The 72,089-nt window shown below is 42.8% G+C and overlaps 1 long non-coding RNA gene across 1 annotated transcript; it reads right to left on the reverse strand.

Annotated features, from left to right (window-relative positions):
* Window positions 1-11,019: 11,019 nt before the first annotated feature.
* On the reverse strand, window positions 11,020-32,237 carry LOC120996960. The gene is made up of 3 exons (XR_005778000.1): window positions 32,068-32,237; window positions 22,505-22,511; window positions 11,020-11,029 (listed from the first exon to the last, which is right to left on the reverse strand). It is a non-coding gene; the product is annotated as an uncharacterized LOC120996960 (long non-coding RNA).
* Between the last annotated feature and the right edge of the window lie 39,852 nt (window positions 32,238-72,089).

The raw sequence follows: 72,089 nt of genomic DNA on the forward strand, positions 1-72,089 counted from the left end.
AGTTGTTTTGAGACTCCATGTTGCTACTCTTCAGAGCAAATTAAAAGAGGAGGGAAACTTACAATTGACCCCCTTAAATACTCTTTCTCATAATTGGATTCCCCTGTGTATGTAGGTCAGGGGTCACTGAGCTTACCAAGCCAATTTTAGTTCCAATAATTAGTTCTAAAGGTTTTGGAATCAATAAAATGACAACAGTGCCCAAATTTATGCACCTGCCTAATTTTGTTTAAACAATTATAGCACACTTTCTGTAAATCCAATAAACTTCATTTCACTTCTCAAATTTCACTGTGTGTGTCTCCTATATGATATATTTAACTGACATTTTTTATCGTAACAACCAACGATTTATACAGGAAAATCATGACGATTAACAAGGTTGCCCAAACTTTCGCATCCCACTGTATCTTGTTATAGCTGTTTTTATATTAGGACAACATTGTATACCACTTTTCACATTCCCAATCTCTAAAGGGTTTGTTTAGGTCTAGAAAAAATCTGGCCCAAAATAGGTGTTAATATAAAATAGAAAATGCTCACCTGTTAAACCCTTCATAACCCTGGGATTTCTATGTTTGTGTTTTTGTTTTTTTAACCCTTCCTTCCTGGAGCCATAGCTTTTTATTTTTATTTTCATATAGCTGTATGAGGGCTTTTCTTTTATTGCGGAACAAGTTGTATTTTTTGAAATGTAAATAGCGGCTGCTCCTATAGAACAGATGGATGCAGGGTGCTCACCTCTTGGTCCACCCAAACCGACAGAGTAAAAATTGAAGAAGAGGGATGAGGGGCACTCCTAATCTAGGAAATTGTAGACAGCACTAGGCGGGGGAGCCAAATATTGTAACACTGAAATGTAGATAAAACCAATACAATAAAAACAACTGTATGTAGATAAAATCAAATATGCAAAAAAAACATATCCCAGATGGACATCTGGACACCGAGTGATGAGAGTCCCGGTACAGCCTCTATACCATATAACTACCACAAGTCTTTGCAAGGGATAATGGTACTGCGTGTGTCACAATCCCATATATCTAACCGAGCAATCGGCTCCGGTGTGTCTGGATGAAAAGACTGACACTTCCTGCCTCTTTCCGGCAGCGCTATCCAATGGCCCAACACAGCTGTGCCAAACGTTGGTGTGTCTATCTGTCCCAGCAGGACACCCAAATGCAATGACAGTGGCAAGTGATACTTTACCACTCTTCGTCACACGCCGGACAGTCCGCTCACCTCTCGTGCCGCTCTGCCCAGCGCGGCGTCCCACGTGGTATGGAGTCTCCACGTGACGTCTCACGTGACTCCTCGGCTTTTCAGAGGTACGGTGTCGAACACACTCTGCAGTGCTGGATATCGTACTCCAGCGCATCCGGTTTGAAGGCCGTCAATGATAAATCCTGTATGTGAATCTTTTAGTCCATAAAGGTGCAATTGATTACAAAGTGGGTAAATCCTGTATGCGAATCCTTAAATGTAAATAGAGCTCACTGTCCCAAAGAATCAAACGCGTTTCAGGGTATACACCCCTTCCTCAGTGGTGGTAACAGTGAGCACTTAGTACCTTTTTATACCTTTTGTGAGGCAAAGTTTGGGTGGGACTGAGCTAATTGGAGAGATAGAAGGCTTGGTCCGGAAACCGGATCTCATTACTATATGAACTCCAATGGAGCGAAAACCGGCTTAGAAGAAACGCAATTGCGTTTTTATGAAACCCTGTATACATTTCAGTACTCAAATTAGACATATCAAAGTGCCATCACAATTCAGTAATAGATTGTCACCATTGCTCTGCCCAGATTCATATGCAGCTACAAGCTATCAAACAATACTCCTACATCTAGGTATCGACACATAATCTGGGATAACATATGTAAATAGGCAACCAAATATGGCAAAGTACACAAAAAACATAAAAAACGCAGCTGCGTTGTTGATGCGTTTTCACTGCGTTTTTGATGCGTTTTCTATCAAAAACACCCAAATGGCCCCTAGGGGGTTCAGATATCTTGCCTCAAAGGCAGAAAAGCGTTGGTAGTGGTCCACCGTCATAAAATTAGACGGATGCGCTGGAGTACGATATGCAGCACTGCAGAGTGTGCTCGATACCGTACCTCTGAAAAGCCGAGGAGTCACGTGAGACGTCACGTGGAGACTCCATACCACGTGGGACGCAGCATTAGGCAGAGCGGGACGAGAGGCGAGCGGACTGTCCGGCGTGTGACGAAGAGTGGTAAAGTATCACCTGCCACTGTCATTGCACACCAACGTTTGGCACAGCTGTGTCGGGCCATTGGATAGCGCTGCCAGAAAGAGGCAGGAAGTGTCAGTCTTTTCATCCAGACACACCGGAGCCGATTGCTCGGTTAGATATATGGGATTGTGACACAAGCAGTACCATTATCCCTTGCAAAGACTTGCGGCCGTTATATGGTACCGAGGCTGTACCGGGACTCTCATCACTCGGTGTCCAGATGTCCATCTGGGATATGGTTTTATTGCATATTTGATTTTATCTACATACAGTTGTTTTTATTGTATTTATTTTATTTTATTAAATATTTGGCTCACCCGCCTAGTGCAGTCAAGTTGTACTTTTTAATGGAACCATTTACTGTTGCATACAACGTAGTGGGAAGCTGGAAAAATATTCCAAATGGGATGGAATTGGAAAAATGCAATTCCACCAGTTTTATGAGTTTTGTTTTAGTTATGCAGTCAAACTGAACCATGCCCTACATTCTCTGAATCAGTATGATTACAACAATACCACATTTATACTATTCTTCTTGTGTTTCAATACTGAAAAAAATAAAACCTTTGGGGAAAAAAATATTATTTTCATCAGCATATTCTAATCCCCATAAAAAAATTTTTTATAGCTAGGTGTATGTTGCTGTATAAGGGCTTGTTTTTTTGCAAGACAATCATTTTTTATTTTTTATTATGGAGTGGAATTTTGGGACACTTCAATGCCTAAGATGTTTATTTTTTATTTTTTATTTTAGTTCTGGGGAAAGGCATGTGATTTTAATTTTTATATTTTTTTATATTTTGTAAAACTTTTTTTCTTTCACTTTTCAATTATTATTTTTTTTAACCACAGCATCTGAGGGCTGAAAACCCAGAAGAGCTGTGTTTCTGGGCATAGAATGCTCTCCTATGCAGTGATCTGGGTAGCTGTTCATTCAGTCTGATGCAGAAACCCGGACTTCTGCCATATATGTACAATAACGGTAATGAAAAGGTTAAAGGGGTTGTTTTCAGTTTTCAAGTTGTCCTCTATCCACAGGATAACTAATTGATAAGTGGGAGTCTGACTGTCTGATCCCAAGGGTCTCATTCCCCCTTCCTGATTGAGCAGCAGATCAAGCATACACCCTGTCTCTCCATCCATTGTCTGTGGGAGCACTGGAGATTGCTGAGTACAGTGCTCAGCTATTGTCAGTAGTCCAATAGAGAATGAATGGGGCAGCAGGGTGCATGTGTCGCCTGTCACACCATCAGGATGGAATAACAGGACAACCCTTTTCTAGGGGCTCGGTAGAGGTCCCAGCATTAATTACTGTATGCCCTGCCTTTGGATAGGGGATTAATTGAAAACTTGACACAACCCCTTTAAATCCTCCACCAATCTAGTGACAGTTTCTGTTAGCAGCAGTGATGCCTATAAATATGGCATTTAACCACTAATGGCACTTGCCAACCGCACTTGCTAAAACTGGATTTTTAAATGTTTTGCCTAAAAGCATTCATCGTTTTTTTTTTGTTTTTTTTTATGTAGCAGCATGAGACTTTTTTGTAGGACTAGTTCTCTGCTTACTGAGCACTTGAAAATGAAGATGTGTACTGTTCAGGGGCGTTGCTAGGGTCTCAAAAGATTCGGGGCCCAAGCCCCAATGAATATGGCCCAGTTCTCTAAGTTGCCCCTCCCACCGCACACCGCATTTTCCTGTAATTGCTATACAGCAGCACATACCTCTAACATCCAGGGTCTCTCAGGTGATATCTCCTCTGATGTAGATCTTCTCTGTCATCATCTTCTCCATTTGGTCTGTACAACTTCTCTAAGCCACCTCGTCTCTGCAGAGTGTAACACACAGACATCTTAGCTTCCTCACATTTCTATCATCTCCCAACCTAAGGGTCCCAAAACTGTTATCCTGCTGCTCGCTGTGCCCCCCAATACCCCAAAATATAATCCTGAAGAAAAATTAGTGCCCCCCATAGTAATAGTGCTCCTTATACTCCCACCAATAGTAATTCCCTTCTAGAATACTCTCATTTTTAATACTGCCCTCTACAGTGCCCACAACAGTGATAATGCTCCCCAAGAATGCCCCCATTAGTAATACTGCCCCCTATAGTGCCCCAAACAGTGCCCCCATTAGTAGAGGTGCTCTCCAGTATTAATAATACGCTCACAGAGCCCTGAGTAGAAATAATGCCCCCTATTGTTCCCCCAGTGGTAATAAAGCTCCCTATAGACCCCTCAGCAGTAATAAGGCCCCCATAGTGCTCTTAGTAGAAATAAGGCAGATCTATAAGTCCCTCCTATAGAGCCCCCAGTAGTAAGAACGCCTATGATGTCCTCTAGATTTAAAATACCCCTACATTTCCCCCGTTATTTATACTGCCCCTTACTGTTATAATGCTCACCCTGAAGTGCCCCCAGTATTTATAGTGCCCCCTCCAGTGCCCCCTGTAGTTATATTCCTCCCTCCACCATACAGTCCCATGTAAATAACCTCAGACCATCTCTCCTGCCCCCTCCAAAATACAGTCCCATGTAAATAACATCACTCCCCTCCCTTCAGCCCCACCAATATGCAGTCCCATATAAATAACACTATTTCCCTCCCTCCGCCATAGAGTCCCATGCAAATAACATCACACCTTCTCTCCAGCCCCCTCCAATATACAGTCCCATATAAATAATATCCCTCTCTATCTACAGCCCCCTCCAAAATACACTTAAATAATAACACCCCCTCCCCAGCCGCCTCCAACATGCAGTCCCATGTAAACATCACCCCTCAACAGTCAATCCCATGTAAATAACATCACTCCCTCGCCCAGCCGCCTTCCACATACAGTCCCATGTAAATAACATTGCCCCCTCAACATTCAGTCTCATGTAAATAACATCACTGCCTCCCCCAACCCATCTGACATACAGTCCCATGTAAATAACATCACTCCCTCCCACAGCCGCCTCCAACATACAGTCCCATGTAAATAACATCAGTGCCTCCCCCAGCCCCCTTCCAACATACAGTACCATGTAAATAACATAATCCCTTCCTGAGGACAGCAGTACAGTTGTATCTAGCTGGCAGGCAGTACATTCGGGGCCTGGGACAAAATATCAGGGGCCCAGGCCCCGAATGTTTTAACCTAGCAATGCCCCTGGTACTGTTCATACTGTTCATAATGAATAAACAATTGCAAATAAGTCCTTGTGAAACGGACCAGATACTGAACACAATTAAAACAATAAAACCTTGATCTGGAGCAGTGTTTTTTAATTAAATAGCACCATAGTTTTGTTAGCAGTTAAAAAGGGCAATCCTGGAAAAGTCCAGATCTCACCAGATCAGTCAGGGTGGTGCTGTTAGATGTTCCCAGTACGTCAAATTGAAGCCAAGGCAGTCAGGAGCATCCCTCTTTTTTTCTCCATGCTAGTTCAATCACAAATGCTGTAATTATACATTGCTGTGGCTGTTCCTTTGCTTCATGGGGTCTTGGAGTTTACTGCACAGAATTGGAAACAAAAACCGCACCCTGGGTAGGATTCGATATAGTTTATTTGACACGCTTAAAATGAACCTTACAGAATTAAAATCTTGTGGTTATGCATATAAAACATCTTAAAACCCACTATGGACATGGAGTTTCACAAACTAGTAATGACACAGAAAATATTAATAAGATATATGTTCTGAATGTGGCTTGGGATAATTATGCAGGGGAGCCACACTAATGTCAATATACCCTAAGGCTGGTATGTATGAACATATTTTATCATATAGTAAACTGAAAAATGTATATAAATAAAAATATGTCTACCATTTTATTATCTTTTTATAGTAACAGTGAAGAAGTATAATTTATTGACCATTTGGGAGATCATTAATTATGAATCAGAGTCCTAAAATTGTATCTACAAATTCTTGGATCAAAAGCACATCAAAACAGCAGTTTTATTCAGAATCAGAGGGAAAAAATAATACAAAAATAAAATAACCAAAAGGAAACAACAACATGCATCGATCAACTTATTTTTTCGTTTCTGATACAGTCAAGCCTTAGGCTTCCATAACAGTCCAAGAGCAATTCCACAGAGAGTTTTAAGTTAAACAATCTGAGAGGCCATTGTAAATCCAGTGAAAAAATAAAGTTTATGTCTTGCTATTCTGCTCCAGCTGTTATTTTGATATCTCGAGGCTTCAGTACTGCTTTAAGATATGGTATCCAGTAGAGAAAACACGATAGCACAGTATAACTTGCTCCCAGTTGAATTTTCACATGCTATGTTCAACTGTATGTCTCAGTAATTATTCTAGGTTCAAAGAAAGAAGGAAACAAATCAATAATTATGAAAGTGATTTTGTCTGGCTTCATGTTTTTCCAAACAACATGTGGTGACTTTTTTTTCTTTAACTTTGGTTCAGAGAGATTTTATCATTGTTGAATGTGTAAATGTGTAGATTAATGCTTTATTTAAATACGCATATTATTTTAGTAAATTTAGTCAAAGTAACAGAAAGTTTTATTTGCCTTGTTTTTAACATTATGGGTTGTGTTGATGTCACGGCCATGGCTATGACCGTGACTCCTGAACCGCATGCGGTTGTCAGCGGTTTTCATTGGTGTTCAATCACAGGTGAGGGCTGTGGTATTTGCCTCACCTGTGGTTGCTGCTGGCAACGGTATGTATGTGGCAGCGTAGCAGGCTGAGCTGTGCCATGCAGCTCGCTACGCTGCGCATGCGGTTTTGTGTGAGGTGTGTATGTGTGCACTTGTGTTTTATGTGTGCACGCCCCCTTTAAGTGGTGTTTTCCCTTCCCTGGTGTTGGAAGGGTTAATCCCCTTCCTAGTGTGTGTGATCACTGGGTGTGTCCTACTGTGGGGTGTGGCTTCTTGGCCTATAAAGCCTCATTGCTTTTGCAGTCCTGGAGGTTGCTTCAGCCATGCTTAGCTGAGAGCAGCCTCATGTCTTTATTACCTGCCAGTAAGAGCCACCCCTGTGGTCATAACCATAATGTCGCTTTAAGTTATTTCTAGTTATGTGTGATGTCCGTGTGATGTTTTATATGTGATTTTGTGCAGCTATGGATCTGGGTCCCTGTGTGGGGATGCGTTTGTGATCTGCACCCTGCTAACACAGGGATCCAGTCAGCAAGGCTGTGGCAGGTAGGTGGAACTCTTTGTTCACCTGCCATATCCATAGAGCTGTTTATGTTCCCCCTTTTACAGCAGCTTGGCCGTTGAGACTCCTGCTCCTCCGTGTCTAGGAGGAGTGGGCTGTCTTACTCAGCTCCTAGCTTAGGGCCATCTTGAGGGCTAGCAGGGACTTCTAGGTTCCGGAGCATGAGCCCTCCTACCATCAAGGTTGGCTCATGTAGCTAGGAGTCAGGGTCAGGTTAGGGATGCCTTTAGGAGGTGACCTGCTCCCTAATCCTGTCTTCATGGCCAAGCAGCCGTAACATCACCGGGCTCCACACGGCTGAGGATTTCCCCCATCCTCAGCCGTGACAGTATGACCACAGTCGCTCTTACGTGGCGTTCCCTCGAAAGAGGGTAAAGCATGCACCGCTATCTGCGGATGGGGTGCATGCGCGTTCTCCGGAGGGAGAGCGTTATGGGGCTCACCATCTACGGCGCGGTGAGTGGCATTCCCCGCCATTCCTCGCTCACCGTTGTCCGTGTTGGTGTCCCCTTTTGTTTGTCTTTCCCCTCCCCCCCTCCCACTGTTTTTTATGCCTCACCAACTTTCCCCTTTTGTTGTTGGGAGGGGCTTTGAGGGGTGGGAGTATGCATTCCCTCGAAAGAGGGTGTAGCATGTACCGCCGTCTGTGAAGGGGTACATGCGCGCTCTTCGGAGGGAGAGCGTTCTGGGGGTTTTGCCTCTGATGGCGCGGTGAGTGGCGTTTCCCCGCCATCATCGTTGCCTCGTTTGGCGTTCCCCCTGATTTTAGTTACACGTGGTGTATGTCTGGTATGCGGTATGCATACCTTCGAAAGAGGGTGCAGCATGCAGTGCCATATCCTTGTGGCCTGCATGCGCGTTCTCCGGAGGGAGAGCGTTCCTGGGGGTTCTCCGTTAACGGCACGGTTGGTGGCTTATTCCCCGCCACCTTACCTTCCGTGCCGTGTTGGGGATCCCTCGTCCCTCTCCATGTTCCCATCTCTGGTCGTCTGCTGGCAGCACTCCGTAAGTGGTCCGGCTGCGTGCTGGTTAGGAGTGTCTGCTGGCAGCGACTGGAGTGGGGACGTGAGTGGAGAGTCCCCTCGTCCATCTCTCAGTGGTTCTTTTCTGTTGTTGCTGGTGCGGGCTGCAGTCCTCGTCGGACTGGCTAGTGTGAGCCGGGAGAGGATGCAGCTGACAGCGACCCTTTTTTAGAACCGGCACTGAGAGTGGACGTCCCCTTCTCCTATCCCCTTGTCTGAGTCCCTCACGTGTCTTTTTTGGTGGGGGGGCTTTGAGGGGTGGGAGTGTCACGGCCATGGCTATGACCGTGACTCCTGAACCGCATGCGGTTGTCAGCGGTTTTCATTGGTGTTCAATCACAGGTGAGGGCTGTGGTATTTGCCTCACCTGTGGTTGCTGCTGGCAACGGTATGTATGTGGCAGCGTAGCAGGCTGAGCTGTGCCATGCAGCTCGCTACGCTGCGCATGCGGTTTTGTGTGAGGTGTGTATGTGTGCACTTGTGTTTTATGTGTGCACGCCCCCTTTAAGTGGTGTTTTCCCTTCCCTGGTGTTGGAAGGGTTAATCCCCTTCCTAGTGTGTGTGATCACTGGGTGTGTCCTACTGTGGGGTGTGGCTTCTTGGCCTATAAAGCCTCATTGCTTTTGCAGTCCTGGAGGTTGCTTCAGCCATGCTTAGCTGAGAGCAGCCTCATGTCTTTATTACCTGCCAGTAAGAGCCACCCCTGTGGTCATAACCATAATGTCGCTTTAAGTTATTTCTAGTTATGTGTGATGTCCGTGTGATGTTTTATATGTGATTTTGTGCAGCTATGGATCTGGGTCCCTGTGTGGGGATGCGTTTGTGATCTGCACCCTGCTAACACAGGGATCCAGTCAGCAAGGCTGTGGCAGGTAGGTGGAACTCTTTGTTCACCTGCCATATCCATAGAGCTGTTTATGTTCCCCCTTTTACAGCAGCTTGGCCGTTGAGACTCCTGCTCCTCCGTGTCTAGGAGGAGTGGGCTGTCTTACTCAGCTCCTAGCTTAGGGCCATCTTGAGGGCTAGCAGGGACTTCTAGGTTCCGGAGCATGAGCCCTCCTACCATCAAGGTTGGCTCATGTAGCTAGGAGTCAGGGTCAGGTTAGGGATGCCTTTAGGAGGTGACCTGCTCCCTAATCCTGTCTTCATGGCCAAGCAGCCGTAACATCACCGGGCTCCACACGGCTGAGGATTTCCCCCATCCTCAGCCGTGACAGTTGAGCGAATCAAAGTGGACTTTGATACGAATTTCAGGAACATTTTCATAAAATGGTGGCTGAAAGTAAAAAAAATTATAGTCACCTCAGCCACTTGATCTCGGAAAGGTCATCCGCTCCCATCTTGATTGAAGAAAACCCGCTAAAGGATCTACAGACGTCACCATGTGATCACTCTCGCAAGGTAAGTATAATTTTTTTGTTTAACACCGGATTAACGCCTGAGGAGATAAATGTGAGTCTCAAATGCCGTGATCAGCGTATCTTAGGGATTAAATGACGGGGGGGAGGGGGTGGCATAATCACAGTTTCCCGTCATTACGCCCATTCCATAGAATGGAAAGTGATTTGTGACAAACAAATTTGTAACTAATCGAATTACTTGACAAAGCTGCCGAATCAAAATTTTCAATACTTAGCTCATCTCTAATTATGGGTGCCAAATGTCTGGGATAAAAAAGTTCAAACACCATTTTATGTGTGACAATGCAGTTCACTGTGATACTGTGTTGTTGTGTAGATTGGTTGCATGCGCTCTTGCATACAGGCTGCGGTTGACATTCCCCTGTATGCTGGTTGCTTGTGTGATGCATTCTGGCTGCGGTCTTGTATAGGGTGAGAACTGTGCTCAATGAATTGTGTGCTTCTGGTGTCTATTTAGGGTTATTGCTTCCTTGAGCTTGTTTAAATATCCAGTGATCAGGTGCCTTAATCACCCTGCTAATTAGACCTGTGTGCGATATGACTGAGTTCAGGGTGTAGGGTGTTTGATCTCCTGACCTGTGTCTTTCTTTGTTACTTACCCTGACTTGTGTGGTCACCCTGGCTATTCATTAATGTGTTTTTGTATTGATCTGTCTGTGCATGCCATGCTTCTGGTTTCACGGGAGTTCCAGGCATGTTTGCATGTGTGTCTGTAAACGTTGTGTTTCCGGTACCCTAAATCCACATGGGGTCCAGGCTATGTAACCATGTTTCTATGTTGTAATGTCTTCATATTTGTCTATGAACAACATGCTTTCAGTTCCAGATATGTTTGCATGTATGTCTGAGATTGCAATGCTGCAAGGGTTCTAATCTATCTATAATCGCTGGAGATGAGCTAAATTTTCAAAAATTTGATTTAGGTACTTCTCCAAATTTTTCCCAAAAATTTTGATTTGATCCAAATTTATTTGTCACGAAGCGCATTTTAAATCAGCTATTTCCTGGCCTGCAGGAAGAGTGTATCTTGGTGTACATCACTGTGCAATGCAAAAACATGCATACCTAGTCCACTATGGTAGCGAAACAGTTACCGTGCGTCAGAATGACAGGAAGGTGACAGGCATCACTCTTAGACTCATTTCACACTTCACTTATTTGGTCACTTACAGGTCAAAAACTGACCAAATAACTGAAGTGTGAACTCAGCCTTACAGGTCAATGTTAGCTTCAGGTATAATATACTTAACCATGCAGTGGCCCAAGATCCTGCTATACAGTGAAAGAGAGCTCTCTTTTTACACCATCTGCTGATTCCACATAGATGCTAGAGAACCTGTTCTGTTACACACTGATATAAGTTGTGGGCCCATGACATAAGTTGTGGGTCCATTCTTCTGATCCACCAGAAGAACTATCCCAAAAAAACGGATCCTGTCTTTTGAGCATTCACCCGCAAACGCTCATTAATTGGTCAGTCCAAATTGTTGAGTCCAAAACAGAGATGACACGTGATGGGAATATTTGCATGTCTTCTATGTTTTGTACCCGCTCCTTCTTTGGGCTTCCAAATCATGATCAAATCCTGATGCAAAAAACTAACCGTGTGATAGAGTACTTATGGATACTCCAAAGACAGGATCTGCTGTGTTTTTCATTTTTTGATTCATCTGACTTTTTGATTCATCTGCCTCCTCAGTCATGCACTCCTAACCACCCTGTCTGCCCTATAGGCTGATTTTAATTAGTGTTAGTACATAGTCAGGCCTGCTCCCCTTCACTCACTGAATCCATGGCACCAGGAGTGGGATAGTTTGTGGACTCTCACTGCAATCCTTGGTAGCCATTTGGCGCCGGTGATGTCGTGGAGTGGGCCTGCTGTGTAACCTACACTCCCTGAAGTGTATGGTAGCCGTCATGGCACCTAACAGGTAAAATTATCGTAGGTATGTGGAACCTCACTCCCTGAAGTGTATGGTAGCCGTTATGGCGCCTAACAGGTAGAATTTAGCGTAGGAACCCGTCTAACAGAGATCGCCTTGACGCTCGGCAGACGGGCTCAAATAATTTTGTACAAAACGATTTGCCAAGTATCTCGCACTTATAGTGTAGCACTTGTTATTATTATGCAATTTTGTACTCTATATTGCAGTTAATTGTCGCATTGCATGTTTCTGTCTTTCAATGTTGTTCCCTGCCTTAGCAATGTGCTTCTGCGGTTTGGTATGTGCTGACTGACCCCCTTTTTTGGTTTTTCTTTGCAGTTTGTACTGGAGGTGTGGCTGCCTCCTCAGTCATGCACTCCTAACCACCCTGTCTGCCCTATAGGCTGATTTTAATTAGTGTTAGTACATAGTCAGGCCTGCTCCCCTTCACTCACTGAAGCCATGGCACCAGGAGTGGGATAGTTTGTGGACTCTCACTGCAATCCTTGGTAGCCATTTGGCGCCGGTGATGTCGTGGAGTGGGCCTGCTGTGTAACCTACACTCCCTGAAGTGTATGGTAGCCGTCATGGCACCTAACAGGTAAAATTATCGTAGGTATGTGGAACCTCACTCCCTGAAGTGTATGGTAGCCGTTATGGCGCCTAACAGGTAGAATTTAGCGTAGGAACCCGTCTAACAGAGATCGCCTTGACGCTCGGCAGACGGGCTCAAATAATTTAGTACAAAACGATTTGCCAAGTATCTCGCACTTATAGTGTAGCACTTGTTATTATTATGCAATTTTGTACTCTATATTGCAGTTAATTGTCGCATTGCATGTTTCTGTCTTTCAATGTTGTTCCCTGCCTTAGCAATGTGCTTCTGCGGTTTGGTATGTGCTGACTGACCCCCTTTTTTGGTTTTTCAGATCAGAATAACGGTAAAATAAACAGTGATGTCAGCAAGACTAAACAGGGACATTAGTGGCCCCATCACAGAGTGGTGAGGGTGGCAACAGCTTGTGTCACGGTCCCTTCTGTAACAGATGTCAAGAGATCAAGGAGACTGGCGGAGCATGGAGGAATCTAACAGCCTCTTTGATTACTCTTTATTCAGTGTTTGTTTGTGATCTCATCCCCTGTTTCAGGTGTAGCTTAGCACTTATTACTCTACCCTATTTAGTGTTGCCCTATCCTTCTGACTGTGCGGTTGATAGCTTCATTTGAGTTTGGCTAAGCTGGTGTGAGGTCGTCTCTGGTGTTCCTGCTCGTCCATCACTACAGAAGTTAAGTGTTGCGTTTGTTTGTGTTTTGTTTTCTCTTCCTTGCTTGTTGTTACTAGGCCTCAGGGAGATGCCTGTTCCTTCATCGAGGAAGGAACGGGTTGCCTCAGCCCTGACAATATTCTTAGTGCTCGCTATGGTCTCCAGGTTCCAGGGTATGGGCATTTCTACCTTCAAGGGGTGTCCATAGGTTAGGAGTCAGGGTCAGGAGTAGAATTACTAGGTGGTGACCTTTTCCTGTCCCTAGCGCTCAGGCGTAGTGGTTTTTCCTTTCCCTCCTGGTTGTCAGTTTGGTGTTTCCTCCTATACCTCATTCGGGACAGCTTGAGCAGTCAACATAATTGCCTAGTCACAGAATGGTGAGGGTAGCAACAGCATAATGAGTCACAATAGTGGTCCTGTCCCAGAGTGGGGAGGTGGGGGTCAACAGCAGTAACAGTAATAGCACAAGATAGTGGCAGTAGTAGAAGATGGCAGAAGAGGCAGCAGGTGTGTGGCATCAAGCAGGTGGCAGAATCAGAATAGCAGCTGAAACAAATGGCCAGAAGTAATGGGCTGCCAGAATTATCTAGTCTGATGTATCAGGCACTGGCATGTGGAAATCCTGGCTGATCCATGCCTGATTTATCTTTACAAAGTTTAGTCTCAACATTTTTTGTTGAAAAGCAAGTTCTCTTTGGGGTAACTATGCCCCCTGCTGCTCTAACCACATGCTCTGACGCCACACTACTGGCTGGGCATGAAAGCTTCTCCAGGGCAAACTCGGCCAGTTGCCACCACAAATCATGTTTGGCTGCCAAGTAGTCTAAGGGATCTTGGATCTGGGGTGGCAGGGTGCAATCTAGATATGCTACTACCTGCTGGTTTAGGTTATGCTCTATGTCCTGCTGCTGGTGGGTGGTTTCTTCAGTAGACAGGTGAAGAAAAGTGCTCATTAGAGACTTAAGACTTAAGTTGCTGCTTATGGAGCTGGTGCTGCTCCTTTCATCCCCCCTCCAGCAGTCATGAAAGTGAAGCATGGGTGCAGAGGGGACCCCCCAGTCAGACCTGTGTGAGGATGGGTGATGGAACACATAGGCAACGGCCATCTGACTACATAGGATGTCTAGATAGTAGTTCAGTTTATCCTCCCTCTCAGCGGGTGGATAAAAGGTCCCCATTTTAGAGCAGTAGTGAGGATATAACATGGTGGAGAGCCAGTAGTTATTCCTCTGCTGAATGGTAATAAAACAGCTGTCACTATGCAAGCAACTCAGCATGCATCTGGCCATTTGCGCAAGGGACTTCCTGCCTCCATCTCCACTGCATCCTGCTATAGTCTGTCGGGGTAATCTGCTTGATTTTCCTCATCTAGCTCCTCATCCTCCTCCTGCTCCTCTCCTGTCACTTGTGCAGAAAAACCACCCATTTCTGTATACATTGCTTGTGAGTGAATGTCCTCCTCATCATCATCATTAGCTCCATGGTTTTCCAGGCCACTTTGTGGTGACGCTCCATGTGTTGACACAGGGCTGTGGTGCCAACATTGACATCTTGGCCATGCTTTACTTTTTGCCCACAGATTCTACACACGGCCATGCTGACGTTCTCCGGGGAAAAATTCCCAAAGTGGCGAAAATTGCATTTTACCCCCTCCGTGCTGACTGCCTGCCACTGCCTCTATGAAGCTGTGCCCCCTAATTGTTTTCAGACAGGTAGGCTCCTGAGTAGCAGATGGTCTATTCAGGGCTCCAGACCTCACAATTATTCCACCCTGCTGGCTCACGGCCACACTTACACCCTGCTGGCTCAGCCGCATGCTGCCACCCTGCAGCTGTCTTATGGGCAAGCTGCCACCCTCATCCCCTGATGATTAATATGAAGCCATCTCTTCACCTGGCTTCCCCGTGCGATCGGCTACAACATCATCCATTACTGTCGGCACATAACTGATGTCACCCTCACCAGTCTCATGGCCATATCCCTGACCACTCGCAATACCTTCTCCCAAACGACCCTTAATTGTCGTAATTTGCCAGTGTACAGGAGGAAGCAACAGATCTCTCCTCCAGATCTGGGCTGGGTAATAGCTGCTGATTGTCCTCAATAAGCCCGTCATTGCTTAAAAGTGGAGCAGAGCCATCAGCATACAATACTTCCCGAGTAGAAGGAGAAGAAAAAGAAAGTCAGTTCAGGAAAGGTGGGGGCACCAAGATTGTTCCTGGGCTATGCAAACTAACCTTTGTGTCAGAGAAACCCACTGACTCATTGCTGTGGGTGTCTGATGTCAGTTGAGTTCATGTTGAAGGTCAAGTCAACCATTCAAGGACAACTGGGTTGCTGGTAAAAACATGGCTGCTGGATGAAACTGGCAGCTCTTGTCTTTAGCTGCGACTGCTGCTACCACCCCCTTTTTCTGCTGCTACTTCTGCCAGCTTCAGAAACATTTTTGCCATTGCCTATTCCCTTGGAGGACCCTGGCACCTGTCTTTCAGACATACTGTAACAGTAACAGTAAGTGTAAAATAGCAGTAGTATTAGACCACTTTTTTACCCCAATTACAGAATCAAGGCATTATAGAATGACTTATTTATACCTAGGATTTTAAAGTTTTCCTTTGTTCTCCCGCTTTATATTATATTACTTTTAATAGAAAATAAATAAACGTTATGTTTTAAGTTGACCAGAAACGGGAGTTTATTAGTCTAGGCAACTAGACTATTTGAATTATATGACTTATTTATAACACAATGTGGACACCCGAATAGCAGTAGTATTAGAGCACTTTTTCAAGGCCTAACTGAATTACTTATCTATAAAACAAGGTGGAAAACCAAATAACTGAAAAAATTTTGCTTTTTTTCCCCCAATTACAGAATCAAGGCACAATGGAATTACTTATGTATAAAACAATGTGGACACCCCTATAGCAGTAGTATTAGCCTGCTTTTTCACCCCAATTACAGAATGAAGGCCTAATGGAATCCCTTATGTATAAAAACAAGGTGGAAAACAAAATAACTGAAAAAAATGGAGCACTGTTTCACCCTGATTACAGAATAAAGGTGTAATAGAATTCTATATGTATAAAACAATATGGACACCACAATAGTAGTAGTATTAGTCAGCTTTTTCATCTTGAATCAAGTTGTTATAGACTTGCTTATCTATTAACCAAGGGGGAAACTGTTTAATTAGTCTCTGCACTCTCTCTATGTTCTTTCTATACTGTGTAAATATTCTCCCTATGATCTCCCTGAGCTGTCCCTGAACTCTCCCTATCCAATATTTCACAATTCAAGGCTTTCTTAATCCCTGTCCCTAGCAACTGTCATATCTCTCCCTACACTCAGTTCACAGTAAAATGGCAGAGGCCGGGCAGGATGAGGGCTTTTTAAAACTGTGACATCACAGTGGCTGGCTAGCTGCTGATTGGCTGTCTGCATGGCATTATGGGTGATCTCTTGTTCCCAGACTTCTTACTTTCACTTTATAACACGTGTAGCCTTAATTTTAGGAAAAATCGATTCGTAACCACAAAGCATGAGGACATTCGGATTCGGTGTGAATAGAATTTTTCCTAAACCTTGGATGGAATTCCACTTTGTCAGCTTCAACACTACTAATTATGTGTAAACTAAATTAATAAACTTGCTATCTTACCGTGATATATTTCAGATTGTCTTTGGATCTCTTGGATTTTTGTAAACGTGTATAAGTTTAGTCAAAACGATTTTCACGAACTTTATTCCCTTTTCTTAACTTGTCTTTTGTACTGTGAATAACAAAGCCTAGCACTTCAACTCCTGTATTGTTCCTTACTACTGTGCTCTAGCCTTTTCGATAAAAGAATCACAGTTCAGCTATTTTACTCCAGGATGCAATAGTACTGGACCACATGTTGATATCTTTAATGTAAATAGTGTATTTTTGAGGGAAGCAGATTTATGAAAAAGGTCCACTACAGGATACAAATCACAGCAATTTCATTGAGAGGTAAGGAAAGCACAGGTCTGCTGTGGAAAAATAATATTATATATTTTTTTTTTTTTTACATACCGTGGATATAAAAGTCTACATACCCCTGTTAAAATGTCAGGTTTCTGTGCTGTAAAATAATGACAAAGATAAATCATTTCACCTTTAATGTGATCTATAAACTGTACCACTGAAAAGCAAACTGTAGCCTTTTTATATCCACTGTATATCTGCATGTATAGCTTTATGTCTATTGCTTAATTATGTCTTGAATTAAATTACGCTTTTATGATAAACATTTGATATGTTTGACTTATGCCAGCTCTGACATTACACTGCATGCTAAATCTACTAGACAAATATTTTATTTTTGTAAAATATAAATACATTTTGTTTTATTTTACTTAAGACGTTCTGCAAGATTGGGAACCCTTTTTCATATGGGCAGGCAGAATGAGGCATTGAAATTAGAAGACTACTCTATGATAGGAGCTCCAGTTTTAGCACTTAGCTCTGCTCTTCTCTGCTTCCAGTCCTTCAAGAGGATAAAATAATTTGGTGCTGAGTTCGGATTGGCGGTGACAGGTGAGTATTCTTTTTAACCTCTGCACCCTGCCTGCACATATGAAAAGGGGATTTCAGTCTTGGAGTACCCCTTTCATGGGATTTTCCCACCAAATACATTTGTCACCTATTCATAGCAAATGCAAAAGCATTGTCAGTCGATAATGTGTGACATTGCTCCATTCAGACTCCTCCTCATTGTAGTCATATGAGGGAGGAGGATCGCATATGTCGGGACTCATGTTCTAGTAAATGGTTAGGACACCAGTGATCAGTTTTTTATCTTGTGAATAGGTTGAGAGTTCTAGAAGAAAGTCCCATGCTGCAATACCAGACAAGACTGCTGCAATTTGTGTTATCTAACATTTTACTTTTGTTTTTAAATTCCTTAATATTTTGAGATTTTATTCTTTTTAGGCCGCAAAATATAGATGTGGTCCATGTTCAAATTTTTTTGAGGGCCCATTTTACTGACATATTCTATATGTTTGCAGAACAAATATATGGATGCGGAAAACACATATATGATCCATGTCCTATACTTGGCCGCAAAATGCAGTCAATGAGTGTACAAAAAATGTGGATGCAATATTGGCAGTATCTGACTGACAGGATTTGCGGATCCACAAAATACATACAGTAGTGTGCGTGAGGTCTTAACGGTAGATGCTGGAAACCCATCCTTGATCTAAAGGCCTTCATTAAATTGATGCACTTGCCCTAGGCAATCTTTTTAGAGCTAGAAACACATACAGCAAGATTGTTCTTGTCCTGGACACTAGAAATACTTTCAACTTACAATTAGCTTTTTGGGATATTGTAATGTAAATTAAAAAGATATTCATATTACAATAACATAGTTATTGTGGCTTATATGAGTGGTTAATTGGTTGGACAGCCCAGCCAATCAAATATCACCAGATAACCTTGAACCAATAAAAACTTTAAATTGGAGCCAATGCTCACATGTATGAAAACCATATACCGTATTTTTCGCTTTATAAGACGCACCTGATGATAAGACGCACCTAGATTTTTGAGGAGGAAAATAAGAAAAAAAAAATTTGAACCAAAAGGTGTGCTTTTGGAGGGGTTTTGAACTAATGGTGTGCTTTTGGAGGGGTTTTGAACTAATGGTGGTCTGTGGATGACGCACTGTTATGGGGGGACCTGTGGGTGACGCACTGTTATGGGGGGACCTGTGGGTGACGCACTGTTATGGGGGGACCTGTGGGTGACGCACTGTTATGGGGGGACCTGTGGGTGACGCACTGTTATGGGGGGACCTGTGGGTGACGCACTGTTATGGGGGGACCTGTGGGTGACGCACTGTTATGGGGGGACCTGTGGGTGACGCACTGTTATGGGGGGACCTGTGGGTGACGCACTGTTATGGGGGACCTTTGGGTGACGCACTACTACGGGGGATGTAGCATCATATATAGCATCTTATGTAATGGGGGTCACTATTCACACAGGGACAATATACTGTGACACATATGATACTGTGACCAGCATAAGATGATCTTATGCTGGTCACAGTATCATGTGTCACAGTATATTGTCCCTGTGTGAATAGTGACCCCCATTACACCACAGGGCACACAGTAGACTTTATATGTAAAATCTTTTAATGGCTCTGCTTTCTTCTATACCAGTACTCACTATAAAAGCAGCAGTCCGGCCAGCACGTGACGTCACTCACTCAGTCAGTCACGCTCCTGCCAGCTTCATTAATGAAGTGGGAGGAGCATGACCGAGTGAGTGACGTCACGCGCCGGCAGGACCGCTGCTTTCATAGTGAGTACTGGTATAGAAGAAAGCAGAGTGTAATGAAGCCGTTTTCATATGTAAAGTCTATAATCTTCAAGCAGTGTCTCTGCTTTAAACTAGGGCAATCCTCTGTAGTGCAACTCACTATGAAAGCGGCAGGCAGAGCGGCAGCGTAACCTCGCGATTCTCACTCATTAATGCTCCTCCAACTTCCTTCCCATGAATGAGTGAGAATCGCGAGGTTACGCTGCCGCTCTGCCTGTCGCTTTCATAGTGAGTTGCACTACAGAGGATTGCCCTAGTTTAAAGCAGAGACACTGCTTGAAGATTATAGACTTTACATGTGATAATTACCGTGAGCGGGGTCCGATGTATTACAGTACAGTGACTGCATCGGGCCCCGCCGCGAGTGTTGCCAGCCTCCATCCCCTCCTCCCACCCCTCTGATACATTGCGGCTTGCGATGTATCAGCGTCAGCAAAGTAAACATGGCAGTGTTCGCTTTATAAGACGCACTGCCATTTTCCCCCCACTATTGGGGTGGGAAAAGTGCGTCTTATAAAGCGAAAAATACGGTAAATACAATTACACATATGCCTATGGTAAATTTACTACAAAGGGCCTATCAAAAAACTACCAGGCCGCATAAAATATAAATACATTTTATTATAACAATACATAAGAAATAATTCATACATAGAGAATATGTACAAAGAAAGGCGACATGCACAGGAGGAAGACACAGGGGTAGTGATTCAATACAATATCCACATATAGATGAACAATAAAGTGCAAGTGCAGAGTGCAAAATAGTATAACAGAGAATCAGTTACCCATTATGTGCTTCCTCCGGGATGGCGCCAGCCCCGACGTGCGTTTTGGCGAACATTCGTCTGGGGGTGGCGTCATCACCAGGGGGCACATGTTAAATATCCCATTCGGCCAATAATAGAGCGCAATGAACTGTGATTAATATTATTAACACCATTGTATGGGCTCAATAGAGAAGCACAGGGTCGCGCCACTGTGACGCGATGTCTCGAGTGATGTGAAGATAGTGTTACATAATCACGCATAAAGCCACATGATAACATCGGTGATCCTGCGATACTACGATCGCAAGAATGCCGCTGGCATCAGGCACAAAAATACGCATGCTCAGGCCCAATGCATCCCCATAGAAACATATAATGCAATCAATATAAATAATAGGCAAATTAAATTGCAATATTCGTTTTTTTTTCTAACAGTAGCTGCGCCAAACATGCACATATAATTACAGCAAAATTGCACATACCCTGGTGAAGAAAACATGACAAGAAAATGATGAATTACAATACAATAATGATATGTGACTAATTGATAGTACATGATTATAGTGCATAAGTAGATGTAATGATATGAGTGATTATTAAACATAACCAATTACAAATATATGTGAATTATAATGTATGTAAAAAATGTGTATAGATATATGAATACTATATATATAATGTGTATATAAATTGTACAATAATTGAGACGTATATTAAGAAGTGTAAATGTATGAATCGAAATACCACATGATTGGATTACCTAAAAAAAAAAAAGTGATTATGATTAAAAAATTCATAAAAGTGAATACATCAATCCCATTACTACTGCAATCATGAATTGAAATATACAATGAATGGACCACATAATTAATTTTAAAAATATTATTATTACACCATGATACAACCTTATATGTATAAATTAATAATAAAACCATGAAAAATTATTAAACCCTAGTGAAACAACGTGATAATAAAAATTAGTGTAAATAATACTAATAATGATGAAAAAACTAAAATAATGAAAAGTGAAGGATGAAAATATAAAAAATTTAAATACATAATAAATAAAAATTAGACCATTAAGTGACAAGACCAGTGAAAAGTGCATGACCAATAGTGTATGAATTAGTAATGAATGGATAATTCATCTATGTGAACAACAATAAACAATTACAATCATGTGTGTTATATGTTATGTGTGTTACCCATTATATAGTATGAACACCATTGATGCATATCAGAATGCATAATTGTGCAGATTTATGAATCTCAATCCACAAGATTGAAATACCTGAAAAAAACTAAATAGTAATTCAAATATACATAATGGCGAATACACTCTACTGCCAAACAGGACTTAAATGACCGACCACAGCATAAAAAATAAAAAAAATGTATGCCCAAAAGTTATGCGTGATGAAATTATATATAACACTAATTACAGAAACAATTACATAAAAAAATTATAAAAATTGAAAGTAAGGAGTATGCAGATCCGAGAACGTTTATAAGAAAGACGAAAAGCCAGAGGACTCATTAAGACCATTCGGGCGCAGTGTGTTGAACTTCCAAATCCACTTACATTTCAATTGGGCAAGTCTCCTTAAAATGATGAAGTTTAAAATGTCTGGTGACCGGTTTGAATTTGGACTTATCTCTTTCATCACGGGCAGATGTAATATCATGAACATGCTCCCGTACTCTGATCTTCAACTATCTTGTTGTAAGGCCCACATATATTTTCAAACATGGGCATGCCTTATAATACACGACTGCTGTACTGGAGCATGTCAGACGGTGAGTAATTCGAAAAATCTTCTAGCCAGTAGTATCTGAAAATTCTGTGGCTCTCATCATATTAGGACAGGCTATACAGTTTCCAAAGGGTGCGAACCCCCACTTAGGTTTCCCGATCCCGGGAAAGATCAGAGGAATATGTTTCGTATAAAAACTGTTCACCAAATAATCCTTCAGATTCCTAGATCTTCTTGCCACCAAAGACGGACCCAAAGTGGCATATCGTGCAACAACCGGATCTGTTAATAAGACCGACCAGAATTTCTCCAAACAGGCTCTCATTTCATGCCACCTCGAATGAAAGTTAGTAATAAACCTTACTTTATCATCCTCCGATTTCTCTTTCTTGGAGTAAAGTAGATCAAAACAGGTACATAACTTTGCCATTTTATATGCCGCCTTAATGGACCGCTGACTATATCCCCTACTGGTAAATTGTTGCCTCAGTTCCTCCGCACGTTCTTCAAATATATCATCAGTGGAACATATCCTGTGCGCCTGCAAGAACTGTCAAACTGGGATAGATCTAATCATCTGTGGGGTATGAGATGAAGAAGCATGTAGGTAGGAGTTTACTGCAGTCAGTGTCCTCTTCAATTTCGGATAATCTGAAATCCGCAAGTAGGATGATGAAATCTACATCATCATATAAGAGGAAGGTGTCTCCCGGTGGCACATCTGGGGGGAAGAGGAGGAACTTTCTTGGGAGGAATAGAGACACACAACAAGATTTTTTGAAGGTAATCAACCTTTAGAATTATGTGCTGTCCCCCTCGGACATATCAGTTCTTGAAAAGGGTTTAACTTTCTCCCCTTGTGCCCACTTTGATCATTTTACAGCAATAAAGGACTTGCATATATTTGCTCGTTCTTTACTTTTTTAAAGGTGGCACCATAAGGAGGAAGATTCAGATTATTTTATCACCAGTGAGGAATGGGAGGCTGTGCGAACTCTTGAAGAATAGAGATGTCCCGAACTATTCGGCAGCGAACAGTTCCCGGCGAACATAGCTCCCTCCCAGACCCTCCCACCTCCTATCAAAAAGCAAGGACAGCATCTATCTTAGATTCATTCTAAAGCTGCAGTGTCACAAATTTGACTAAGTTGTAATCGCAATGCGATTAATACAGTTTATATTAATCGCATTGCAAATTCAACTTAGAGCTGGGTTCCTAATGGTTGAATTGCTAGAATATAACGAAGATTGAGAATATAGTGCTATATTCTTCAAATCTAGCAATACAACCATTAGGAACTCAGATCTAAGTTGTAATCTACACAACACCAAACCCAAACCTGAACTTCTGTGAAGAAGTTCGTGTCTGGGTACCACAGTCAGTTTTTTATCACGCGCGCGCAAAACGCATTGCACCCGCGCGATAAAAACTGAACGGAACGCAATCGCAGTCAAAACTGACTGAAATTGGGTAGCTACTCACGCGGGTTTGCCGCAACGTATCCGGACCGTATCCGGACACGCTCGTGTGAACTCAGCCTAATACAGGTTATATTAATCGCATTGTGAATTCAACTTAGAGCTGGGTTCCTAATGGTTGTATTGCTAGAATATAACAAAGATTGAGAATATAGTGCTATATTCGTTTTATTCGTCAATTCTAGCAATACAACCATTAGGAACTCAGATCTAAGTTGTAATCGCAATGCGATTAATACAGGTTATATTAATCGCATTGCGAATTTTAACTTAGAGCTGGGTTCCTAATGGTTGTATTGCTAGAATATAACAAAGATTGAGAATATAGTGCTATATTCATTATATTCGTCAATTCTAGCAATACCACCATTAAGGAACTTAGCTCTAAGTTGAATTTGCAATGCGATTAATGCAGGTTATATTAATCGCATTGCGAATTCAACTTACCACACTCTGCGTCAACTACGTAATTTTCCATGGGAGTTTTGCCATGGATCCCCCTCCGGCATGCCACAGTCCAGGTGTTAGTCCCCTTGAAACAACTTTTCCATCACTATTGTGGCCAGAAAGAGTCCCTGTGGGTCTTAAAATTTGCCTGTCTATTGAAGTCTATGGCGGTTCACCCGGTTCGCCCGTTCGCGAACATTCGCGGAAGCTCGCGTTCGCCATTCGCGAACGGAAAATTTTATGTTTGCGACATCTCTATTGAAGAACTGTTGGAAGAAGGCCAACAGGTTGGGGAGATTGAGATACCCCGATCAATTAGATGTAAGTCCAAGAGTTTTCCTCCACTTTCCTTATGCCCTCCTATTGATTTGTTTGAGAAGCTGGTCTCCAAGGAATTTACCACTATCCCTACAATTATATCGAAGGATAATTTTTCAAGATCGCAACGTTTGAGTTTGAAAAATCTGTCAAAATTGCCAGATGTTGTCTTTAAACCCTTGGATAAGGGGGGGTAACATCGTAGTGTTGCCCCACTGAATGTATGAGAAGGAGGCCTATAGACAACTAAGGGAGAGAGATTGTTATAAGAAAACAACATTCAATCCACTGTCTTCCTTTGAGGCCAGCATGCAGAACTTTTTGGAGCAAGCCTTGAATTTCCAAATCCTTACATGACGCTTTGATTGTGAGAGAACCTACAATACCAACACTTTATCTCCTACCAAAAATTCACAAGAATGACAAGGTACCTCCAGGCCCATCATCTCTGGGAGTGGCAGTTTTACTGAGAGGGTTGGATGCTACCTGTATTCACAGCTCAAGGGCATGGTAGTGTCACGAGGGTGTCAAGAGCCATGCCTGACTCCGTTATACCCGGGGTCAGGAAGTCGCAGCGGGTGGCTGCGCGCTCTATGTAGAAAGATTGTGCTGTTTCTTTATGGTAGCTTTCTGGGTTTGCCTTGCAACCCTTTTTGGCTCACTCAGGGATCCGTAGCTCCTTCTCCTCAGCTGTTTCTTGTCCAGCACTCTCAACCTCCTTATATTCCCCTCTCCCACCTTCTCTGGTTGCCAGATATAGAGCTTCCTGCTTGGACTTCTATACTGACCCACTGGAGCTGTGTAACTGTGTTCCCTAGTTGTTGTTCCAGTACGTTACCCTCCGGATCCCTGTTGGGCCTTCGTGGTCTGCTGTTGTCGCCCATCTGGGATTATATGTTTGTCTGTATTGTCTGTCCTCTCCTTGGTGTTTTCCTCTTAGTGTCAGTGGTGCGGACTAGTGATCCCACCGCCCCGTTCACTACATAGGGCTCATCTTAGGGAAAGCCAGGGTTTAGGCACATGATCGGCGTATGAGGAACCAGTCTAGGGACGTCAGGGCAGTCAGGTGCCAGCCGCAAGGTGAGTCAGGGGTCACCACCTTTCCCTCTCCCTTGGACAGGGCCTTCCCATTTCCCTCCCTTTGCATGACGCCGGTCATTACATTATATCTGGCCCTTATTTTGTGTAGGTAAAAAAAAAAAAAAATTTTTTTTTCTTTCTACCTACTTAGAATCCAGTATGGATCCAATTGCTGCTTTGTCAAAGCAACTTCAAGGCCTGTCTTTGAAGGTGGCAGGATTGAAGGCGTCGGTCCTCCAGCAACAGCAGCAATTACAACAGACCGCAAGCCCAGCGGTTGCTACAGGTAACCAGGTTGTTGCGGAACCCAAGGTTGCTCTTCCTGACAGATTTTCTGGGGGAAGGTACAAATTTGTGACGTTCCGTGAGGCCTGTAAATTATATTTTAAGTTGCGCCCTTACTCCTCTGGTAATGAAGAACAGCGGGTGGGGGTTGTTATTTCCCTGCTGCAGGGGGACCCGCAATCCTGGGCGTTCTCTTTACCCGCTGATTCCCAGGCTCTCCGGTCAGTGGATGAATTTTTTGGGGCCTTGGGTCTCATATATGACGACCCTGACCAAGTCGCACTGGCTGAATCAAAATTACGGAGACTCCTACAGGGAGAGCGGCCAGTAGAGGAGTATTGCTCAGAGTTCCGTAGGTGGGCTACGGATACCCAGTGGAACGACCCGGCTCTCAGGAGTCAGTTCTGCTCTGGGTTATCCGAAAGGATTAAGGATGCGCTTGCGCTGTATGAGACTCCCTTTTCCCTTGATGCGGTTATGTCCCTTGCTGTCAGAATAGATAGACGCCTTAGGGACAGATTGAAAAAACCGGAGCAATTGGTAACCCCTCCCAAGCAGCAGTTAGTCTGTACGGACTTAGACGAGCCTATGCAGCTAGGAGGAACTACTCGTCAGGTCCATCCTCCTGAGGCTCGCCGTAGGCGTGGGGTTTGCTTTTTCTGTGGGGAGAGGGGTCATTTTATTAATGTCTGTCCTTCCTTCCTCAAAAACAAAAGACCGTCGGAAAACTACTAACCCCAGGCTGTGTAGAGGATGTCAGCCGGGGGGTATACGTTTCCTCCATACGAACATCTCAATTTGTGATGCCAGCGGTTGTTGTTTTTGGCGTTAAGATGGAGACTATTTCTTTTTTTCTAGACAGTGGAGCAGGAGTAAATTTGATAGATGCCCATTTTGCCCACACTATGGGTTTGTCTCTCTGTACGCTACAGAGACCTATTCCCATATTCGCTATTGATTCTGTTCCTCTCTCTCAGAGAAACCTCACTCACATTGTCCATAACTTACACCTTCGGGTAGGGGACCACCATAACGAGTTGCTTTCATGTTATGTTCTGGAGGGGCTTCCCACTCCGGTGGTGTTGGGTCTTCCCTGGTTGGTAGCGCACAATCCAGTGGTGGATTGGCAGGCCAGGGAGATATTGGAGTGGAGTGAGCATTGCAGAGAAAATTGCTTAAATAGCAATTGCTTAGTCGCCTCCATTGCTTAGTCGCCTCCATAGCTACATTTGTTTCAGACTTTGAGGAAGTTTTTTCTGAAAAGGGTTGTCAGAAGTTACCACCTCACCGTACTTATGATTGCCCGGTTAACCTTATTCCCGGTGCAAAATTACCCAAGACCAGGTTATATAATCTTTCGGGTCCAGAGAGACAAGCCATGAAAGATTATATCTCCGAGAGCTTGGCTAAGGGACACATCAGACCCTCTTCTTCACCCGTGGCTGCAGGGTTTTTCTTCGTTAAAAAAAAAGATGGGGGCCTGCGTCCTTGCATAGATTTTCGCGAATTAAACCGGATAACCATCCGAGACCCATACCCTCTTCCTCTCATTCCTGACCTGTTTAATCAGATTGCGGGTGCTAGGTAGTTCTCCAAACTTGATCTTAGGGGGGCCTACAATCTGATTCGTATTAAGGAAGGGGATGAGTGGAAGACAGCTTTTAACACCCCTGAGGGGCATTATGAAAATCTAGTCATGCCTTTCGGTCTGACCAATGCTCCTGCTGTCTTCCAACATTTCGTTAATGCCATTTTTAGTCATCTTATCGGCAGGTTTGTGGTGATATACCTAGATGATATTTTAATTTATTCGTCTGATCTGAAAACACATGAGGTGCATGTCAGACAGGTACTGCAGGTCCTACGGACGAATAAATTATATGCTAAAATTGAAAAGTGTGTCTTCGCCGTTCAGGAAATACAGTTCCTAGGTTATTTATTATCTGCTTCAGGTTTCCGTATGGATCCTAGGAAGGTCCAGGCAATTTTAGATTGGGATCTTCCTGAGAACCTCAAAGCACTGCAACAGTTCTTGGGCTTCGCAAATTTCTATAGAAAATTCATTAAAAATTATTCGGTGATTGTAAAACCCCTTACTGACATGACTAGGAAGGGGACTGATTTTTCTAAATGGTCTGACGCCACTAAAATTGCTTTTTCCTCTCTAAAAGAGAGGTTTACCTCGGCACCTGTACTAATCCAACCTGATGTCTCCCAGCCTTTTATTGTTGAAGTTGATGCGTCAGAGGTGGGAGTGGGGGCGGTGCTGTCTCAGGGTCCGTCTCCTGGCAAATGGCGTCCTTGTGCTTTCTTTTCTAAAAAACTATCTGCAGCAGAAAAGAACTATGATATTGGCAATAGGGAACTATTAGCTATTAAACTAGCGTTTGAAGAATGGCGTCACTTTTTAGAGGGGGCAGTCCATTCCGTCACTGTGACTACGGACCACAAAAACCTTCTGTACCTCGAATCAGCTAAGCGTCTCACCCCTAGACAAGCTAGGTGGTCGCTATTTTTTACCAATTTTAACTTTGTTATTACCTATCGTCCTGGGGCAAAAAAAACCAAGGCAGATGCATTATCTCGTTGTTTCCCTGGAGGGGGTAATGTGAGTGATCCGGTACCCATTCTACAAAGAGGAGTGGTTGTCTCTGCGGTACACTTTGTTCTGGAGGGGAAAGTGTTAGAGGCCCAGGGGGACGCCCCGGTCTCTTGCCTCTCAGAGAAATTGTTTGTACCGTTGAACCTGCGTCTCGAATTATTAAAGGAACATCATAATTCGGCACTTGCTGGGCACCCGGGTAGTAAAGCAACCTTGGAGCTATTGTCTCGTCGTTTTTGGTGGCCAAGGTTGCGTCAGGATGTAATGGATTTTGTGTCTTCTTGTTTTACTTGTGCGCGCGCGAAAGTCTCTCATACACGTCCTGCAGGGTCTTTATTGCCACTTGTCATTCCCAATAGGCCATGGACACATCTGTCAATGGATTTTATCACTGACTTACCTTTGTCTGCGGGTAAAACAGTTATCTTGGTAGTAGTGGACAGGTTTAGCAAAATGGCACACTTCATTGCGTTACCCGCACTACCTAATGCTAAGACTCTTGATCAGGTATTCATGAGTGAAATCGTGAAGCTTCACGGGGTCCCTTCCGATGTTGTTTCGGATCGGGGAACCCAGTTTATTTCTAAGTTTTGGAAAGCTTTTTGTTCCCGTTTGGGGGTACACTAGTCCTTTTCCTCAGCTTTCCATCCTCAGTCGAATGGACAGACTGAGCGTACCAACCAGAACCTTGAGACATATCTAAGATGTTTTGTGTCTGAAAACCAAGAGGTGTGGTCATCATATTTACCATTAGCCGAGTTTGCCATAAATAATCGCCGTCAGGAATCTACTGGTAAGTCACCATTTCTTGGTGCATATGGTTTTCATCCCCAATTCTGTACTTTCAAAGAGGGGGGGTCTTCTGGGGTTCCCGAAGAGGAACAGTTTTCATCATCTCTTTCATCGGTATGGCAGAAGGTGCAAGCTAACTTGAAAAATATGGGAGGTAAATATAAATGCCTGGCTGATAAGCGACGGTCGCCAGGTCCGGACCTAGGAGTGAATGACTGTGTGGTTGTCTACTAGGAATATTAAATTAAAGGTTCCCTCTTGGAAACTGGGTCCTAGGTTCGTTGGCCCTTACAAAATAGTAGCCATCATTAATCCCGTGGCTTTTCGCCTGGAGCTACCTCAGACTTTTAAAATCCATAACGTCTTCCATAAGTCGTTACTCAAGAAATATGTTCCACTTCTAGAACCGTCACCGCTGCCACCCCCTCCTGTTGTTGTGGATGGTAATCTAGAGTTTCAAATATCCAAAATTGTTGATTCTCGTCGGGTCCGCCGCTCTCTTCAATATCTGGTGCATTGGAGGGGTTACGGTCCCGAGGAAAGAATGTGGGTTCCAGCGTCTGAGGTAAACGCCGACAGGTTAGTTCGGGCTTTTCATGCCTCTCATCCTAAGAGACCTAGTCCTGAGTGTCCGGAGGCCCCTCGTAGAGAGGGGGGTACTGTCACGAGGGTGTCAAGAGCCACGCCTGACTCCGTTATACCCGGGGTCAGGAAGTCGCAGCGGGTGGCTGCGCGCTCTATGTAGAAAGATTGTGCTGTTTCTTTATGGTAGCTTTCTGGGTTTGCCTTGCAACCCTTTTTGGCTCACTCAGGGATCCGTAGCTCCTTCTGCTCGGCTGTTTCTTGTCCAACACTCCCAACCTCCTTATATTCCCCTCTCCCACCTTCTCTGGTTGCCAGATATAGAGCTTCCTGCTTGGACTTCTATACTGACCCACTGGAGCTGTGTAACTGTGTTCCCTGGTTGTTGTTCCAGTACGTTACTCTCCGGATCCCTGTTGGGCCTTCGTGGTCTGCTGTTGTCGCCCATCTGGGATTATATGTTTGTCTGTATTGTCTGTCCTCTCCTTGGTGTTTTCCTCTTAGTGTCAGTGGTGCGGACTAGTGATCCCACTGCCCCGTTCACTACATAGGTCTCATCTTAGGGAAAGCCAGGGGCTAGGCACGTGATCGGCGTACGGGTGAGGAACCCGTCTAGGGACGTCAGGGCAGTCAGGTGCCAGCCGCAAGGTGAGTCAGGGGTCACCACCTTTCCCTCTCCCTTGGACAGGGCCTTCCCATTTCCCTCCCTTTGCGTGACGCCGGTCATTACAGGTAGCTAACTTACCATCCTTTATTCAGGATACCACCGATTTCTTACGTAAGATCGATGGGATCCATCTAGAGGAGAACTTGATGCTGGTGACATGTGACGTTGAGTCACTGTACACCAGCATCAGATACCAGGATGGAATCCAGGCTGTTGAACACTTTCTAGAAAGGGAAAATGCAAATTATGGCAAAAAGAAATTTTTGATTAATTTATTGGAGTTTGTCCTGATGCACAATTGTTTCATTTTTGATGGGTCCTTCTACCTGCAGCTCAAGGGGATGGCGATGGGAGCACCATGTGAGCCCTCTTACGCTAATTTGTTCCTGGGGCTGTGAGAGAAGGACCTGTTTCTGTCAGATCGACACCCATTGATGGACTGCGCCATTTTTGGGGCACAGTACATCGATGATGTATTTTTGATCTGGCAGGGCTATATACGGCAGTTACAGGAATTTGTTGCAGTACTAAATGACAACACCAAGAACATCAGACTTACCTTTAAGTGTGATAGGAACATCATGGACTTTCTGGATGTACAACTCTGGAGGGTGGTTGATGGCTCCATTGTGACTAACATTTTTAGGAAACCGGCTGCAGTAAACTCATACTTACATGCTTCTTCATCTTATCCCCCACAGATGATTAGATCTATTCCAGTTAGACAGTTCTTGCGGGTGCGCAGGATATGTTCCACTGATGATATATTTGAAGAACGTGTGGAGGAACTGAGGCAACGCTTTACCAGTAGGGGATATAGTCAGCGATCCATTAAGGCGGCATATAAAAGGGCAAAGTCATGTACCCGTTTTGATCTACATTACTCCAAAAAAGAGAAATCGGAGGATGATAATGTAAGGTTTATTACAAACTTTCATTCGAGATGGCATGAAATGAGAGCCTGTTTGGAGAAATTCTGGACGGTCTTATTAACAGATCCAGTTGTTGCACGATATGCCACTTCGGGTCCATCTTTGGTGGCAAGAATCTGAAGGATTATTTGGTGAACAGTTTTTATATGAAACATATTCCTCTGATCTTTCAGGAAAGATTGGGAAACCTAAGTGGGGTTTCGCACCCTGTGGAAAGTGTATAGCCTGTCCTAATATGGTGAGGGCCACGGAATTTTCAGATACTACTGGTGAGAAGATTTTTTGAATTACTCATCATCTGACATGCTCCAGTACAGCAGTCGTGTATTATGCGGCATGCCCATGTTTGAAAATATACGTGGGCCTTACAACAAGAGAGATGAAGATCAGTGTACGGGAGCATGTTAGTGATAGTACATCTGCCCGTGATGAAAGAGATGAGTCCAAATTGAAACCGGTCGCCAGACATTTTAAACTCCATCATTGTTGTGATCCGATAGGCCTGAAGGTTCGGGCTATAGATTGTGTATTGAAAAACATGCGAGGTGGGGACATTTCAAGGAGACTTGCCCAATTGGAATGTAAGTGGATTTGGAAGTTCGAATGGTCTTAATGAGTCCTTTCGTCTTTCTTATAAACGTTCTCGGATCTGCATACTCCTTATTTTCAATTTTTATATTTTTTTTAATGTAATTGTTTCTGTAATTAGTGTTATATATCATTTCATCATGCATAACTTTTGGATATATATTTTTAATTTATTTATTTTTTAATGCTGTGGTCGGTCATTTGAGTCCTGTTTGGCAGTAGCGTGTATTCGCCATTATGTATATTTGAATTACTATTTAGTTTTTTAAGGTATTTCAATCTTGTGGATTGAGATCCATAAATCTGCACAATTATGCATTCTGATATGCATCAATGGTGTACATTAGAGATGAGCGAATCGAATCTGACAAAATGGAATTCGTTTTGAATTTTAAGAAATATTCGATTCGCAACGAATGCAAATTTCCTTACGCTTCGTGGCAACAAATCACATTTTTCCTAAAATGTTGGCTACATGTGTGAGGACAGAGGACATGGGGCAAGGAACTCTGGGAAGGTGGGATGACCCAGATTGACATGCCTGCATGCAGCCAATCAGCATCCAGCCAGCCCTGTGATGTCACAGACCTATAGAGTCAGACATTTTTCAGTTTTCAGAGAGCAGGGACAGACGTGTGAAGGCGCTAGGGACGGCAATTGGAAATACGATTGTGGAAAAAAAAAGACAGAAAAAAACGATTTTTAAGTGCCAGGAAAGAATAGAGAGGAATCATTTCACAGCATCTTAGTGCAGGGAGAGACGTCAGAAGGCACTAGGGACATTGATAGGAAAGCGATTTACAAGTGCAGGGAAAGAATAGAGAGGAATCATTTCACAGCATCTTAGTGCAGGGAGAGATGTCAGAAGGCGCTAGTGACATTGATAGGAAAGCGATTGACAAATGCAGGGAATGATTTTTTGGGGATCCAAATAGCCATTAGACAGCTCTGTCATTCCAGCTTTTTGTTATTGGGCTGCAAGTGCTATATTGAAAAGCCTGTGGCTTACATCTTAGTATTTTTAGTATCTTATATCAGTACTACAAGAAAAATATTTTCTCAATTTACTTCTGCAGTTATTTCTGGTGAAAGCATATAGGGGCGTATTACCGTAAAAAAAAGAAAAATATATACGCACTGCACTGTTGCAGTTATTTATTGTGAAAGCGTCTAGGGGCGTATTTCATAAAAAAATAAATATATATATATATATATATATATATATATATGTACTGCACTGTTGCAGTTATTTCTGTTTAAAGTGTATAGGGGCGTATTACAGTAAAAAAAGAAAAATATAGACACACTTCACTGTTGCAGTTATTTCTGATGAAAGCGTATAGGGGCGTATTTCATTAAAAAAAGAAAAATATATACGGATTGCACTGTTGCCACGTTATTTGTCAGTCTCCAGGACTACGGGATGAACAACGTCATTCCACTGGAACAAATGCTGGCAACAATGGCTGGTCAGGGGACAGGAGACGTGGCGCCTAGATCTCACGGCCACATGAGCCCTGTTGGGGCTGAACTAGAAGAGGAGGAGAAGGGGGAGGAGGACATTGGAGCACAGGCAATGTGTAGAGAAATGGGTGTTTTTTTTACTCAGCTGACAGGACAGGAGGAGCAGGAGCAGCCAGAGGAGCTACAGGGTGATGAGGAAGACGAGACAGAGGACCCGGACACACTGTGGCAGTATGCAGTGGATATGGAGGCAGGGAGTCCCTCCGAGTCATTTGCACAAATGGCCCAATGCATGCTTACTTGGTTGCTCAAATTGTCAACATTCGGCAGAGGGATGACTTCAGGTTCTCAAACCTGTTGGACCCAGAATGTGGGCCTTTTTTACACCCACCGAGAGGGAGGACAAACTGAACTAATACAGAGACATCCCATGTAGTCAGTTGGCCGCTGTCTATCTGCGCCATCGTCCATCCTCTCGCAGGTCTGACTGGGGGCCCTCTGTTCTCACGTTCCACTGCCATGGCTGCTGGGGAGGGGTGGAGTGGCAGGAGCATTACCAGCTCCATCAGCAGCAGCCTGAGTCTACAGTAGCTGATGAGTAGCTTTCTTCACCCGCATAGTGAAGAAACTACTCACCAGCAGCAGCATTTAGACCTGGAGCAGGACTTGAACCAGCAGGTGGTGGCATACTTGGACAGCACCCTCCCACCCCACATTGAAGATCCGCTAGACTACTGGGTAGCCAAACTAGCAGAGTTTGCCCTGGAAAAGCTGTCCTGCCTGGCCAGTAGTCTGGCATCAGAGCGGGTGTTTAGTGCGGCGGGGTCCATAGTTACCCCAAGGAGAACTCATCTGTCCACCCAAAATGTGGAGAGACTGACCTTAATCAAGATGAATCAGGTGTGGATCAGCCAGGATTTCCAAACACTAATTCCTGATGCATCAGACTAGATCATCCATGGTGCCACACCAACACTTTGATTAAAGAGACCAGTTTCTTCTGACTACCTGTGTCAGCTACTACTCTGTTGCTGCCACACGCCTGATGCCACACATCTGATGCCAAGTGCTCCTTTTTTCAGCCACCTTCATTAGCGGGTACTGGTTGCCACCCACCGCCCCACACCGGTTCACTTTGTGGTCTCCTGATGCTGCTGCTGCTATTGCCATCCCCACACTATGTCATATTGCCACTCTGTGTTATCTGCCTGTTGCTACTGCTGCTGCCATATCCACATTATGTCACCTTTCCACTCTGTGGTATCCTCCTGCTGCTACTGCTGTTGCCATATACACATTATGTCACCTTGCCACTCTGGTATCTTCCTGCTGCTACTGCTGCTGCCATTTCCACATTATGTCACCTTGCCACTTTGTGGTATCCTCCTGCTGCCACTGCTGCTGCCTTATCCACGTTATGTCACCATGACACTCTGTGGTATCCTCCTGCTGCTACTGCTGCTGCTATATCCACATTATGTCCCCTTGCCACTCTTTGGTATCCACCTGCTGCTACTGCTGCTGCCATATCCACATTATGTCACATTGACACTCTGTGGACTGATGACTCTGCTGCCATATCCACATTATGTCACCTTGCCACTCTGTGGTCTGATGATGATGCTGCCATAACCACATTATGTCACCTTGCCACTCTGTGATATCCTGCTGCTACTGCTGCTGCCATTTCCACATTATGTCACCTTGCCACTTTGTGGTATCCTCCTGCTGCCACTGCTGCTGCCTTATCCACGTTATGTCACCATGACACTCTGTGGCATCCTCCTGCTGCTACTGCTGCTGCTATATCCACATTATGTCCCCTTGCCACTCTTTGGTATCCACCTGCTGCTACTGCTGCTGCCATATCCACATTATGTCACCTTGCCACTCTGTGGTCTGATGATGATGCTGCCATAACCACATTATGTCACCTTGCAACTCTGTGGTATCCTGCTGCTACTGCTGCTGCCATATCCACATTATGTCACCTTGCCACTCTGTTGTATCCTCCTGCTGCTGCCATATCCACATTATGTCACCTTGCAACTCTGTGGTCTCCTGATGCTGCTTCCACCTCACCACTATGTTATAGGTCCACTCTGTTGACTTCTCATGTTGTTCCCACCCTACCCACTTAATGACTGGTCCACTATTTTGCCTTTCGGCCTAGCTAACATCATTATTTACACCCAACGGATCCTGTCTGTGTAACAGCTTTAAGGCCTGTATGGTCACATCAGAACTGGCTTATGATCTGGTAGCCAAAAGCAGAAGAGGGTACAAAACACAGAAGACATGCAAATATTCCATTCACGTGTCATCTCTGTTTTACATCCACTCCTGTTTTTTTGGCATTAGAAATATTGATAGCTTATTGAGCAAATGCTGACCGAAGGCGTACGCTCCACAGACAGGATCCGTTTTTTGTGGGTTATTGTTCTGACGGATCAGAGGAAAGGCAAAATAATCAGTGACACCCTCTCCACTCTGTTGACGGGGGCTCTACTTGTATAAACATTTAATAGGACAGGTTCTGTAGACATCTATGTGGAATCAGCTGACGATGGTGTAAAAGGAGTGCGCTTCTTCTTGACGCTAACAATGACCTTCACACTTGAGTTATTTGGTCAGTTTTGGCCCCGTGACTGCCCAAATAAATGAAGTGTGCAGTGATTCTAAGAGCGACGCCTATCATCTGCATGTCATACGGACTCACAGTATTGTTTCACTACCAAAGCAGACTCCCTATGCTTGTTACTGCAAGGCACAGTGTTATACACCACTAGAACGGCTATCTGCAGCCAGGAAATAGCCGTTTTTTAATGTAATTCACCGTAAATTTATTCGGATCAAAGCAAATTTTTTCTAAAGAAATTCAATGAACCAGCGAATCGAATTTTTTAAAAATTCGCTCATCTCTAGTGTACATACTATATAATGGGTAACACACATAACATATAACACACATGATTGTAATTGTTTATGGTTGTTCACATAAATGAATTATCCATTCATTGCTAATTCATACACTATCGGTCATGCACTTTTCACTGGTCATGTCACTTAACCGCCTCCGGACCGCCTAACGTAGGATCGTGTTCCGGAGGCGGCAGCCCTGCGCAGAGTCACGCATCTATGCGTCATCTCGTGAGATGCGAGATTTCCTGTGAACGTGCGCACACAGGCGCGCGCGCTCACAGGATCGGAAGGTAAGCGAGTGGATCTCCAGCCTGCCAGCGGCGATCATTCGCTGGCAGGCTGGAGATGTGATTTTTTTAACCTCTAACAGGTATATTAGACGCTGTTTTGATAACAGCGTCTAATTTACCTGCTACCTGGTCCTCTGGTGGTCCCCTTTGTTTGGATCGACCACCAGAGGACACAGGTAGCTCAGTAAAGTAGCACCAAACAACACTACACTACACTACACCCCCCCCCTATCACTTATTAACCCCTTATGAACCCCTGATCACCCCTGATCACACCATATAGACTCCCTGATCACCCCCCTGTCATTGATCACCCCCCTGTAAGGCTGCATTCAGATGTCCGTATGATTTTTACGGATCCACTGATACATGGATCGGATCCGCAAAACACATACGGACATCTGAATGGAGCCTTACAGGGGGGTGATCACCCCATATAGACTCCCTGATCACCCCCCTGTCATTGATCACCCCCCTGTCATGCTGCATTCAGATGTCCGTATGATTTTTACGGATCCACTGATACATGGATCGGATCCGCAAAACACATACGGACATCTGAATGGAGCCTTACAGGGGGGTGATCACCCCATATAGACTCCCTGATCACCCCCTGTCATTGATCACCCCCCTGTCATTGATCACCCCCCTGTCATTGATCACCCCCCTGTAAGGCTGCATTCAGATGTCCGTATGATTTTTACGGATCCACTGATACATGGATCGGATCCGCAAAACACATACGGACATCTGAATGGAGCCTTATAGGGGGGTGATCAATGACAGGGGGGTGATCACCCCATATAGACTCCCTGATCACCCCCCTGTCATTGATCACCCCCCTGTCATTTATCACCCCCCTGTAAGGCTCCATTCAGACATTTTTTTGGCCCAAGTTAGCGGAAATTATATTTTTTTTTCTTACAAAGTCTCATATTCCACTAACTTGTGTCAAAAAATAAAATCTCACATGAACTCACCATACCCCTCACGGAATCCAAATGCGTAAAAATTTTTAGACATTTATATTCCAGACTTCTTCTCACACTTTAGGGCCCCTAGAATGCCAGGGCAGTATAAATACCCCACATGTGACCCGATTTCGGAAAGAAGACACCCCAAGGTATTCCGTGAGGGGCATATTGAGTCCATGAAAGATTGAAATTTTTGTCCCAAGTTAGCGGAAAGGGAGACTTTGTGAGAAAAAAAATATATATCAATTTCCGCTAACTTGTGCCAAAAAAAAATATTTTCTATGAACTCGCCATGCCCCTCATTGAATACCTTGGGGTGTCTTCTTTCCAAAATGGGGTCACATGTGGGGTATTTATACTGCCCTGGCATTCTAGGGGCCCTAAAGCGTGAGAAGAAGTCTGGGATCCAAATGTCTAAAAATGCCCTCATAAAATGAATCTGGGCCCCTTTGCGCATCTAGGCTACAAAAAAGTGTCACACATGTGGTATCGCCTTACTCAGGAGAAGTTGGGCAATGTGTTTTGGGGTGTCATTTTACATATACCCATGCTGGGTGAGATAAATATCTTGGTCAAATGCCAACTTTGTATAAAAAATGGGAAAAGTTGTCTTTGACCAAGATATTTATCTCACCCAGCATGGGTATATGTAAAATGACACCCCAAAACACATTGCCCAACTTCTCCTGAGTACGGAGATACCACATGTGTGACACTTTTTTGCAGCCTAGGTGGGCAAAGGGGCCCACATTCCAAAGAGCACCTTTCGGATTTTACCGGTCATTTTTTTACACATTTTGATTTCAAACTACTTACCACACATTTGGGCCCCTAGAATGCCAGGGCAGTATAACTACCCCACAAGTGACCCCATTTTGGAAAGAATACACCCCAAGGTATTCGCTGATGGGCATAGTGAGTTCATAGAAGTTTTTATTTTTTGTCACAAGTTAGTGGAATATGAGACTTTGTAAGAAAAAAAATAAAATAAAAAAAATCATCATTTTCCACTAACTTGTGACAAAAAATAAAAAGTTCTATGAACTCACTATGCCCATCAGCGAATACCTTAGCGTGTCTACTTTCCGAAATGGGGTCATTTGTAGGGTGTTTGTACTGTCTGGCCATTGTAGAACCTCAGGAAACATGACAGGTGCTCAGAAAGTCAGAGCTGCTTCAAAAAGCAGAAATTCACATTTTTGTACCATAGTTTGTAAACGCTATAACTTTTACCCAAACCATTTTTTTTTTTACCCAAACATTTTTTTTTTATCAAAGACATGTAGAACAATAAATTTAGAGAATAATTTATATATGGATGTCGTTTTTTTTGCAAAATTTTACAACTGAAAGTGAAAAATGTCATTTTTTTGCAAAAAAATCATTAAATTTCGATTAATAACAAAAAAAGTAAAAATGTCAGCAGCAATGAAATACCACCAAATGAAAGCTCTATTAGTGAGAAGAAAAGGAGGTAAAATTCATTTGGGTGGTAAGTTGCATGACCGAGCAATAAACGTGAAAGTAGGGTAGGTCAGAAGTGTAAAAAGTGGCCTGGTCTTTAAGGGTTTTTAAGCTATAGGGGCTGAGGTGGTTAATGGTCAAATTTTTTTAATTATTATTTATTATGTATATATTAAAGACTGGGCACACCTGGGGAAATTTGGTCACTACATTTAATAATTAAAATACAAGGCTATAGGCACACATAACTAAAAGGATATTGCACTCAATCAACACTCCAATAAAACGATATATAAGCTATAGGATTATACCACCAGGATCAGCGGTACACAGTATGCAGGATATATAGTAGACTGAATGAATCTCCTGTGAATAAATACGATAAGTATAAAACATCAATCAATGAATTGCAATAAATATAGCAGCATATAGCAAATAAGCAGCATTAATTAGCAACAAAGTGCTAGATAGCAGCATAGGTCTAGTGTCTCCAATAATAATGATGAACTATTGGCAAAAAATAAAATAAAATGTGACCAAATGTATCAAGGCGGCTGTCAGCCGTAAGTAGTCAGTGATTATTTCATTGTTGTGTGTCCATTTCGATACTCAGAATCATGCGCAAAGTTCAACACACTGTCACTGTTATTTCAATCGTGAAATATTAAAACCTGTACGGTAGGTCAGTATCAACACCGCAGGTGCATATGAAGTAACAGTACTTGGACTGAATGCAGTGGCGTCCCGCTGTCACTGAACCTAGCGGCGTCCCGCTAGAGGTGAATAGTCAGATTGGTGATCACTCTACTGTCAGAACAGTCTTACCAGTTTCTGAAGATTCTTCTGTGGACTCTAATGGGATACTTTCCCTTGGTCTTCCAGGATATTCGTTTGCCGCGTCAGTGAATTGTTCCACGTGGGCCCGCCGGTTCCAATCCAGGCTTCAGCTCAATATCACCTTCTCCCGCGGCTTTAACAGTAAGTTTCTCGGCAATTGTCTTTCACTGGTTACTTGTGGTGCACTCACGTTCAGGTGGGGGGTCTGACCAGACGCGTTTCGGGGTTAATATCCCCTTCCTCAGTGGTAATCGGACTCCCCCAACAAACCTCTCTTTTATAGCAAAATTGTGTTAACTGAGAAACCCGGGATGGATCCCATTCCGGAAGTCGCCTGATTGTTTTTATCTGACATAGATATTTATTTCATTCTGTTGTAATATATCGATTATCAAATATACCATTCCAACAATGACACTGTTCCATCAGACTGTCCTTCTATATAGTCATAATTTCATAGCTGCTTTTTCAATTAATAATAAAAACGCACTGTCTTATTCCAGCGGTACTGGTCCTTTTTTTTGCTGCTAGATCCTGGACTTAAAATATTCAGATACAAATCTGCAATATGTATCCCATTATATTAAAAATAAAAGTAAACATGAGCATGAAAAAATAGTTTTTCTAGTGCCAAGGTAAAATAAAAAATCATCACATAATACAAATTCCACTGACAGTGTAGGAGTGTATAAGTATCAAAACAATTAGGAGCGTGGTATATTGTTCCTACTGCAATAATACTTCATTAGGCCAAAATAGTTGGAGTCTCCATTTTGGTTTTGCTAATACCACTCCCTGATCTGTATATCAATCCATACACTATTATTGGCCTAAGTGTTGCATATACTGCTGGAGAAAACCGCAACTGCTATCTGAACAAGGTCAGTGCGTTTATGCTGCTTTTTCTCTGTCGCTTTGAACTGAAATTACTATATAAAAATATGAACTATATAACAGTCTATTGAACATTATATTTAGTTTAAAAAACTACATGTTGTAAAATATTCTAAAACTTACAATACATACATGGGTCGGTATAGATATATTAAAGTGCATACTAGTAAAACTATCTAGTTGCTACTGTTACATCCCCAATCCTTCTAGGGACATAATCCAGAGTGGTTTAAAAGACAAAATGGTGCGGAAAAAAATATAAAAAACGAAAATCTTCATTTATAGAAATATTTTCGTTGGGGTTTCCTGGAAATTACGTTTTAGAAAACCCCAACGAAAATATTTCTATAAATGAAGATTTTCATTTTTTATATTTTTTCCGCACCATTTTGTCTTTTAAACCACTCTGGATTATGTCCCTAGAAGGATTGGGGATGTAACAGTAGCAACTAGATAGGTCCTCGACCCCACATGGAATCAAGGTCATGCGAGTGACCTATGTAGTTCGGAGGAAGAGGCGGTGGTCGCACAGAACTACCAGCACAGCAGAAGAGGGAGCAGGGTGCAAAAGCGGAGCGGCCGTCCTCTAGACAGTACACCTCCTACTGCCCACCGCAGCAAGGGACCGAGCACACCAAAGCAAGCTCCAAGGAGTTCCCTGGCGTGGCAGTTCTTCAGACAATGTGCTGATGACAAGACACGAGTGGTTTGCACGCTGTGCAATCAGAGTCTGAAGCGAGGCATAAACGTTCTCAACCTGAGCACAACCTGCATGACCAGGCATTTAAGTGCAAAGCACGAGCTGCAGTGGAGTAGACACCTCAAAAACCAAGAAAGGTCTCTGGCTCCTCCTGCTTCCTCTTCTGCTACAGTCGCGGCCTCTTCATCCACCTCTGGAGTGACAGTGCCACCTGGCACCCCGCAAACAGAGGATCTGCCAGCAACACCAACACCTGGGTCACCAAGCATCTCCACAATGTCCCACGGAAGCGTTCAGCTCTCCATATCCCAAATGCTGGAGAGGGAAGAGGAGGTACCCGGCCAGTCATTCCCAAGTGGCTCCGAGGGTGGGTTCCTGCACCCACAAACCCAAGGTACACAATTGTCCAGCCAGGGCACAGTTCTGGAGGATGAGGAGGTGGAGGATGAGGAGGAGGAGATGGAGGAGGAGGAACCATGTTCACAGCAGGGTGGCACCCAGACCAGCTCATGGCCATCACTGGTGCGTGGATGGGGAGATACAGAGGACACAGACAATACACCTCCCACAGAGGACAGCTTTTCGTTGCCTCTGGGCAGCCTGGCACACATGAGCGATTACATGCTGTAGTGTCTCCGCAACGACCGCCGAGTTGCCCACATTCTAACTTGTGCTGATTACTGGGTGGCCACACTGCTGGATCCCCGTTACAAGGACAACGTACTGTCCTTAATTCCCTCACTTGGAGCGTGATCGTAAGATGCGCGAGTACAAGCGCACGCTGGTAGACGCGCTGCTGGTGGTATTCCCACCTGATAGCGGGGTCACAGTGGAAGCACAAGGCGAAGGCAGAGGACGAGGAAGAGGTCGCCAACGCAGCTGGGGCAGCGCCAGCACCTCAGAAGGCAGGGTTAGCATGGCCGAAATATGGAAAAGCTTTGTCAGCACGCCACAACAACCAGCACCACCAGCTGATATGGAACGTCTTAGAAGGAGGCAGCATTTGACCAACATGGTGGAGCAGTATGTGTTCACACGCCTACACGTACTGAATGACGGGTCTGCCCCCTTCAACTTCTGGGTCTCCAAATTGGACACATGGCCTGAGCTTGCCATTTGCGCTTTGGAGGTGCTGGCCTGCCCTGCAGCCAGTGTATTATCTACACGTGTGTTTAGCACGGCAGGGGGCGTCATCACAGACAAGCGCAGCCACCTGTCCACAGCCAATGTGGACTAGCTCACGTTCATTAAAATGAACCAGGCATGGATCCCTCAGGACTTGTCCGTTCCTTGTGCAGAATAGACATGTAGACCGGCACTGCCTCCTCAAACTCCTACTCCATATGGAACTCCACCTCATAAATCAATTAAATTTTTTATTTGTACATATTTTATTTTATGTCATTTCACTACTTGGTCATTTACATTTTCTGGTAAAATTCACCAATTTTTAGGTGTATAGTACCACTGCTATACCTAGTAGGCCGGTTAAAAAAATAAATAAATTGTCATTTACATTTTCGGGTGAAATTAACCAAATTTTGGATGTATAGTACCACTGCTATAACTAGTAGGCCGGTTAAAAAAATAAATAAATTGTCATTTACATTTTCGGGTGAAATTAACCAATTTTTGGGCGTATAGTACCACTGCTATACCTAGTAGGCCGGTTAAAAAATAAAATAAAATTCTCATTAAAATTTTCTGGTGAAATTAACCAATTTTTGGGTGTATAGTACCACTGCTATACCTAGTAGGCCGGTTAAAAAAAAAAAAATTCTCATTAACATTTTCTGGTGAAATTCACCAATTTTTGGGTGTATAGTATCACTGCTATACCTTGTAGGCTGATAAAAAAAAAAAAAAAATGACATTTTTATATTCTGGAGAAATCCAACAATTTTTTGGTGTGATGTAACACTCCTATACCTAGTAGACCGAAAAAAATAAATAAGTTTGTCTGTTACATTTTCGGGACTTGCAACATGGTGGTGCAGTAAGTGCGCACACGCCTACACGAACTGACTGACAGGGGTCAGCCCCTGCAACCTCTGGGTCTCCAAATTGGGCACATGGCCTGAGCTTGACCTTTACCCCTTGGAGGTGCTGGCCTGCCCTGCAGCCAGTGTATTGTCTGAACGTGTGTTTAGCACGACTGGAGGGTTATATTTCCCAATGTTTTGGGGTGTACCCTAATTTAAAGAAATAAAATAAAAATGTAAACCAAAAAGCAGTGTAGGCTACCTCCTCCTCCACCGCCACTTCCACCTATACCGCCACATTCACCGCCTCCTCAACCTCCTACTCCATAAGGACCTGGTCCTCCTAGATCAAGATTATTATTTTTTATTTTTACGTATTTTATGTTATTTTAAGTCATTTCCCTATCCACATTTGTTTGCAGAGCACTTGCCATGCTCTTGCTGGCATTTGCAGCTCTCTAGCCCTTTCCATGACATTTTTACAGCCATTTTAGTGTTTAAAAGTTCGGGTCCGCATTGACTTCAATGGGGTTCAGGTTCGGGGTCAAGTTCAGGTCCCGAACTCAAACTTTTTTCCGAAGTTCGGCCAAACCCGTCAAACCCGAACATCCAGGTGTCCGCTCAACTCTATTAATAACAGGCTCGGACTGATCCACAAGGGTACAGGGGAATCCCCCGGTGGGCCCCTGAGCAAGGTGGGCCCCTTGTCTCCCACCCCCTGCACAAGTGGCACATAACACATTAGACTTACTATACTACATACATATATTCAATGTACAGCACCTCAACCAGCCTATGTTCATATAACAAACTTGTTAGATTATTTATTATATTTCAATGTATCCATACTGTGGGCCCCCAAAATAAATTTTACTGGTGCGCCCTAGGTACCCCAGTCCGACACTGATTAATAAAGTTTGTAAAATCAGGTTTGAATACCTTTTATGGGTGTAGTTTCTTAGATGGGGTCGCTTTTATGGAGTTTCTAGTCTAGGGGTGCATCAGGGGGGCTTCAAATGGGACATGGTGACAATAAAAAGCCATCAAAATCTGCCTTCCAGAAACCATAAGGCGTTCCTTTCCTTCTGCACCCTGCCGTTTGGTCATACAGCAGTTTATGACCACATATGGGGTGTTTCTGTAAACTGCAGAACAGGGTAATAAATATAAAGTTTTGTTTGGCTGTTAACCCTTGCTTTGTTATTGGAAAAAATAATAATTTCAGTTTTGGCACCGTTTTTATTTTTATTTTTTTACCATGTTCACCTACGGGGTTAGGTCATGGGGTATTTTTATATAGCAGATTTTTACGCACACGGCGATACCTAATATGTCTACTTTTTTATTTATTTATGTTTTACACTATATTATCTTTTTATAAACAAAAAAATAATAATTTTAGTATCTCTATAGTCTAAGAGTCATTTTTTTTTTTTTTTTAGCCAATTATCTTAGGTAGGGGCTAGTTTTTTGCGGGATGAGAGGACGGTTTTATTGACACTATTTTGGGGGCATATGACATTTGATCACTTGCTATTACAATTTTTGTGATGTAAGGTGAAATACATAGGACGTACCTGTGTCCTTAAGTACCGGGACATCAGGGCGTACCGATACGCCCTATGTCCTGAACAGGTTAAAGGATTTAATTTTTTTAAAGTAAAAACATAAAAAGCTAATAAGATAATAAAAACTATACTAATATAGTATTGCCATAATCATATTGAGCCACAGAATAAGGACATCATGTACTTTTTAGTGCACAGTAAATGCTGTAATATGAAAACCCCAAAACAATTGGTGGAATAGTTTTTTTTTTTTTCAATTTTACCCCACATGTTTTTCCCATTTTGCAATAAAAGACATGGTAAATTAAATGGTGCAATTAAAATGCATCTTGTACCCCAAATAATAAGTCCTCATATGACTTTGTGAACGGAAAATTTAAAAAGTTATGGCTATTGAAATATGGGGAGGTAAAATCCAAAATGCAAAAACAAAAAAGAGGCCCAATTCTTAAGCTGTTAATATTTTTGTAGGTGACATACAGTCAGGTCCATAAATATTGGGACATCGACACAATTCTAAAATATTTGGCTCTATACACCACCACAATAGATTTGATATGAAACAAACAAGAGGTGCTTTAACTGCAGACTGTCAGATTTAATATGAGGGTATTTACATCCAAATCAGGTGAACGGTGTAGGAATTACAACAGTTTGCATATGTGCCTCCCACTTGTTAAGGGACCAAAAGTAATGGGACAGAATAATAATCATAAATCACACTTTCACTTTTTAATACTTGGTTGCAAATCCTTTGCAGTCAATTACAGTCTGAAGTCTGGAACGCATAGACATCACCAGGTGCTGGGTTTCATCCCTGGTGATGCTCTGCCAGGCCTCTACTGCAACTGTCTTCAGTTCCTGCTTGTTCTTGGGGCATTTTCCTTTCAGTTTTGTCTTCAGCAAGTGAAATGCATGCTCAATCGGATTCAGGTCAGGTGATTGACTTGACCATCGCATAACATTCCACTTCTTTCCCTTAAAAAACTCTTTGGTTGCTTTTGCAGTATGCTTTGGGTCATTGTCCATCTGCACTGTGAAGCGCTGTCCAATGAGTTCTGAAGCATTTGGCTGAATATGAGCAGATAATATTGCCCGAAACACTTCAGAATTCATCCTGCTGCTTTTGTCAGCAGTCACATCATCAATAAATACAAGAGAACCAGTTCCATTGGCAGCCACACATGCCCACACTATGACACTACCACCATCATGCTTCACTGATGAGATGGTATGCTTAGGATCATGAGCAGTTCCTTTCATTATCCATACTCTTCTCTTCCCATCACTCTGGTACAAGTTGATCTTGGTCTCATCTGTCCATAGGATGTTGTTCCAGAACTGTGAAGGCTCTTTTTAGATGTCGTTTGGCAAATTCTAATCTGGCCTTCCTGTTTTTGAGGCTCACCAATGGTTTACATCTTGTGGTGAACCCTCTGTATTCACTCTAGTGAAGTCTTCTCTTGATTGTTGACTTTGACACACATACACCTACCTCCTGGAGAGTGTTATTGATCTGGCCAACTGTTGTGAAGGGTGTTTTCTTCACCAGGGAAAGAATACTTCGGTCATCCACCACAGTTGTTTTCTGTGGTCTCCTGGGTCTTTTGATGTTGCTGAGCTCACCGGTGCGCTCCTTCTTTTTAAGAATGTTCCAAACAGTTGTTTTGGCCACGCCTAATGTTTTTGCTCTTTCTCTAATGGGTTTGTTTTGTTTTTTTTAGCCTAATGATGGCTTGCTTCACTGATAGTGACAGCTCTTTGGATCTCATCTTGAGAGTTGACAGCAACAGATTCCAAATGCAAATAGCACACTTGAAATTAACTCTGGACCTTTTATCTACTCATTGTAATTGGGATAATAAGGGAATAACACACACCTGGCCATAGAACAGCTGAGAAGCCAATTGTCCCATTACTTTTGGTTCCTTAATAAGTGGGAAGCACATATGCAAACTGTTGTAATTCCTACACCGTTCCCCTGATTTTGATGTAAATACCATCAAATTAAAGCTGACAGTCTGCAGTTAAAGCACTTCTTGTTTGTTTCATTTCAAATCCATTGTGGTGGTGAATAGAGCCCAAAATGTTACAATTGTGTTGATGGACCTGACTGTAGGAGAAGGTTTGGTAGGTAAAGTTTGCATGTTTCTCAATGAAGTAAAATTGTGCAATAGTGTTGATATTCCTGGAAGGATTTATATCATGAAAAATATTTAGCTTTACTAGATAAATGGTCCAAACAATGAAAACTGCAGTTCATTGTTTCCCAATGTAAAATATTATACTTGGGGAGAAAAAAACCCTCAGTCTGAATATCATATTGGCAGATCTGTTGGCAAGAACTTCAGAAGAGAAGGATTTAGGCTCCATTCACACGTCCGCAAATGGGTCCGCATCCGTTCCGCAATTTTGCGGAACGGGTGCGGACCCATTCATTTTCTATGGGGACGGAATGGATGCGGACATTTTCTATGGGGACGGAATGGATGCAGTGTGCTGTCAGCATCCGCATTTGCGGAGCGCGGCCCCGATCTTCAGGTCTGCAGCTCCGCAAAAGATAGAACATGTCCTATTCTTGTCCGCAGCTTGCGGACAAGAATAGGCATTTCTATAGGGGTGCCGGGCTGGTGTGTTGCGGATCTGCAATTTGCGGGTCCGCAACACACCACAGACGTGTGAATGGAGCCTAACTGTAGGTGTCCAAATATCAGACGGCTTCAAAATGAGTGCACAGTGTGGGTAGGCAGCAAGAAAAACAAGTAGGGTCCTTGGCTAGAGGTAAAGCAAGTAGGAAGAGAGAGATTGTAATTTGACTGTATAGAAAGCTAGTGAGACAACATCTAGAATACTGTGCCCAGTTCTAGAGACCCCACCTACAAAAAGACATAGATGAAATGCAATTGGTGCAGAGACGGCTGGGAAGACTTAAAGAAATTAATCTGTATAGCATTGAGGAAGAAGAAGAGAAAGGGGGGACATGATCAAAACCTTTAAAGATGTTAAAGGTTTAACCCTTAATATACCGAAGGTTTTTTCCATTTTTGCTTTTTATATTTTTCTTCCCTATTTTCCGTGAGCCATAACTTTTTTATATTTCCAGTCACATAGCTGTATGAGGGCTTATTTTTTGCGGGACAAGTTGCACTTTCTAATACCACCATTAATTATACATAAAATGTAGTGGGAAGCGGGAAATAGATTGGAATTGAAAAAAAAAAAACAATCCCACCACCGTTTTTTTTTTTTTTTACATCACCATATTCTGACCCCCATAACTTTTTTATACTTATGTCTACTGTTTAGGGACTCCTTTTTTGCGGGACAATTCATAGTTTTTATTGATATCATTTTGGAGTGTGCATGACTTTTGGATCACATTTTATTTCTTTTTTTTGGGTAAGAGAAGCAATGAAAAAATGGCAAATCGTCCATTTTGACCCTTTTTTCCGTTACGCCATTCGCCGTATTGTATTTTTTAAATTTTATTTTAATATTATGGGCATTTTCGGTCGCGGTGATACCCAGGATGTTTATATTTATTGTTATTTAGGTATTCTTATTTTTATTATATGGAAAGGGGGGTGATTTAAACTTTTATATTTTTTTTTATTTTTAACTTTTTTTTATTTTTTATCATTTTAAGGCTCATAAATGATCTTATAAATTATGTTTTTGAATTTTTCATTTTGACCTATAAGCGATTAAAAAAATGACAATTTCTTTGCATTTTGCTCATTTCTTATGTTGGCCTGTCATCTAGTGGCCACAATAAGAATTGCAGCATTAATGCTCTGAATTTCTTCATAGAGATTCAGAGCATTCAGCGCATGTACTGAAGTCCCGATTGGCCGCACGGGGCTTCAGTACATGCGCTGAATGCTCTGAATTCAGGTGCCATGATCTCACTTGATCATGGCATCTAAAGCATTTAATTACAAAAACAGCAGAGACTTGCCGACCATGACGCCCGCTGCACGTGCGAGCAGGCATCATACTTGCACAGCGCTACCAGCTAAGGTTCAGGAGGGAAGTGTTCTCAATAAGAAGATAAACACAAGAATTAGGGGACACAATCACAAATTTGCTGAGGGTAAGATCAGGCGCAATGACAGGAAATATCATTCTACTGAAAGAGTGGTTGAAGCTTGGAAAAAAACTTCCAGCAGATGTGGTTGGGAAATCTACTGCCACTAACTTACCTGGTTGGGATCCTGCGACGCGATCTGGAGCTTTGGCGTGGCTGTACGACCACATTTTCTGTGTTGTTCGTCTCTATGTTTCTATTAGCATTATATATATTAACACCCATTTTATGTTGTAAAGTAATGTCAGAATTTTAATAAAACATAATTAAATAGACTCAAAAATCTTATTGATTATTGCTTACATTTAAAGGCTATGTACACCTTTGTGGACAATTTTTTTATTACAGCTGTTCTGTCAGAAAGGGTTAACTGTTTTCTATCTGTGTGGATCCTACTTTCACTTTCACTTTTTGCCAGTTATCTAAAAACCCTTATCTCTTATTTCCCCCAAAGGTGTACATAGCCTTTAAGTTCTGTGTACAATAAAAATACAGATAATTCAGCATATGTTAACAGAGAATTTATGTTAATTTAGGAATAGTTGGCTACAGTTATCAAATTATGTTTCACTTAAAATTTTAATATTTTTGTCCTGTTGTGCTAGTCACAATGAACTTGATTTCCATCTCTATTGTTTTATACAGCAATCTCTGGAAAGTCAACATTATGATGAATCATTAATCCTGTAGAGACTGGCAAAAAGTTCCAACATGCATCGACAGATTTCATCTTGTAATTGGAAATGAAATATTCATAGAAAGAAATTGATTTTCACGACAAACAATTCTTTACACATTTTGCCAATTTCCTTTTTCATTACGCACAGTCGTTTTCTTTAGTATTACATCCCCATTTAGGAATGATAGTGGGGTTGCCCTTTAGAAGAGCAATGATCCTTTTGATTTATAACTTTCTTGAATGTAATGGACAAAAATGGGAAAAATATGAAGGCCAGTAACTAAATGGACTTTTGAAAATCTTGTCCTTACTTGCTTATTCAGCTGTAGCATAAAGTGAAGTGAACAAGTTCCGCCACTAGCTTAACTACCCTTTTCCTCTTTCACACACCAGCAGTTTGTTTGCTTATATGCTCATCTTTGCTTGGTTAAGCTTATCAGCCATTTGAGAATTTTCCAATTTTATCGTTTAGCTGCTGTGAACTTATTTCTTTTTAGACTTTTTGATGTAAGACTTTTATACATTATTTAGTAATGACCACAGGGATTTTGTGTAAAATGTAGACAGAAGCAAATTCTTCACTCTTGCAGTTTTGGCAGACATGAGATTTCTAAATCACTGTCAGACTTTCAGAACTAAAATAGAAATAAGCTTTTTATGCCAAGGTCATAGAGACACATACATTGAACAATTATTTACTTTTCATATCATGACCTGAATAATTTTCATAATATGATGATTTATAAAGATTAATGTCACATTATTCAGAAGGAGCAGAAATCAAGAAAGAAACGGTGTTCCGTTGTTTTAGAGGGGTTGTTCACAATGGACAATATCTACTTGTTAGAAAGGTCCGTTGACAATTTCTCACTGCCAGGACACAGATCAAACAGCTGTAATCTGTGGAGAAACCTGGCAGTAAAGGCCCTTTTAAATGTGCTGAAAAAGTGGTCAGTGATAGGGAATGGATATTCCTATGATCATTTGTTCCTGATCATTGTTCGCTTGTTAGCTGCATTAACATGCAGCAATGATTGGGTTTCTATATTTGTCGACTGCATATACCTGTTTACACAGGCCAATGTGCCACAGATGAATGAGGATTTTATGTGCCGCATGAAAAATACCATTACCTGACAAATAAGCACATTGAGTTATTATCAGGATTGTGCGTTCCCAATAATTGTCCTGATCCTTGGATCATTTAAAAGGGAATTTACTGTTCATGTCATGCCTCGCCAAGATTCTTTCTGTATGCATACATATGTAAGGGGGCCCCCATGCAGGAATACACATCTACTCAAAGATCGTAAAGGTACCAGACAAAAAAGAATGAGCAGAATCTGGTTTGCAGCAAAAGTTGGGTGCAAGACAAAACAGCAGAACCAGTTCTGCTTACAGTGAGAGAAGAACCACCCAAGGATGAAGCCTATTTTTCCCTTAACAGGCTTCTCTGGAAATTATTTAAAATGGCTGCCAGCAACCTGTCCAAGAATGTGAATAGGACTGGTTGCCACCACCAGCAGAGCTGCCAAGGGACAGGGCCTCACTACACTGCTCTACAATAGATGGTAATAATGTGATCCTGTCTATACGCCATCATGGATTAGCAGCCTGACAGGACTACTCACATTCTAGGACATTTTAAATCATTCCCAGAGAATCCCTTCAAGGACTAATCCTCATTTTTCAAATCTGAATTGTCACTTTATATGATAACTTTGGAGTGCTTTTATTTATCCTGGCAAATATGAGACTGCTTTTTCATGACATATTGTACTTTATGTTATGTGATAAATTTTGGTCAATATAAATAATTTTATGTAAAAAAAAATCCTAAATTTTATGAAAATTTGCAATTTCCAAATCTGGCGGTCTCTGCTTTCAAGACAAATAGTCTTAGCTCACAAAATACTTAATAATTAATATGTAATATGGGGATCATTTATGACCAGATATTCTCCACTTTTGTGGCATATGTCTGGCGCAGATTCTGTCTCATGGCTCCTTCCCCGCTCACATCAGGTCTAAAAAATTGTGATGGACGAACATCGGCCAGGACGATTCACGAACGAGAACGCACATTTGCGATCAAATATTTGCAAACCGCGCATTTGCGGAGGGCCCCATTCACTTTAGTGGCAGGCAAACCTGAAAAACCTTCATGTCATATTTGCAGCCAGCAAACACTTACTAGAAGTACACAAATAGTCCCACAATATGGACAGTGATATACCAGACGGGGATCATTTGCAAAAATTCCCGCAAATTTATGCATTTTAATCAGGGGCCATTTTTATGCGTCTTAAAGGGAAACTCTCAAAAATTTGCCCTGCTGGAGCCTAGAATATTTGTACTTTGTATCAGTTTGATGTATACAAATGTAAAGCACTCCACGGTTTTGTATCCTGCAGAGTCCATTAAAAAAATGCATACGTTAACGTAGTTTTTTTTTCTACCATGGAATTGTATGGTGAACGGACGCCACTGTATGGCAAAAGTCTGAGGCATCTGTTAATGCATATATTTTTCGTATGCATTAAATGAGTTGCAAAAATAGAATGTGAACCCAGCCCTAGTGTCAGAATAAGCACCAGTACACAGCAGAGCAGTGTGGTGGAGAGGGGAGGCCGCCATGTACTATCAGAGCGCTACCTGGTCCTGGTGGTCAGGAATGAGGACAGAGTTTCCCAAGGATCATTTTCTACTGGGAAATACAGGGCGCAATATAATGCACTATAATCTGTATAATATAAAGATATTAGCCCTACCCCTGAATAATAATACAATTAGGTGGTCATTTATTATATAGAAATACGTCTATGTTAGGCGTATTTCTGACACCGATTGTGGCGCAAAGGTCCTTAGCACCGCAATCTGCATATTTTTCCCGCTCATGCCAGGTCTAAAAAAGGATGGCGTGGGCAGGGAAAGGGATACAGTTATGGCCATCCAGTTATTGGATAGCACCCCATACATTGACCGGATAACGAGTATGTGTTAGGCGAGCACTCTAACATAAAGCACACATTTATTCTGAGAAATAAAATATCAGGTATATAAAATCAAATACATAAAATCAATAAAATTTATGTATCAATAATATCAATTGATTCACAATCACCACAATGGGGCAACTACTGCGTGTTGCTATAAGAGTCCGTATTGCAAATTTAGGATCTCTTTCACCAGATAATACTTGTAGTTCCTTGTGAGGCTTGATGTTATATCCTCAGCATAATCAACAATATTCGACAGAAATAATGGACAAGGTAATCGCAGTTATTATTGCCTATATGGCCAAGGAGGCTGATCTTAGGTTAACAGACAACAATCGCAATAAACTGTGTATGATGATGTTACTTTTGAATATATTCAAATACAGTTCGAAAGTTCATATTATCGGTATTGACAGTATTTTGCTAAATTGTAGCTGACGGTAGTCTCGGCTATTCAGCCGCTTACCTCCTTCCAAGGATTATTCAGGTATCTCCGCTGGTGTTTGTCGAGGGGCGAGTAGTGCGGGAAACTCCGGCGTCTTACGTCGCACTCCTCGATTGCTATGATTACAAACTCTCGCGGGATCACGCTTACGCGGCTTCCTCTTTCATCCGGAGATGACGTCTCTGTATGTCGATTAGATGTCCGTCATCCGAATTTTTATAATAATGTCTGCATGGCCATGCAACTGGAATTATTTCGACAGGTGTGTGGCGTTTACCAGACGCGTTTCGGGATATGTCGCTATCCTTTCCTCAGTGGTTGCGCTACACCTGTCTGTGTCCACCTTATATACTCAGTAAGGATGTAATCAAAACATGGAAGCCGGATCCAAAATCTGAGATTCTATATTTACGATTTTTTAAGACTTGTAGTTGTTTTCTTGCGATTTTATCACAATTTTTCTGAGAGCAGGGAACCTTCATTGCGATTTATTTGTGATCTATTTTTTGTAGTTTTTCTTCTTTTATATATTTTCTAGATCAGACCCTATATTTTATATAATTCAGTTTCTGCAGTATTTCATATGTTGCCCCAGCGGTTTATTCACGGTTTTTCTAACATATTAGTTTAAAACATGAATAAAACACAATAAAACACAATTAAAACATTGTTGATAATGTATGTGGATAGCTGGTTCCGACATAAACATGGGATAATATTATTAAGTCATATCTCAAAAGGAAAAATACCCTTTCATTCAAAGGGTGGTGACATATCATATATTTAAAAAGTGGATTCAGGGGTGGATTCAGGAGTGAGGCCCAACGGTGAAAGAGGAGGCGGGGGCCCCAGGCCGAGGGAGGGTCACAGTGCCGATACACGGCCAGACATGCGACCCCCCATCGAGCCGAGGGCACCCACCTACAAAAAGCCGAAGAGCTCCAATTCCGAATTCAACCCTGCTGGTAGCAGACTCCCAAATTCATATATTCTTTGGGATTCCATCCTGGGCATCTGTTTAATAAAGTTCCCTCCTCTCCAGTGCTGATCTACCTTTTCCAGTGCCATGAAGATGAGATTGGTTGGATCACTGTTGTGGACCTCTTTGTAGTATTTAGATAGAGTGTTTCTTTTTTGATATTGGCTATGTGTTCAGCCAATCTCGTCTTTAGTAGTCGTTTAGTCCTACCAATGTACTGTCTATTACATGGACACTGGATCAGGTAGATAACACCGGTAGAGTTGCAAGTGAGGCAGCCCTTAATCTGCCAATCAAAAGTATTTTGTGTAGAAGAGACTGTTGTGGTCTTACGGGGTTTATTGTTGATTTTACATGCAATACACTTTCCACATTTGAAGAATCCCTTTAGGTCCATCCAAGTCCCCAAAAGGGATTTCTTCTTATTTTTAGATTTGACCGAGGGGGCTATTTTAATGCCCAAATTGGGTGCCTTAGTAAACGTGACCTGTGGGGATGTGGGTAAGAGATGACCTATCTTCCTGTCATTTAGTATATGGTGCCAGTGTGTTTTTACTATTTTTTGTATTTTTCTATAATCATCATTGAAGGGAAGAATAATCCTACCATTCAGCTCTTCAATTGTCTGGGATTTTTTCTTCTTTTCTTTCTTCTCTTCCACCTGGTTATCAAAAAAGGTCTGTCTGTCCAATTTTATTACCTTTTCTAAGGCCTCCCCCACTATCTCATCCGGATATTCTTTCTCCAGGAACAGTTGTTTCATTCTAGCTGCCTCCTCTTCAAAAAGATGGTCCTCCGTACAGTTCCTCCTAATTCTGCGGAACTGGCCGGTGGGATGTTACTCAACCATCTTGGGAGGTGGCAGCTAGAGTATTGAATAAAACTGTTCCTGGTTGTTGGTTTATAAAACGTATTGCAAACAAACCTATTGTTAAATTTTTTAATTGTCAAATCAAGGAATTCAGTGTCTTCTTTAATAGTGGAACTGAATACCAGGTTCAATTGGTTCTCATTAATCTCCCTCAGAAAGAGATCTAGACTTCCCTTATCGCCCTTCCAGATAAAGATTACATTGTCAATGTAGCGACGCCACAGGGCCAGATCCGCCCCCAGTTTCGACTTAATATACTGATGTTCCCATTCTGCCAAGAATAAATTGGCATAACTGGGGGCGAATCTGGTCCCCATGGGAGTCCCACGTTTCTGTAGGTAATGGACACCTTCAAAATAGAAGTAGTTATGGTTGAGGATATAGTCTATGCCGTCTATGATGAAATCGGCATGTATATCCTCAATTGTTCCTTCCCTTTCCATTTGTTGCCTCACTGCCGCCATCCCCTGTTGATGGTCAATCACTGTATAGAGGGATTGGATGTCCAGGGTCCCATAATCCACTCCGGTTGACTATCTATATTCTCCAGGGCCTGAATAATATGGGTTGTGTCTTTGATATATGAACTAGTTTTTTTCACTATCGGTTGTAGTTGTGTATCTATATATCCAGATAAATTAGACGTAATTGATTCGATACCCGACACGATTGGTCAGCCAGGGGGATTTTCCAAATCCTTGTGGACCTTGGGCAGACAGTAGAAGACCGGAAGTCTCCTCTGTGTGCCCAAGATAAATTCAAATTCCTGCTGAGATATTATTTTTCGTTCCAAGCCTCACTTACAATATTCTTTCAACTCTTGGTTGAATCTATCTAGGGGGTAATTTTTCAACTTTATATACGTTTTACTATCCGCAAGTTGCCTTAAACATTCATTGTTGTATTTTATGGTATCTAGTATGACCACCACACCTCCCTTATCTGCAGGGCGTATAGTAATTGATTTTTTTTTTTTTTGTTTTAATGCGGAAAGTTCTTGTTTCATTAAGTTGTCTCGATAAGGGGGTCTAGCTTTCATTTTTCTTATGTCTTCCTTCACATTTTTTTGGAAGGTTGCCATTTCTCGGCTTATTTCATTCCTTGGGAACATAGTTGATTTATTTTTTAGACCAGAACTTTGTATTACAGAGTTTTTTTGTACAGGGTTTTTCAGGGGGTTATCCTGTCTCACCTCATCTCTTATTATAAGGTTTTTCAAGAAGTATTTCTTTAAACAAACACCTCTGATGAACTTTTATATCCCTATATACATTGAAAATTTGTCGACCTGTTCAGTGGGGGCAAATATACTCTAAGTTCCTTTTCTAACAATTTATTCTGTGTAGTGGTTAGTGTCACCGAACTCAAATTAATTATTGATCCCGTGTTTATTATTGACGGTGTCTCTTGTGTGATGATTCTTTTCCTCTTACTCCTTCTTGTCTTTCTTCCGTGTATCTTTGATATTGGTGTCTCGAGGTTTCCCCGTGGTTTGCTGTGAAGTGCGGGTAGTGATTCTTTTTCTGTGTGTTGTGATACTGGTTCCTTTCTACATTCTGTTGTGGATAGTGGTATCTCTGCCTCAAATTATAGTGATGTTTGTGTGATTCCTGATTGTGAATGGGAGGTGTTTGTTCTCTGTGTCTCGTCCGTGTTCTGTGGTAAGCTGGAGTGTGATCTAAAAAAGGCTGGTCAGATAGTTGTTCATATCTATTATTTACTGACACAGCATAATTATTGTGTACAGTGTCCTTTACACTTATTTGCCTTTGTGAGGTCTCTCTTTGGGGTGAGTCAAGACAGTCCCCCGATCTCTCTATTTGATGATTCCTATGTGTATTCAAGTGCTTTTTGTTTTTTTTATTTATAATTTCATTCTCTGTTTTGTCTAATCCCTAGCATATTCTTTCCTGCCAGGTATCAAATTCGCTATTCCTAGGCAATTTATCTATTTGTTCTTTTATTCCTTCGATTTTTTTGTTTAGGTCTCCTAATATTTCAGTTCTCCTTTTAATAATAAGTTTGATAAGTGAGATAGAGTGGGTATATAATAATGTGTTCCACTCCTCTTCAAATGTCTCACTTAGCAAATCTTGGGCTGGAATCTTGTTCAACAATAGCCCTTTGGGAACTTTTTTGTGTTCTATGTAGAATTGAAGTGACCTGATCTCCCAATGCCCTCAAGGTCTCTAAATATATCCACCATGTTTTTGTCGCCTGCTGTTGTTTCACAATCCACATCATTAAATTTAAACGTGTCAGCTTTAGATTTTTTATTTTGAATATGGTGCTAGATGTCCATAGTGTAATTTGGAGGAGCTCACTCAGTAAGGGTGAAAAAAGTTACAATAAAAACAGTTGTGGTGGTGGCTCACTCCTTGTTACCTATGGTATGGTGCTACCAGCCCAATGGAGAGGACACCCTACCTCTCAAGAATGTGAAATAGGAATAAGAGTATGTGTTAGGCGAGCACTCTAACATAAAGCACACATTTATTCTGAGAAATAAAATATCAGGTATATAAAATCAAATACATAAAATCAATAAAATAAATGTATCAATAATATCAATTGATTCACAATCACCACAATGGGGCAACTACTGCGTGTTGCTATAAGAGTCCGTATTGCAAATTTAGGATCTCTTTCACCAGATAATACTTGTAGTTCCTTGTGAGGCTTGATGTTATATCCTCAGCATAATCAACAATATTCGACAGAAATAATGGACAAGGTAATCGCAGTTATTATTGCCTATATGGCCAAGGAGGCTGATCTTAGGTTAACAGACAACAATCGCAATAAACTGTGTATGATGATGTTACTTTTGAATATATTCAAATACAGTTCGAAAGTTCATATTATCGGTATTGACAGTATTTTGCTAAATTGTAGCTGACGGTAGTCTCGGCTATTCAGCCGCTTACCTCCTTCCAAGGATTATTCAGGTATCTCCGCTGGTGTTTGTCGAGGGGCGAGTAGTGCGGGAAACTCCGGCGTCTTACGTCGCACTCCTCGATTGCTATGATTACAAACTCTCGCGGGATCACGCTTACGCGGCTTCCTCTTTCATCCGGAGATGACGTCTCTGTATGTCGATTAGATGTCCGTCATCCGAATTTTTATAATAATGTCTGCATGGCCATGCAACTGGAATTATTTCGACAGGTGTGTGGCGTTTACCAGACGCGTTTCGGGATATGTCGCTATCCTTTCCTCAGTGGTTGCGCTACACCTGTCTGTGTCCACCTTATATACTCAGTAAGGATGTAATCAAAACATGGAAGCCGGATCCAAAATCTGAGATTCTATATTTACGATTTTTTAAGACTTGTAGTTGTTTTCTTGCGATTTTATCACAATTTTTCTGAGAGCAGGGAACCTTCATTGCGATTTATTTGTGATCTATTTTTTGTAGTTTTTCTTCTTTTATATATTTTCTAGATCAGACCCTATATTTTATATAATTCAGTTTCTGCAGTATTTCATATGTTGCCCCAGCGGTTTATTCACGGTTTTTCTAACATATTAGTTTAAAACATGAATAAAACACAATAAAACACAATTAAAACATTGTTGATAATGTATGTGGATAGCTGGTTCCGACATAAACATGGGATAATATTATTAAGTCATATCTCAAAAGGAAAAATACCCTTTCATTCAAAGGGTGGTGACATATCATATATTTAAAAAGTGGATTCAGGGGTGGATTCAGGAGTGAGGCCCAACGGTGAAAGAGGAGGCGGGGGCCCCAGGCCGAGGGAGGGTCACAGTGCCGATACACGGCCAGACATACGACCCCCCATCGAGCCGAGGGCACCCACCTACAAAAAGCCGAAGAGCTCCAATTCCGAATTCAACCCTGCTGGTAGCAGACTCCCAAATTCATATATTCTTTGGGATTCCATCCTGGGCATCTGTTTAATAAAGTTCCCTCCTCTCCAGTGCTGATCTACCTTTTCCAGTGCCATGAAGATGAGATTGGTTGGATCACTGTTGTGGACCTCTTTGTAGTATTTAGATAGAGTGTTTCTTTTTTGATATTGGCTATGTGTTCAGCCAATCTCGTCTTTAGTAGTCGTTTAGTCCTACCAATGTACTGTCTATTACATGGACACTGGATCAGGTAGATAACACCGGTAGAGTTGCAAGTGAGGCAGCCCTTAATCTGCCAATCAAAAGTATTTTGTGTAGAAGAGACTGTTGTGGTCTTACGGGGTTTATTGTTGATTTTACATGCAATACACTTTCCACATTTGAAGAATCCCTTTAGGTCCATCCAAGTCCCCAAAAGGGATTTCTTCTTATTTTTAGATTTGACCGAGGGGGCTATTTTAATGCCCAAATTGGGTGCCTTAGTAAACGTGACCTGCGGGGATGTGGGTAAGAGATGACCTATCTTCCTGTCATTTAGTATATGGTGCCAGTGTGTTTTTACTATTTTTTGTATTTTTCTATAATCATCATTGAAGGGAAGAATAATCCTACCATTCAGCTCTTCAATTGTCTGGGATTTTTTCTTCTTTTCTTTCTTCTCTTCCACCTGGTTATCAAAAAAGGTCTGTCTGTCCAATTTTATTACCTTTTCTAAGGCCTCCCCCACTATCTCATCCGGATATTCTTTCTCCAGGAACAGTTGTTTCATTCTAGCTGCCTCCTCTTCAAAAAGATGGTCCTCCGTACAGTTCCTCCTAATTCTGCGGAACTGGCCGGTGGGATGTTACTCAACCATCTTGGGAGGTGGCAGCTAGAGTATTGAATAAAACTGTTCCTGGTTGTTGGTTTATAAAACGTATTGCAAACAAACCTATTGTTAAATTTTTTAATTGTCAAATCAAGGAATTCAGTGTCTTCTTTAATAGTGGAACTGAATACCAGGTTCAATTGGTTCTCATTAATCTCCCTCAGAAAGAGATCTAGACTTCCCTTATCGCCCTTCCAGATAAAGATTACATTGTCAATGTAGCGACGCCACAGGGCCAGATCCGCCCCCAGTTTCGACTTAATATACTGATGTTCCCATTCTGCCAAGAATAAATTGGCATAACTGGGGGCGAATCTGGTCCCCATGGGAGTCCCACGTTTCTGTAGGTAATGGACACCTTCAAAATAGAAGTAGTTATGGTTGAGGATATAGTCTATGCCGTCTATGATGAAATCGGCATGTATATCCTCAATTGTTCCTTCCCTTTCCATTTGTTGCCTCACTGCCGCCATCCCCTGTTGATGGTCAATCACTGTATAGAGGGATTGGATGTCCAGGGTCCCATAATCCACTCCGGTTGACTATCTATATTCTCCAGGGCCTGAATAATATGGGTTGTGTCTTTGATATATGAACTAGTTTTTTTCACTATCGGTTGTAGTTGTGTATCTATATATCCAGATAAATTAGACGTAATTGATTCGATACCCGACACGATTGGTCAGCCAGGGGGATTTTCCAAATCCTTGTGGACCTTGGGCAGACAGTAGAAGACCGGAAGTCTCCTCTGTGTGCCCAAGATAAATTCAAATTCCTGCTGAGATATTATTTTTCGTTCCAAGCCTCACTTACAATATTCTTTCAACTCTTGGTTGAATCTATCTAGGGGGTAATTTTTCAACTTTATATACGTTTTACTATCCGCAAGTTGCCTTAAACATTCATTGTTGTATTTTATGGTATCTAGTATGACCACCACACCTCCCTTATCTGCAGGGCGTATAGTAATTGATTTTTTTTTTTTTTGTTTTAATGCGGAAAGTTCTTGTTTCATTAAGTTGTCTCGATAAGGGGGTCTAGCTTTCATTTTTCTTATGTCTTCCTTCACATTTTTTTGGAAGGTTGCCATTTCTCGGCTTATTTCATTCCTTGGGAACATAGTTGATTTATTTTTTAGACCAGAACTTTGTATTACAGAGTTTTTTTGTACAGGGTTTTTCAGGGGGTTATCCTGTCTCACCTCATCTCTTATTATAAGGTTTTTCAAGAAGTATTTCTTTAAACAAACACCTCTGATGAACTTTTATATCCCTATATACATTGAAAATTTGTCGACCTGTTCAGTGGGGGCAAATATACTCTAAGTTCCTTTTCTAACAATTTATTCTGTGTAGTGGTTAGTGTCACCGAACTCAAATTAATTATTGATCCCGTGTTTATTATTGACGGTGTCTCTTGTGTGATGATTCTTTTCCTCTTACTCCTTCTTGTCTTTCTTCCGTGTATCTTTGATATTGGTGTCTCGAGGTTTCCCCGTGGTTTGCTGTGAAGTGCGGGTAGTGATTCTTTTTCTGTGTGTTGTGATACTGGTTCCTTTCTACATTCTGTTGTGGATAGTGGTATCTCTGCCTCAAATTATAGTGATGTTTGTGTGATTCCTGATTGTGAATGGGAGGTGTTTGTTCTCTGTGTCTCGTCCGTGTTCTGTGGTGAGCTGGAGTGTGATCTAAAAAAGGCTGGTCAGATAGTTGTTCATATCTATTATTTACTGACACAGCATAATTATTGTGTACAGTGTCCTTTACACTTATTTGCCTTTGTGAGGTCTCTCTTTGGGGTGAGTCAAGACAGTCCCCCGATCTCTCTATTTGATGATTCCTATGTGTATTCAAGTGCTTTTTGTTTTTTTTATTTATAATTTCATTCTCTGTTTTGTCTAATCCCTAGCATATTCTTTCCTGCCAGGTATCAAATTCGCTATTCCTAGGCAATTTATCTATTTGTTCTTTTATTCCTTCGATTTTTTTGTTTAGGTCTCCTAATATTTCAGTTCTCCTTTTAATAATAAGTTTGATAAGTGAGATAGAGTGGGTATATAATAATGTGTTCCACTCCTCTTCAAATGTCTCACTTAGCAAATCTTGGGCTGGAATCTTGTTCAACAATAGCCCTTTGGGAACTTTTTTGTGTTCTATGTAGAATTGAAGTGACCTGATCTCCCAATGCCCTCAAGGTCTCTAAATATATCCACCATGTTTTTGTCGCCTGCTGTTGTTTCACAATCCACATCATTAAATTTAAACGTGTCAGCTTTAGATTTTTTATTTTGAATATGGTGCTAGATGTCCATAGTGTAATTTGGAGGAGCTCACTCAGTAAGGGTGAAAAAAGTTACAATAAAAACAGTTGTGGTGGTGGCTCACTCCTTGTTACCTATGGTATGGTGCTACCAGCCCAATGGAGAGGACACCCTACCTCTCAAGAATGTGAAATAGGAATAAGAGTATGTGTTAGGCGAGCACTCTAACATAAAGCACACATTTATTCTGAGAAATAAAATATCAGGTATATAAAATCAAATACATAAAATCAATAAAATAAATGTATCAATAATATCAATTGATTCACAATCACCACAATGGGGCAACTACTGCGTGTTGCTATAAGAGTCCGTATTGCAAATTTAGGATCTCTTTCACCAGATAATACTTGTAGTTCCTTGTGAGGCTTGATGTTATATCCTCAGCATAATCAACAATATTCGACAGAAATAATGGACAAGGTAATCGCAGTTATTATTGCCTATATGGCCAAGGAGGCTGATCTTAGGTTAACAGACAACAATCGCAATAAACTGTGTATGATGATGTTACTTTTGAATATATTCAAATACAGTCCTAAAGTTCATATTATCGGTATTGACAGTATTTTGTCGAATTGTAGCTGACGGTAGTCTCGGCCGCTTACCTCCTTCCAAGGATTATTCAGGTGTCTCCGCTGGTGTTTGTCGAGGGGCGAGTAGTGCAGGAAACTCCGGCGTCTTACGTCACACTTCTCGATTGCTATGATTACATACTCTTGCGGGATCACGCTTATGCGGCTTCCTCTTTCATCCGGAGATGACGTCTCTGTATGTCGATTAGATGTCTAATCATCCGAATTTTTATAATAATGTCTGCATGGCCATGCGACTGGAATTATTTAGACAGGTGTGTGGCATTTACCAGACGCGTTTTGGGATATGTCGCTATCCCTTCCTCAGTGGTTGTGCTACACCTGTCTGTGTCCACCTTATATACTCAGTAAGGATGTAATCAAAACATGGAATCCGGATCCAAAATCTAAGATTCGATATTTACGATTTTTTAAGACTTGTAGTTTTTTTCTTGCGATTTTTTCGCGATTTTTCTGAGAGTAGGGAACCTTCATTGCGATTTATTTGTGATCTATTTTTTCTAGTTTTTCTTCTTTTAAATATTTTCTAGATCAGACCCTATATTTTATTAAATCAAATTCCATTTAAAATTCAGTTTCTGCAGTATTTCATATGTTGCCCCAGCGGTTTATTCACAGTTTTTCTAACATATTAGTATAAAACATGAATAAAACACAATAAAACACAATTAAAACATTGTTGATAATGTATGTGGATAGCTGGTTCCGACATCAACATGGGATAATATTATTAAGTCCTATCTCAAAAGGAAAAATACCCTCATTCAAAGGGTGGTGACATATCATATATTTAAAAAGTGGATTCAGGAGTGGGGCCCAACGGTGAAAGAGGAGGCGGGTGCCGATACACGGCCAGACATGCGACCCCCCCATCGAGCCGAGGGCACCCACCTACAAAAAGCCGAAGAGCTCCAATTCCGAATTCAACCCTGCTGGTAGCAGACTCCCAAATTCATATATTCTTCGGGATTCCATCCTGGACATCTGTTTAATAAAGTTCCCTCCTCTCCAGTGCTGATCTACCTTTTCCAGTGCCATGAAGACGAGATTGGTTGGATCACTGTTGTGGATCTCTTTGTAGTGTTTAGATAGAGAGTGTTTCTCATAACCTTTTTTGATCGATTGACCGGATAACACCTCTGTACAGTGCCCGGATAACACTGCCATACCGTGACTGGATAAAAGAGTATAAGAGGGCACAGTACAGGAAATGACTAGGGGCACTGCACAGGGTGTGGTAAGAGGGCACAATGCAGGGTATAAGGGGGCACAGTACGAGGCGAGGGGCACAGTACGGGGTGGGGGGGCACAGTCATATGACCATGTGACATTAGAAGGTCCTTATGGTGAATGCGGTTCATACGGCACCATAATGAGATGCAGAGGAGTGAGACAAGGTTGTGATTATGTGGCTAGAGATAAAAAATTTAACTGTTGGCCAGTACAGGCCCCAAAAATTTGGCAATAGGCTTTCACCTGTCAGCAAAGAACTTTGGATTCTGTGGCTGGAGGTACATTAGGCGGTCACAGGATAAATGTGTAACTGTCGCCAGTACAGGCCCCAAAACTTAGCCAATAGGCATTCACCTGACAGCACAGAACTTTGGATTCTGTAGCTGGAGGTACATTAGGCAGTCACAGGATAAATATGCAACTGTCGGCCAGTACAGGCCCCAAAAATTAGGCATTCACCTGACGTAAAAGGCCTTTTATGACACTGTATATACATAAGGCAAGGGCCATTCTTTGTTCTGTGTGGCGGCGGATAAGTGTGGGCTGGCATGAGGCAATCCAATTACACATGGTCATCACAGGTGTTGAATTCCTCCAAGATCCATGTCTCATTCATTTTTAAAAATGTGAGGTAGTCCACACTGTCATGAGCTAGGCGAGTGCGCTTATTGGTCATGATCCCCCCTGCTGCGCTGAACGTCCTTTCAGACAGGACACTGGACGAGGGGCAAGCCAAAAGTTCCATGGAAAATTGTGCCAGCTCTGGCCACATGTCAAGTCTGCACACCCAGTAGTCCAGGGGTTCCTTGCTTCTCAGAGCGTCCACATTGGCCGTGAACCCGATGACGTTGGACACCTGTTGGTCTAGGCATTCCCTGAGGCTGGATCCGGAGGGCAGCTGTCGATGGGTTGGTTGCAAGAATGATCTCATATCCGAAGTGACCAACACATCTTCAAACCTCCCTCTTTTTGCAGGCGCGGTAGGATTGGTACCCGCACCTGTTTCGCTGTGGGTAGAAATTCCTCTGCCAGTGCCCGCAACAGAAGAATGCAGCATCTCTCGCAGTAAGGCATGGAAATGCTGCATTCTGACAGCCCTCTGTGATGCTGGTAACATATCTGTCATTTTGTGTTTGTATCGGGGGTCTAATTATGTTGCCACCCAGTACAGGTCCTTGACCTTTATGCTTTTCATACGGGGATCTCTCTTCAAACACAGTGTCACACACACATGGGGTGGGGAAGTGACCACTGAGCTCAACCCGCGCCCCTGTCCCTGCCTACTTGCCTTGCAAGTCCTAGTGACAAGGGACAACTGGTAGACAAACCCTCAGCTAGGATTAGTGCAGGGAAGACAGACAATACATGCAAAAGAGTAGTCAAACAAGCCGAGTCAGAAACCAAGAGAGCAGCACGGTACCAGAGGAGCAAGCGGAGGATCGTCAGGAGAAGCCGAAGTCAGAACCAGGAGGAAACGCCAAGTCCAAGGGATGAGACGGACGGGTAATCAGAAGACAAGTAGGACCAACGAACCAGGTAAGTAATATGGCAGGAAGGACCTCAATAACAGGTAATCTGTGGCCAGCAGATTGCCTGTTTAAATAGGGTGCTAGTGGAGTCATGTGACATGGCCAGCGTCACATGACTCCTGAGTTCCAATACAGCCAAGCGCCGAGTGATCAGCTCGGCACTCAGCCCCAGTCTGGTTACCACGGGAACGGGCGACGCCGGCCGTGCTGATGATGCGAGCGCGCCTCGGCTGTCCCCGCCTCCTGGAACCATGCACAGAGCTCATCGTGACAGTACCCCCCTCCAAGCCGGGCCACCGGACCCAAGCACCCAGGCGACAGCTTCTCAGGATGTTCCACATGAAATTTCTTAACAAGTCTAGAGTCATGAACATCTTTAGCTGGTACCCAGGACCTTTCCTCCTGTCCATAGCCTTTCCAGTGAACCAGGTACTGTAAAGTGTTACGGTCTCTCCTAACATCCAAGATTGTGGAAACCACAAACTCCTCGGAATCATTAACCAGTAACGGCGGCGAAGCGGACTGTGAAGGAACAACAGGGGCAATATGTTTTTTAACAGAGATTTGTGGAAGACATCATGGATGTAGAAAGATTTGTGCAGCTTCAACCTAAAAGATACTGGATTAATTACCTCCATAATCTCTTTCGGACCTATAAAGCGAGGTGCAAACTTTTTGGAGGCCACCTTAAGAGTCACATTTTTAGAAGCCACACCTTCTCCTCAACCTTAAAATCCATCCCCTTAGAACATTTCTTATTTGCTTTGATTTTTTTATTATTTTGAGCTTTTTATATGGTTTGACTGAACCCGAGCCTAAACTGTGCACAGTTCTGACGAGACCTTATCTGCCTCGGGGTTAGACGAGGAGACCGATGACCCAGAATGAAAATGAGGATGGAAGCCGTAATTACAAAAGTATGGGGAGACACCAGCGGAGGAATTCACATGGTTGTTTATCGCAAATTCTGCCAAAGGAAGGTACTTAACCCATAATTGTTGATCATCGGAGACGTATGACCTGAGAAACTGTTCCACACACTGATTAAGTCGTTCCGTCTCCCCGTTACTCTCAGGATGATAGGCAGACAAGAAAGACAATGAGATTTGGCACCTCTGACAGAAGGCTCTCCAAAATTTAAACACAAACTGGACACCCCTATCAGATACAATGTTCTCGGGAATACCGTGCAAATGTACAATTTGTTTTTACAAACACAGAGACCAGAGTCTTAGCATTAGGAAGCTTAGCAAGAGGAACAAAATGTACCATCTTGCTGAACCTATCGACCACTACCCAAACCACAGTTTTACCCTCTACAGGTGGCAGGTCTGTGATGAAATCCATAGAAATATGAGACCAGGGTCTACTGGGAATGGGTAGGGGTCGCAACTCGATTTGACATCCTTGAATAGGGTGGGCCACCAGTAAGACCTTCATACCACCTCTTTAGTACTCTCGATACCAGGATGTCCTTACAAAACAGAATCATGACACTCACCCAACAGCCGGAGACGTAATTGTTCGGGGACAAGCAACTTATCTTTTGGTGTGGGTGTCGGGTCCAGATGTTGTTCTGCCTTAATAAGAACCATAAGATCTTGGGACACGGCTGCTAAAAAGACATTAGCTGGCAATATGGTTTCAGGCGGTGCATCCGTAGGCTGAAACGCACAAGAACTTTGAGATAGAGCACCTGCCTTCACGTTCTTACTTCCTGGCCTGAAAGTGATGGAGAAATTAAAACGTGTAAAAAAAACAATGCCCATCTGTCTTGATTGGGATTCAACCTCTTAGCAGACTCAAGAAACATAAATTTTTTGTGATCAGTAACAACGGTGACAATGTTTAGCCCCCTCAAGAAAATGCCTCCGCTCGTGAAACGCCCATTTAATGGCCAGCAATTCACGATTCCTCTCAGTTGGAGAAAAATTTCTGAAAAAGAAGGCACAAGGCCTTAAATTGGTAAGACTAAAGGGGCCTTGTGAGAGGACCGCCCCTACTCCATCCTTGGAGGCATCCACCTCCACAATGAAAGGTCTCTCTTGATCCAGCTGAATCAAAACAGGAGTACTACTGAAGGCCTTTTTAAGAGTTTCAAATGCTTCAGTAGCTTCAACAGACCAGTTATCCAGGTCCACCCCTTTTTTGGTGAGGTTGGTCAAGTGTCTAGCAATTACCGAAAAATTCTTTATAAATCTACGGTAATAATTAGCGAACCCTAAAAAACTTTGTAAGGCCTTTAAGGACGATGGCCTTACCCAGTCCATAATTGCTAATACCTTGCTAGGATCAATTTTAAAGGCGTGAGGAGTGAGAACATACCTGAAATACAAAATTTCTTGTACCCCAAAAACACATTTCTCCTGTTTGGCAGCCAATAGATTTTTCTTCCTCAAAACCTCCAACACTTATTTAACATAAGAAACGTGACTCTCAAATTCAGGGGAAAAAAATCTAAATATCATCAAGGTAGACAAACACAAATTTACCCAAGAATTTTCTTAAATTATCATTCATAAAATTTTGGAACACCGCTGGCGCATTGCTGAGTCAAAAAGGCATTACAAGATATTTGAAGTGTCCAGCTGGAGTATTGAAAGCTGTCTTCCACTCATCTCCCTCCTTAATTTGAATTAAGTTATATGCCCCCTTCAAATCAATTTTAGAGAACCAGGAAGCCCCCAGTACTTGATTAAACAGATCGAGAATCAACGGGAGGGAGTATTGATTCTTAATCGTAATCTTATTTAACTCCCTATAATCGATACAAATAAAAATCCCGCCCCCATAGGAGATACAGAAGGCCTAATGTGTCCCTTACTGAGACTCTTTTTAACATAATCCTCCATGGCCTTGCGTTCAGGTCTAGAAAGATTATAGATGTGTTCCTTGGGAAACCTGGCACCCTCTACCAATTCAATGGCACAATCGTAAGACCTATGGGGCGGTAGCGACCCGGGGTTCGAGGAGGAGAATACATCCATATATTCCTTTATGACTGAAGGCAATGTATTGGGTTCTGCTGAGATCCCCCGCTTGCACCACAGACAAGCATGAGCCACATCTAACTGGAGCCAAGGCATTCCCAGTACTACTTCTACTGATAAGTTTTCAAGAACCAACAGGGAGCATATTTCGGAGTGACACACCCCCACAGTCAATGATATCTCAGGGCTGGAATACTTCACGGTTCCACCCACCAGGGGGGTGGAATCGATAGCCATGATGTGGATGGGAGTGGGTAGTGTCAAAATCGGAATACCCAACCCTAATGCAAATTTCTGATAAATAAAGATGGCAGCAGAACCAGAGTCGATAAAAGCATTACCAGAACATTTCCCATGGAGACAGTAATAGGCATTAGTAACTTACTATTGACCACGTTAGGAAATACCTGGTTCTTAAGCTCTCCCGTCTTGGTAGATTTACCGGAGGAAGGTTTCTTGGAGCACTGGTTAATCCAATGATCTGAGTCTCCACAATAGAAGCAAGCCATTCATCAGCGACGCTGATCTCTACGAGTCAACCCAACCTGCATGGGTTCCTCAGAAGAGCCACCTCCTGGGAAAAAAGCAAACGTTCCTGCCGTCTCTCCCTAACACGTCTGTTAAGTCGAACAGCGAGTGTCATAGTCTGTTCCAATGTCTCAGGAAGCTGATAGTTAACTAATAGGTCTTTAAGATTCTCTGACAAACCTGACCTGAACTGACTTTTAAGGGCTGGTTCGTTTCAGCCACAGGGAACACACCATCATCTGAACTGGTTGCAATACTCTTTAGCAGGTTGATCTCCCTGTACCAAAGCTTTAAGAGCCGTACCATGGCCCTGTCAGGTTCATCATACAAGGTTCCCAGGGCCTGAAAGAACCCCTCAACAGAACTGAGACAACTAGCGTTGGAAGTCAAGGAAAAAGCACAATCCTGGGGGTCCTCTGTAATTGGGAGATAACTATGCCCACTCGTTGGCTCTCAGAGCCGGATGACAAGGGGCTTAATCTGAAATAAAGCTTACAGTTTTCTTTAAAAGAAAGAAACTTTTTATGGTCACCAGAAAATGGTTCCGGAAGCTTAATCTGGGGCTCCATATGATGACTAGATGAATGCGGAGTGGAGGCACTCTGTCCTGACTCATGTAAATGGAGTTTCTCCCCCAATCTCTGAACCATCTGAGTCAAATTAGAAACATGATCCGTCAGGGTAACCAAAGGATTCATGGTAACAGTGGTAATTTTGGGCCTGTTTTTCTGTCACACACACAGAGGGTGGGGAAGTGACCACTGAGCTCAACCCGCGCCCCTGTCCCTGCCTACTTGCCTCACAAGTCCTAGTTACAAGGGAAAACTGGTTGACAAACCCTCAGCTATAATAAGTGCAGGAAAGAAAGATAATGCATGCAACAGAGTAGTCAAAGAAGCTGAGTCAGAAACCAAGAGAGCAGCACGGTACCAGAGGAGCAAGTGGAGGATCGTCAGGAGAAGCCAAAGTCAGAACCAGGAGGAAACGCCAAGTCCAAGGGATGAGACGGACGGGTAATCAGAAGACAAAAAGGACCAACAAACTAGGTAAGTAATATCGCAGGAAGGACCTCAATAACAGGCAATCTGTGGCCAGCAGATTGCCTGTTTAAATAGGGAGCTAGTGGAGTCGTGACGTGGCCAGTGTCACATGACTCCTGAGTTCCAATACAGCTGCGCGCCAAGTCATCAGCTTGGCACTCAGCCCCAGTGTGGTTACCATGGGAACGGGTGACGCTGGGCACGCTGATGATGCAAGCGCGCCTCAGCCGTCCCCGCCTCCTGGAACCACGCACAGAGCGCATCGTGACACACAGGAGCATGAAGGCCCCCATTTGCACTAAATTGGAAGTAGTGGAGTGCCCTGGCTCCTGCTTATCGCCCAGGAGAAGGTCGTCCTCGGTCTCCTCCCCCAAGCCACGGACAATACCAGGGTTCCCAGAAAAGTTTAAAGCATGCTCTTCTTGCTCCTCCTCCTCCCCCCAGCCACCATCCTCCTCTGACTCCTCTTCAGACATCTGACTTGTCTCAGATGGAGTAGCCCCCCCTGAGAATTCATTCAGCATTGTGACTTCCTCATCTTCCAGCTCCTGCTTCTCGACAGCTTGATCAATGACAGAGCGCAATGCACGCTCCAGAAAGAAGGCGTAAGGTACGATGTCACTGATGGCGCCCTGGGTGCAACTGACCACTATGGTGATCTCATCAAATGGCCGCAGAAGTCTGCATGCGTCGCGCATGAGCAGCCACTGGCGCAATGAAAAGAAAATAGCTCCCCAGAACCTGTCCTGCCGCAGAGTTCGTACAAGTAGTCATTAACTGCACGTTTCTGCTGGAGCAGCTTATCAAGCATATACAAGGGGGAGTTCCAGTGCGTTGGGCAGTCACAAATCAGACATCTGACGGGCAAGTGGTGTCGCCGCTGAACGTCAGCAAGGCGAGCCATGGCCATGTAAAATCTTCTAAAATGACCAGAGATTTTCCTGGCATGCCGCAAGACAACCTGGACCCCTGGGTATTTGGCAATGAATCGCTGCATGACTAAGTTCAGGACGTGTGCTATGCACGGCAGGTGTGTCATTTTGCCCTGTTTCAGCGCACTCAGCAGATTGGCACCGTTGTCTCACACCACTTTACCAACTGTCAAATTGAGCGGGGTTAGCCAAGTGACTGCCGAGCTGAAAGGAGGTCAGGACTGGTTTGGCTCTTGGCTTCCAGGCACAACAGCCGCAGCACAGCATGGCAATAGGTTTGGGGAGCTGGGGGTGTGCAGAAGAATAGGCGGTAGCAGTGGAAAAGGAGGAGTCAGCCGAGGAGGAGACGGAGGATGGAGTAGGAGGAAGAGAAGAAGAGGCCGGCCTGCATGCAATCCGTGGCGGTAACACCAAATCCACACGGGTGCCACGGGTTACATGCTTGATGGCTTGATCAGAAGGTTCACCCAGTGGGCAGTAAAAGGTATGTACCTTCCCTGCCTGTGTTTGCTAGACCACATGTGTGTGGTCAGATATATCTTGGCACCCACACTGGGTGCAAGAGATACTTCTCTTGCACACAGTGTTGGTACCAGCAACTTGCCGCTCAACGTGGCCATATAGTTCAGGGATGCCCTTCTAGGAGAAATATTTCCTTCCGGGGACATTCCATTGCGGTGTGCCAATGGCCACAAATTTTCTAAAGTCCTCCGAGTTCACGAATTTATATGGCAGTAGTTGGAGGGCTAGTAGTTCCGACAGAGAACTAGTTGGAGGGCTAGTAGTTCCGAAGAGTATCCGATAACATCATTTTTTTTTACGCTTGAACATTTGGGCCACGGAAGCCTGCCTTCTGCCAGATGAATGCGATGATGGCACGGTGGAAGGTGGAGTGGAGGACAAATGGGAGGAGAAGGAGAAGAGGCAGGACGTGGAGCGTCGGGAGTGTGGCTTTGTGGGTTCTGATGGCGTTGCTCCCACTGGGCTCGGTGATGGGAGGCCAGGTGCTTTATTAAGGCGGTAATCCCTAGGTGAGTGTTGGGCTTACCGCGACTTATGCATTGACAGCACAGGCTGCAGATGTCAACACTATTGTCAGCAGCTGACACATTAAAAAAAGCCCACACTGTGGAGCCATGTACCGACATCCTGGGAGCGCAAGATGTGACCGTGGATGGTGGATGGCTAGCTCCAGATACATTTGCAGTCTGCTTTTTGCCTCCTTCTTCTCCTCTCTATCTGCTGCTCTGTCTCTCACTCTGAACTCCCCTCCTCTTCCACTCTTGTGGGCACC

The sequence above is a fragment of the Bufo bufo genome, chromosome 4, assembly GCF_905171765.1.
Source record: "Bufo bufo chromosome 4, aBufBuf1.1, whole genome shotgun sequence".
NCBI classification, from domain to species: Eukaryota; Metazoa; Chordata; class Amphibia; order Anura; family Bufonidae; genus Bufo; species Bufo bufo.